General features: G+C 39.6%; 1 protein-coding gene across 1 annotated transcript; it reads left to right on the forward strand.

Annotated features, from left to right (window-relative positions):
* Nucleotides 1-12,157: 12,157 nt before the first annotated feature.
* On the forward strand, nt 12,158-55,665 carry LOC118802836 (E3 SUMO-protein ligase CBX4-like). Its single transcript, XM_036563262.1, has 5 exons — nt 12,158-12,226; nt 12,402-12,445; nt 18,188-18,253; nt 50,579-50,642; nt 54,493-55,665. The coding sequence occupies exons 1-5, from the start codon at nt 12,158-12,160 to the stop codon at nt 55,663-55,665; spliced, it is 1,416 nt and encodes a 471-aa protein (XP_036419155.1).
* Nucleotides 55,666-72,089: the final 16,424 nt, after the last annotated feature.

Genomic DNA, 72,089 nt, shown 5'->3' on the forward strand with positions numbered 1-72,089 from the left:
GCAAAATATGACGCTTAAAGGCCCTGTACAGTGGTAAGCTAAAGACTTTTATGGAGAAAAAACTGATTTTAAAAACTAGTTCAACTGGCGTTTTGGTCCCCAAATTATTATTATATGCTATTAAAGAAAAAGTAATGTAATATGGCAGTAAACATGCTCCCATCCCAATTTTTTTGGATGTGTTGCACTTATCATAACTGGAATGAGCAATGAGCATATATTTATAATAAAAAACCCAAACAATAAAAAAAATCTTAAGTTCATAAGGTAGAACATGAAACACTGTGTTTTTGTATCGTTTACAATTTGATACAGGTCAAACTGAATTTATTAATGTGACGTGTCAACAGAAACCAGACGCTCGCGGATGTAAAAGACAATGGCGTTTAATATTACCAGGCAATCAAACTAGAAAAGGGCTGAGCAAAAGACGAAGTCACAAAAACAGGCAAAAGGTTCCAAAACACAGATCAGTCAGAATGGCCAAAAGTACAAAAGGGACGAAGCAAAAAGGCAGAATTGTAATAAACAAAGCAATGGTCAAAACCAGTCAGAATACAAACGCTCAGTAGTTTACAAAGAAACAATACCTCGCACTGGTCCTAACTAAAGCCCAGGCTTATAAAGTAAACTACTCTGTCATATGACCCAACACACAGGTGATACCAGTTAGTATTCGGGAGAGTTGGAGCGCTGATTGGAGCGTGAGTGAGTGTCAGAAGTCACATGAGCCCCCATTGAACTGTGGGCTATGGAGTCTGTGTCGGAGTCAGAGTCTGAGGGAAGTTGATCAGTAATGTGATCTCCCAGAGGAGTCTGGGAGATGAAGTCCGTCTCTTTCTGAGAGTTCGCCGAATGTGTGACAACTAATCACTACTTTCCCATTTAATTGGCATTTCACATATTGTCCCAGCTTTTGGAATTGGGTATGTACTTGATGGTGATAGTTTGCTTGTTTTTGCTTTGTTGTGGTTTTGAATTATATGTTCATTTTATTTTGTCATGAAGGGCCTAAATCAACAGTAAACTTGCCAAGAACTCTATGTATAATAATTTTTGGTAAGGAATTGACATTATTAGCTTAGCAATAGCACTTATCCAACAGGGGTTGTGTTTTTTTTTCTGTATCTGAAACTGGATGGCTAAAGTGGAGTTCACCTAGAGTTGTCAATTTATTAGGCACATCTTCCTTGTATTTACATTCTTTTTCTTTTATCAGGTCCACCAATATATCATGACTGCTGGGACAAAGCCTTGTATCTCAATTTTTATTTTATTTATTTATTTTTTATTTTTTTACTTATTATGTAGTATTTGTTGCCTTTACATTGAGTCAAACTTTCAAGGTTAATGGAGCAGCAGAAATGTTCCAAAATTATAGGGGAAAAAAATCTTCCATTAATTTCCCATTAAATTTAAGAAAGTTTTTTTCCTTTTCATGTCTGTTGAAGTGCAAAGCTTTTTATGCCAGTACATTTGCACACCTAAATTGTGTCTGCACTCATCTGTTATTAAACATCATTTGGATGAAAAGGGACCATCATAGGACTACTAATGACCCGGTATTATTTGGATAGTGGTCTGTTCTCAGCAGTGACACTGACATAGTAGTGTGTGTGATGTTGAAGCAAGTGTATCAGACATAGTCATGCTGATGGGTTTTTTTTAGACACACCAGTGTCGCTGCTAGGTTGAGAGCGGCTTAGAGCAGCTTAGAGCATGTCTGTGGTCACAAACTGACCACTGAAAAAAGGGCTAGAGATCTACCGCCTGGTCTTTGTCATCTACCCCCCGAAGCGTTTGTTTCCAACACATCTGGCTGTAATATTTAGCCTTCACTGCTTGGACCAGGTGTGTTGGATTAGGGTTGGAACTAACCTTTGTAGGACGATAGACCAACAGGACTATGGTTGGGCACATCTGCTCTGGTCCTTCATCAAAGGTTAGAATAGTTAGAATGACCACGGGACTATGATGAGTAATACAAATTTTGCATGGGGAAAAAAAGGTAATAAGTATACACCACCAGTATGGCAAATAAGGATGGTCAACGTGGTCAAAAAAGAACTGTACATTGCATATGCTGGATTGTCATTGATGTCTTCTTTGTAGTCTTGTTGGTTTGATATGTTTCATTTAATTTTTTTCCATTTAATTTTCCTGCAAACATGTTTGACTTTGCTCCACTTTGTAAGGAAACCTGATTTAATAAAAAATAAAAGTCCTATCATTTTTGATAGTTGTTAGATTTATGTTGAAAATGAAGGAAAAATGCCCAACTAATTTACCCTGATCACTATTGCTGAATATATTTTGAAGAAATCCATTATTGTACTTTTAAATGTGTAGGCCAGTCATGATGGGAGGTTGTAGGCTGGTGGTTAAATTGTCTTGGACCAGTTTTAAATAAGGCTGAGAATCAGTAGCCACATAGCAGCTGACTCTTGGACAATTCCAGTGTGGACTGCTTACAAATCCGGGTCACTTGTGCACTCCAGATTAGGTCCAGTTGTGCAATAAATTTTTGGCTGACTTATGGAATTACCCTGGTGTGTATGTAGCCCTAAACTGGCAACCATGACTGGACCACCAAGTGCCATCAATCTGTGTAGCAAGTGGGCAGGAGAAAAATGGGAGGGGAATTGCTATCTGAAAAAAGTCTGGTGATGATCTGTTCCAGATGTGGCTTACATTACTCTTGTGAACAGCTTCTGGCCCAGATTAGACCCAGTTGTGTGGTTCATCTGTGGCCCTGGATGGTACGGATGTGGCCCACATCTAACAACCAGGAGTAGTCTGCCCAAGTGCTGTTAATCCATGTGGCAAGTAGGCCAGAATAATTTTGCCATCTGGGAATATCAAACAAGTGAAATGAGAAGTTTCAGTCAGGTTTTGTTCTAACCATAGTACAGAGACAGCACTGGTTTGCTTTGTGAATGACCTCAGGCTCAGCACTGATGAACAAAATCCTTCAATTCTGGTTTTATTAGATCTTGGTGCAGCTTTTGATACCGTTGACCACAAGATTCTAATCCAGCATCTTGGATGCTGGGTCGGCCTCTCGGGCACAGTTTTAGAATGATTTAGCTTCATGGTTTCACTTGGAAATCATTCATCAAAAAGGTTTGGCATTTCTTGTGGAGTCCGTCAAGGTTCAGTTTTAGGGCCTTTGCTTTCCTCTTCGTACATGCTACCTCTAGGTGATGTCATTAGGAAACACAATATAAATTTTCATAGCTATGTTGACAACCAGTTTTCCATCCCTTCTGATGATCAAGACTCTGTAGACAGACTAACCAGCTGTGTGTCAGATATTTCTCAGTGGATGTCACAAAATTTTCTACAATTAAATCACAAAAAAGTGGAAATACTAATTGTTGGTACAAAAAGTCAGAGAAAGCTGCTTTATGAGAAACTTGGCTCTTATCTTCATATACCAAACCTGCAGTAAAAACCTGGGTGTGATCTTAGACTCTGAGCTCTGTTTTATCTGCATGTAAAAAAAGGCACTAAAGTAGCTTTTTATCTTTTGAGAAATACCACTAAAGTTCAGCATTTTCTATCTCAGAGTGACGCAGAGAAACTTGTTCATGAATTTGTTACAAGCAGAGTTGATCACTGTAATGATCTTCTTACTGGACTTCCTAAGAAAACAATACATCCACTACAACTAGTACAAAATGGATCAGCATCCTAACAAAAACAAAACAGAGAGATCACATCACTCCTGTTTGAAAGAACCGCACTGGCTGTCTGTATCGTTCAGGATAGAATTTAAAGTTCTGCTACTAGTTTTTAAGACTCTAAATGATCTTAAAGCTTTGCTTACATCACAGATACGGAAAAAGTGGAGAGACTCTTTCTGTTATTCTGCTTCTAAACTGTGGAGCTCAGTTCACCTTTTATTAGACAGTCAGGTTCAGAGCTCACTTTTGATAAAGATCTAAAAACGTATCTCTTTAACTTAGCCTTTAATTAAAACTCCACATCTCGTGGAATTTAACTTTTAATTTGATCTGTGTCATTTCTTGATTCTAAATTAATACATATAATTTTTGTATTACTGTTAAGCTTTATCACTTTGAGCTGGCACCAGCATAAAAAGTACTATATAATAAAAAATTATTATTATTATTATTATTATTATTATTGTCATGTAGGCTTTTGCTGCTCATTTTTTCATTTGTTGTTGATGTTCATAATTTATTTGATATTATTGATTAGGATGTGTGCATGCAAGTTGTTTCAGTTGCACATGTTCACACTAAAGACATACGGGCCACTTACCCATAAGGATGTAAGCCGTGCAGGCAGACTGAAGAGTGAATCTGAGCAAAAAAATCTGAATGAAGTAATAAGACCAAAACACCAAACAGAGAACATTTCCATGTAATATAAATAGTTTTTCTTCTTATATTAAAAAATAGCAGCTTTATTGTCTCAAGCACTAGGAATGCGTATAATTTGTGAGTCTTCTCATTCATCATTCATCGTCTGTGTCTTTCAGTTGTGTACAGTCTCCTCCAAATTGGCAAGGCCAATTGTTTTGTTTTTACTATACACTGAAGACATTTGGGCTCAAGATCAAAAGACAACTTAGACCATGGCACCTTTTGTTTAAACCCACCCATTTTTCAAGTGAGCAAAAAAATTGGAACATGTGACTGATATATGTTACTTGTTTCCCTTGTGTGCGCTGTTATATTGACTGTTTAAACAATTAGTCGCTCCGAACGGGTATGCTTGGTTTGGGACCTGGATTTCACCTGTGAAGACTGCATTTGCTGTTTAAAAGATTAACCAATATGAAGTCCAAAGAGCTGTATATGGGGAAAAGTAAGCCATTTTGAAGCTGACAAAAGAGGATAATTGATCAGAGCCATTGCACAATCATTGGGCATAGCCAATACAACAACTTCAAATGTCCTGAAAAGGAAAGAAACTACTAGAGATTGAACAGGTCAGCTAAGGAAAACGACAGCAACTGATGATAGAAACATTGAGAGAGCTTCAGAGAAAAATCCTGAAAACAACAGTCAGTGACATCACCAACTACCTCTACAGGGTAGGGGTGAAGGTGTCACAATCCACTGTTCAAAGTAGACTTTGAGAGAAGAAATATACCACAACATGCAAACCACTCATCAGCAGTAAGAATCAGAAGGCCAGATTGGAATTTGCAAAGAACAACAGACATTAGCCACAAAAGTTCTGGAACAGTTTTATGGACTGAGGAGACCAAGATTAACCTCTACCAAAGTGATAGAAAGGCCAAAGTGAGGAGGAAAAAAAGGATCTGCTCATGATCCAAAACATACAAGTCTTCAGTCAAGTGTGGTGGAGGTAGTGTCATGGTTTGGGCTTGCATGACTGCTTCTTGAATGGGCTCATTGGTACTTGTTGATGATGCAACTCATGACAATAGCAGCAGAATGTATTCAGGAGTCTACAATGACCCAAAACACATGGCTAACACAACAAAGGACTTTATCAGGGGAAAAAAGTGGATGGTTTTAGACTGGCCAAGTCGGTCACCAGACCTTCACCCAATTATGCAGCAAAATCTGCAGTAAAAGCCTGGAAAAGCATCACAAGAGAAGAATGTAGAAGTTTGGTGATTTCAGTGGATCGCCGACTTGATGCAGTTATTTGCAAGCAAGGGATATGCAACCAAATATTAAATGTTATTTACTTTAAGACTATCTGTTCCTATAGTTTTGCAAACCTAAAAATTGGGGGGTCTGCCACCAAAGGTGCCATGTTCTATGTAGTTTAACACATCTAGATGTAAATAACAGGAAATAAAAGCTGAAATTGCCTTTCCAGCACTTTCAGAGGAGACTGTATACTCTCTGTCCTTCTCGTTTCATTATAGGCAAATTGTTGGAATAGCCTAAACTGGTAGTTTCCACAGCAACAAATTTTTATACCAATCACAGATCCATTGCACCTTGGACAGTGGGCCATACTGTAAATGAGAGCTTCATCCCAGTGGGCTTGTTCCTTGTATAAATTAATTAATGAATGAACTAAAGTTTATTCATTAGTTCATTGCAAGCATTCCAAGTCTATAAATTTACTGTCTTGATTACAGTTAAACTATGCGGTCCACTTCTATTGTATTTCTAGTGTACTTTCTCTGGGTTTTGGAATTCAAGAAGCTGTCATTATCAGAAACAGAGTTTCTGGAGTGGAGTTTTGCATGAGCGCTGGAGAATCACTAATAAATTATTTTAAAAAATGAAGATCTGCTTGGTGTTACTGTAGCAGAAGACAACCTGTTGTTATGCATACCTGTTGTTATTCTCCTTTCATTTCAGGTAGCTAGTGGGATTAGCCTCTGAGTGAATGAATGAATAAATGAATGAATTGCAGGTAACCTCACCTCACCTGCTCCCTTACTTACAAAAACGTATTTCTTAGTGACATTTGTTTAACTGGTATTCAAAGCATGTGGTTGGATGATAGCAGAACCGATACACTTCTACTGTATTTCTGGAGTACTTTATCAGGCACAGCAGTTAAGAAGCTCTCATTACAGGTGAAGTGAAGCTTTGCATGAGTTTTAAAGACACTGACTTAAAAATGAAAATAGGGAAAATGTGGAACACATGACCCAGGACCATGATCCTCATTCTCCTGATGCTACATACCATAGTTTTAAAATTGAGAGACAGATTGGGCTGTGGAGCAGTGGAAATGCATTCTCTGGAGTGATGGAGCTCCATCCAATACTTTTGGGATGAGTTGAAGTGATCCAGAACTGACCATCTAACATCAGTACCTGACCTCACTAATGCTCAATCAAATCCTCACAGCAATGTTCCAACATTTAGTGTAAAGGCTTCCTATAAGAGTAGAGTCTGTTACTGCAGCAGAGGAGGACGAACTCACTATTAACACCCTTAATCACATCTGAAAAGCACTTTGAGCTGCCTCCAATAAGAAAAGTGCTCTATAAATAAAAGCTATTGAGATAAAAATAAAATTGTTATTATAGTTATTATTATGGTGTATTATATTATGGTAACTATATTGTTATCTGATTTATATTATTAAGTTGGCTTGAAAAAGGTGGAACTGCTTTTAAGGTGGAATTGCACTTAGCTAGCACAAAAACTAATCCACCGCCATACTCACCCGCACTTCTCTTTGTGTCATTTTTTCATCCCTTGTTCCTCTTATTGAGTCCCATTAATTTTCCCCACCACTCAAACTCTATTGCTTCTTTACCCAACAGCCACCGAAATGCATGTACTCACTCAGGGCAGGTCCCCAAGCTCTAATCCACCACCATACTGACCTGCACTCCTCTATTTGTCATTTTTTCATCCCTCATTTCTCCCATAGAGCCTCATTCATTTTCGTCATCACTCAGATTGCATGACTTCTTTGCCCGACAGCCACTGATATGCATATGCTCACTCAGGGCACGTCCCCAAGCTGTAGTTCATAGCCATACTGATCCGCACTCATCTATTTGTAGTTTTTTCATCCCTTGTTCCTCCCATAGTAACTCGTCCCGCAGTTTTCGAGATATCAACACCATTCCAACTCCAGATTGTCCGGCCGGATTGTGTGATGTGTGCTTGTATACAGCTTTTTGATCGGATGCACGGATTCCGTGTAGCAATGGAATTTTGCGGAAATTTTTTTCCCATAGAGAATGCAACATGCCACACGTGATGTCACAATAGGCCCCTCTCTCACACACACATACAAACTCACACACGGAGCACAAAGTCTCACATGCTCACAGCCTAATGCTCAGCAGTATCATCACACATAATGACTTTTTTAAGGTGGAACTGCTTTTAAGGTGGAACTTCTGTTAAGGTAGCACTGAGTTTACACTGACACTGAAATGAAGGTGGAACTGCATTTATGTTAGCACTGAATTTAAGGTGGAACTTCAATTAACGTAGCCCTAAATTTAAGGAGGCACAGAATTTAAGGTGGAACTCTCTTTAAGGTAGCACTAAAATGAAGATGGCACAGAATTTAAGGTGGAACTTAAATTAATATTGCAATAAAATTAAGGTGACAGAGAATATAAGGTAAATAAACACACAACACACACTCAACACACCCCACACCACATACAATAAACACACCTCACCCCACACACAATAAGCACACCACACACACTCAACACACCCCGGATCGGATGCACGGATTCCGTGTAGCTATGGAATTTTGCGGAATTTTTTCCCATTGAGAATGAATGGGGTGACAAATTGCATGCCAATCTACGGTACTTCTGCTTGCCCGAACGACACTGTTTCGCATACACTATCTCAGGGCAGGCCCTCAAGTATGGATTCACTGTTGATCTGACCCACACTCGTCCGTTTGTCATTTTATTTCATCCCTCGTTTATCCCATAGACTCACCTAAATTTTTTTTCTACCCCACGAAATCTATTACTTCTTTGTCCCACAGACACCAAACTACATATCCTCATTAAGGACTGGCACACAAACTCTAATCCACAGCCATACTGACCTGCACTCCTCTATGTGTCATTTTTTCATCCCTCGTTCTTCCCATAGAGTCCCATTTATTTTTGACTAAACCCAAGCCTTGTTTTTCTGTTTTTTTTTTAAAGTTAGGGTTAATCAGTATAGATTATAGATTGAGATCTGCTCTTTGAGAATATCATAATGTACCTGCAGTTTAGTTTTCCTCCATAAGCGCTCTGATTTATGACAATTTCTCTTAAGCTGGCGTATTTCCTCATTCATCCATGGATTTTTAAGAGTGCGCAAACTTTTCTTCCTTTTTACTGGAGCGAGAAGGTCAAGTGTTTACCGTAATCTAGCACTTAGATCAGAGACTAGATCATTTCAGGATGGAGTCAAATCTGTGTTCGCTGAACTATTATAAACGCTTTTAAACTTCTCAACTGTTTCTGAGTCAATGTAATGTTTTTTAAAGTAATTTTCAGGTACTTTCTTCTTTACTTCTAAATTGATTTGAAAAAAAATACAGAAATGATCTGATATTAAAACATCAGAGACTTGAGACACATTTTGTTTAAACCTTTAGTGATGACCAGATCCAGGATGTGACCTAGCTTGTGGGTAGAGCTGCCCACGTGCTGCTTCAGATTAAATGTCTCTAGAAGTCTAATGAATTCTAATGCATTAGTATCTGAAGGACTATCGATATGTAAGTTAAAGTCCCCAGAGAGAAGAATCTTATCATAGTTTGTGGACGCAACTGATAATAATTCCGCAATTTCTGAGAAAAATTTACTATTTTGCTTTGGAGGTCTGTATATTACAATTATTAACACAGGTGTATCATTAAAAAGCTTGATTGCAACATACTCAAAAGACATGAATTCACCAATAGAAGTACTTTTGCAATTAAAGTCATTATTATAAATGCAGGCCACTCCTCCTCCTCGTCTGCCCTGCCTTATTGTATGCATAAATCTGTCGTTTTCAGGAGCACCTTCAAGTAGAGTTGCTGTGCCGTTATAACTGAGCCACGTTTCTGACAGAAACATAAAATCTAGAAGTAATCTGAAATGCTCCTTGAGGACTTCGCTCTGATGGGATGAGATGTCATTCACCCCCGTGCGAATTACTATGGTGCCGACGTCCCTGTGTTTGCTCAGAGCCGCGGGAAACCGCTTGGAAATATCTAAGACCCGGGAGCCTGGAAAAAAACAGACAGCAGAATTACTTCCAGAGCAAGTTACTTTAAGATGTCTCACTACTGAGTCTCCAATTATAACAACACTCTCCTGACTCTCTCTCCGAGGCACTGAAGCAGGCGGCAAGCTGAGGGCTTCGAACCGGTTACTGGAGGTGAAATCCAGCGGGGGAGGAATTGGTGAAAACCTTCTCTTTCCCCGGCCATGCTGGCGTTCCCAGCCCTGCTCCGGTGCAGGCATGAAAACGGGTAATCCTGGTGTTAAATGTGGTAGTAGCACTCCATCCGGTGGAGCAGAAGTCACCACCAGGCTTGGTCTTGAAACAGCCATGTAAGACGCGTCCCGGGCTGCTTCCAAAAAAGTCTTCCGCTCTTGGAGCTCGGTCTGCCGCTTCAGGAGAGCCCTGATCTGCTGATCCAACTGCTGCAGCTCCCTGCTCAGCGTCTGGAGCTCGCGTTCAGTGGCGGCCGTCATTTTGTCAAAAAAATTGTGTCCAAACGAAGAAATAAAAGTTAGTTAAAAAACTAAAAAAAAACAAAAAAACAATGTTGTAAGGGTAACGAAACAAGACACAAAATAAATATTCAGTTAAAGAAAGAAATTTGAAAGATTAAAAGCAAGATAAAAGAGCAAAAATAACAATCTGTAAACGAGCAAACCCAAACATGCGAAACGTGAGACCTGTTCAGTCAAAAATGGCATCATTCTTGTACATGCGCAGTAAATAATGGATCATTTCAATTCTGGCACCTTTTAGAGGCACCATTTAAGATGGAATGAAATATTCAAATAAGAAGCTGGCAGGAAGCCAACTTCAGCATCAACTAAGATCATACAGACATCTGTTGCTAGCTAAAGCTAATGTGTGAATCAGTCTGACACATTATATGTGTCTGTATGAAGTTCATGTTCTCTGAAAGAATGAAATGTGGTCAAAGTTTGATAGCAAACTAACACCATACTACAAGAAAGAAAAAGAAGACCAGTTTTTTGCTTTTTTTTTATTTTACGTTTATTTTCAGATTCGAGCACTTCAAACATACTGCCAGCTCAGTCATCAAGCACCAGTTATAAAAGGGTTTATTGATGCTGTTACTGACCTCTTACCAGAGCTCCTCCTGATTAATGCCACTCTTGCACCCCTCACCACTGCCATCCGCAGTTCATATGACCATGGTTGGGGCCAGGATGAACAGACTGAAATTCAATGGCTCAAACCAACTTTCAAAGATGGTCCAAGATTCATTCTTCTCTCAAAGCACATGCTACAAACACAACTTCTTCTAAATGCATACCACAGTGCTTTGTAACCAGACACACTCTAGATAAAATAATATGAAATTGATGTAAATGTATGCTTTGACAAACAGTTGAAGACAGCTCTTACTCCCATCCCAGTTGAACAGCATTTCTCCTTCCTGAGAAAAGATGTTTTTTTCAGCCCCCTTAGCTGAATCAGTAGCTCAGAAAAGGAACAGAAGATTGTTTGTACAGCGATAGCACTGCACAACACTTTGTCACTGCCGGGACATATTGTATACTGAGCCACTGACAGGACAGGCTCACTGAGCACCAGCTGGACATTACTACATCTCTCCACTCATATTACTGTGCATTGCTACTTTGTTTATACAGCTATACATATTACATTTTGCACTGCCACTTTGTTTATACATCCATAAATATCACATATTGCACTGTATTATTCCTGTATTGCACTGCCACTTGTTCATACACACATGCATACTGCAAAACTGCTAACACATGTTATTGTTTACAATGCATAGTCACTCAGTCCATTTACTGGATGTGACATGTACCACTGCATTGTCACCTGCACAATATTTACTTATTTTTGTACTGCACATTGTATTTTTATGGCTGTTTTAGTGTTTTTTTGGGGGGTCTTTATAACCTTCTATTTGTACATCTGTATTTTAGCATATGAAAATACATTTGCTCTTGTTTTGCTCTTTACTGTACTTTGTGGACCAAAAAGTGTTCTTCTTTTCTTCTTTTGGCTGCTGTACAGAGCCCTTTTTGAAAAGAACCATTTAATCATGCAAAGAGTTCTTTGAGTGTTCATGGTTCTATATATAACACTTTTCTTTACTAAAGAACCCTTGAAGAATGTTAATGAAGTGCGATACACTAAAGTAATGATAGTCACACTGTAGTAAGGACTGCTTGATGAGTAGGATTACCTACAGCACCTCACCTGCTCAGGTGAGGTGCTGAAGGTAAAGCGGTCTGGTTTGACAGCTTCGTTCTTAGCTCCTCCCCCACCTGTAACCGAATAGTCTTACTGTCAGCCAAGATGAGGCGCAGTTTATCTCGAAGCCCACCGTCCTGAGTGAAGCTGTACTCGCAGAACTCACATTTACACACAGTTAGTTTCTCACACACACACACACACACACACACACGCACACACAAACACACACACACACACACACACACAGCAAAAGCCTCTAGAGACCGAGCAGCGGGGAAATGGAGCTGTCCGCCGAGGGAGAGCATGTCTTCGCTGTGGAGAGCATCGAGAAGAAACGGATCCGAAAGGTTTGTGCTGCGGATTGGGCTTTTATTTTTATTGGTCGAGCAGAGCTTTGAAGTGCGTGTGTTTGTGCTAATGCATAAGAGCAGATTGGTGGGGCTGATCAGTGCTGCCGTTTCTGCTGCATAACTGTATAACGGATTAATCTGTCGTTTATAATAAGTTTGTTCTTTTCTGCAGGGGAGACCTGAGTATCTGATTAAGTGGAGTGGCTGGTCACCCAAGTGAGTGTGCACTTAACTCTGACTCTGATTGCTTCTGATGCACCAGTTCGTTTCAGTCATCGCTAACAAACTGCAGGAAAGGTGCTTTGCGGTTAGTTGTTCAGACTTCTTTCAGCTCCGTAATACCGTAACAAACACCTGCAAACAATGCTGCGTTTTATTAGTGTTGATTTCAGGTGATGTCATTCTTTACAATATTTCACTTCAGGGTTTTATTTCCTAAAGCTTGTAATTCCAGACGATGACCACTCAGATTAATTGTGGTTCAGCTTGACCAGGCTGTGAAAACTGTGTGAAAACTTTGACCGCCCTGATTTTGTCTGTCCATGGCCTGTGTAGACCGAAAATGTAGAGGAAAATGTGCTTGATTTTGTGAAATATTTTACAAATGAAGCCAGGCTGATAAAAACAGCCCTGTTTTTATCTGCCAGTCATTCATGGATAAGTTTTTGACCATAAAGTAAACAGAGCTATCTGATTTTTTCATTTCATACACAGCAAATTTTACAGTGTTGAAAAGTGTTGATTTTTCTTTACATTTTAAAAATTTTAACACAAAGTGGTGAAAAATACCAGCACTTCATAAAGTGTAACTTTAACTCAAATTGGTGTGGAGCCATATAAACACTGGGAAAGCATTTTAACACTCAGAGTGTAGATTTAACACTGGAAAATGTGCGGTGTGCTTATACTCCCCTACAACACCACACTCTGAACAAAAACAACTCCAGAGTCTTTAGGTCCTTCATTGATAATTTTTTGCGCTAAAATACTGAAAAATAGAAGATTTGTGACTTTGGAACAATATTTCAGATATCAACACTGCAGCAACCATATAAATACAGTTGTGTGATTTATGAAAACCTTTTCCCATTAACATGTGGAAAATGAAGTATTTCAGTTTTTGGAGCAAACACTGATGCAGCAATGTATAACTTTACTAATGGATCATGTAGAGAGATGGACGGAGGCACAAATTAAGTCACCTGATCAATGAAAACGTTCAAAACTATATTTGTGTCTGTCAGTCCTTTATTGATAAGCTTAAATGCCCTAAAATGTTGAAAAATATGAGGTTTTGACTGAAACAGTATTTCAGATATACACACTGCCAGTAACCACATACATTCACTTGTTTTGGGCATTATCCAATTTATGAAAACTTTCACACATCAGGCAATGCCTAAATCATTTGAATTTGTTTTAAAATGGTTAATAGAGCTGCATAAATTAATACTGAATTCTGTTTGTGAAATCATTCATAAATTTCACAAATCAGGTAATGCCTAAAACAAGTGAATGTATGTTGGTATTGGCAGTGCATTTATCTGAAATAGTGTTCCAAAGACAGACAATAGTGCAAAAGCAATAATGGACTGACAAACACAAATATAGCTGTGAAAATTTTCACATATTAGGTGGGTTCACTGAGCCTGCTTTCATGAGTATTACTGTGCCAACCCTGATAGCAAGAGGATAGTCGTCCACTGGTGGCCCACTGATGGCAAAGCTGGTGGTCCACTGGCGTTTTGCTCAGGATTTTCTGGGCATTTTCTGAGTGGTCCGATGGTGGACCATCAGTGGCAAACAGTCATGTCTGGCCAACTAACCGAAATACCCTAGTGCTTCTTTATGATGACTAGTTTGAATTCAACCAAACAGGTCGCTGATGTCTGACCCAACCCATTACAAATAAGTTCTGTAAGTTCAGAGCATGTTTTTCTGCTTCTTCTAGCAGCACATCAGCACTGTACTGACCACACAAATCTGCCTGTTTTAACATAATTACTCTTTACAGACCATATCATTCCTGCAGCACAAGCTGCTGATAATAACGGCAGAGCAATAGAATAAATAAAATAATAGAGAAGCAATACCTTTAATTTTGGCACATGCATCGAAACATGTTGCATAGCGACCTGATGTGTTAGACTACATTTATACAGAAGCAGATTTCAAGTAAGGTTTATTATTGTTGCTTTGACTGTGATACATGTAAACGAGCACTCTTGTTTAATTTGGTCTACTGCAGTGTGAAACCAACCAGAACCAAATGAAAACAAAAACACAAACTCTGGTTCGGACTATCAAAAGAACTAGGTCGAATCTTCTCCGCACTGAACTCATCGTGTAGCCAGACTGTGGGTCAGTGACTGTTACCACCAATCGGTGCCCTTCCGCAACCCACCACCACAATAATGAGAACCCCTTCATTTTTTCAGCACTCCTATAGCAACCGTGTACAAATTCCTGGCAGCGCCCCTGCCTAAAACAAATGGATTTGCAGGGTTGTTAGTAGTGTCTGTATATGAAGTAAAAAAAAAGCAGGACTATTTTCATCACCCTGGTTTCATTTGTAAAATCTTTCACAAATCAATCTCTGCCAAATCAAACATGTTTTCATAGGTTTTGGTGTCATCTATATCGAAAATAACCTGCTAAAGTAAAAATAAACGCTTATATTTCACTGAATGTCACGTTCCTTATTCACAGTCTACACGGGACATGGACAGACAAAATCAGGACTGTGAAAGTTTCCACAGATCAGCCTGGTCAGTTTGAACCCGGCTTTATTCACCCGAGTGGTTTAACTTTTGAAATGATAAGCTTTAGGAAATAATAAAATAATAATAATAATAATAATAATAATAATAATAATAATAATAATAATAATAATAATGTTGGAGAATGACATCATCTGAATTCACAAATCAGAACTAATTAGCAGGTGTTAAAAGATGTCTGAATCGCTAACCGCACACAACGCAAATTAAAGCATGTAATGCGCAGGAATTATTGCGTAATGCACATTCAGATTTTTTTCTGCTTACTTTTCTGTGCAGTATGTTGTGAAGTAAATGAGCAAAAATGATCACACCTACTTTTTCTTACTTTTTTGAGAACACAGAGAACTACAACCAAATATATTTCAGAAGTGTTCTCTGGTAGATTTAGCTGAACGTAAAGGCTCCTAACAGCTGAACACCGACATGTTACTGTTTAAGGGAGCGTCTAAAAAATGCACAACCTGTACACCAGAGAAGGTTTACATTTTAACACATTAAGGGCTGTGGTAGCTATAGTAATTGTTGGCTTACAATAGATGATATTTTACATAAACATCTATTACCATGGAAAGAATTATGAATTAAAAATGTTGTCACAAAAAAGCAAGTAACAAAGTAGGATCTATGGAGATGGATGATTTACCACAGATGGAGTCATAGAGCATGTGTACAGTAACAAATTAAATTGGTAAAATAATTACTAGATGAGTTCTTCCCAATGATACATACTGTACCCTTCTGAAAAGAAGTTTAGGCTTACCTCATTACAGGTCACTCATGAGTCTAATAATAAAGCAGCCAGGCAGAAAGGTATAAGCAAGGATGCATCATGGTCTCATAAGGGTCCTGGGTACACATGTGATGGGAAAGATTGAATAAAATATTCCTGGTTAGTAATCAATAAACTAAACATTGGCTGAATAGAGACCCCTCCTTATAAAGTAATATAGGGAAGCAGACTATGGACTGTATGCTGTAGACTCTCTAATGGGGAAAGAGTTTCTGGGCTCACAGAAGGGAGCTGTACCAGATGACAGTTTGAGTTATAGCTGAGGGTCACTCTTGTATGTATGGAAGGTTGTGTGAGATGCCCTATTGAGAGTTGTGCAAGAGGGCCCTGTAAGGAGGGAACAATCTGGTAAGAGTCAGACCAGAGTGGGTTTTTAAAAAAAGACATCATATGCATTTGGTTTTAAAGGTTACCAAAAGAGGTTTAAGGACATGTTGGGGACTAAAATGGTAAGGAATTGTGTAACTGGGGTGGGCAGATTACCTCATGGTCCCAGGGGGGAATAAAAATGGAATGTTTTGAGATGTTCTTTGCATTGTGATTGACCGGGAGGCCTTTTCCTTCCTTCCACAAGAACTCAGCGGCTGAAGTCTTTTTCATTCCTTTTTATACTTTTTTCATTTTTGTTGATATTCTTTGATTCTTTTCATTCTTTTTGAAGATATTAGATTACAGACAGTTATTAGGGCAATAGTTTAGATAATATTAGAGTTACTTATAAATGTCTAGACCCTGGGCAAAAAGAGATAGCTCTTGGTTGCGACATGTGCCTTCAACACTCTTAAGATAATGGCAAAATTATATATATATACATATATATATATATATATATACACCTAAAAATGACTTTAATAAACAATTTGTTTGTTCGTTTATGTGTGTTTTGAACAGCTGTAAAAATGTAGTTGTAACATGGAGAAGGAAGAAAGGTTCTCTGTAACTAGCCAATGTAACAAGTTTTTTTTCCACATCTATTTTTTTGCTGAGTTTAAAATATTTTAAACAAATTAAACATAAAATATTAAATGTGCCATATTTATTATGCACATTCTCCATCAATCTGAAGAACCTTTCAATGATATGAAGAACCCTTTAATCATGCAAAGTGCGTTCATGGTTCTATAAAGAAACCATTTTCTTTACTGAAGAACTCTTGAAGAACCATCTTTTTTAAGAGTGTAGTTAAATTCTTAAAAGCAGAAAGTGATTTTGTTCCTTTTTTTTCATAAGGTCCTGTTAAAAATATTGTTCCTTTCATTTTCTGTATCATTTTTACTGCTGAACAGGAAGCATGATATTGGTTAAAATCTTCAGTCAAGAGAGCACAAAAACAAATGTTTTGTACTGTGTTGATGCAGAAATGTATTTGAGTGCTTTAGTTTGTGGCCTTGATAATCAAAATGAACAACACCAGCACTGCGGTTTTGCTCAGCAGAGTTGTTTGTCACAGCGAGCTGTACTGAAACCTGAGTGCTGAGTGATCAGACTATTACAGGAACTGCCCTGTGGGAGGATACACGCTATAAGTTTAACCGTTCACACAGAGCAGGTAGTACAACTCTGCTTACTGCTTTATTGATGATGACTGACCACCTCACTTTCTTTAACTCAGAATACATGCTTCACACCATGGGCCAGTTGCCAGTGATGCAGGAAGGTGTTTTAAGTTTGGGGTGCTGAAATTCTGAGCAGTATGTATGTTACCTGAGCACTGAACTAATGCAAAATGATTCCCTTTTTTTTGACAAATTACATCAAGCAGAGTGAGTCAGGAGGTGAGATAATGTGGTGAGAGATGGCCAATATACCCACATAACTGACACATCAGACCGTTGATGCACAGCCTGACTTCTCTGCTGTCTCTCCTTCTGGACAACCTTTATGCAAATCAATTGAATGATGTCCAATCAGATTGTTGATGTGTGGCACGGTAATGGATTGTGTCACACCCAAAGTCACACTCGAACACACTCCAGGTGTATAACATTTGTAAAAAAAGAAAATATTCAAAGTGGGGGGCATCATTACATTTTTTTTGTTTGTTTTTTTTTTTAAAAACAATATTAGGCTGCGCTTGGTTTAAAAAACAAAAATGCTCTAAAATGTCCTACAGCTCTGCACACACTTTCCCTCTTTGCACCTCAACCGATGTGTGTTTTAACAACGCGTCCCCAGAGCGGCCAGCAGGTTTTTAATATGACATGGTGGCACTGGCCACCCCTTGGCCATGCCCCTGCTTTGCTCTTCTGCATCTCTCTGCCAGCTGTTTTAGATGATGGCCATGTTTAACAGAGTATGGTGAAGAAATCTAGTCATGTTCACGAGCCTGCTCATTTCCTCCCTACCCCCCATCGTCTCACTGTTTTTCTCTTTTTCTCTTCATAGGTATAATACGTGGGAACCAGAGGAAAACATTTTGGACCCGTGCCTGCTGGTCGCCTTCCAAAACAGGTGAAGTGGAGGAGAAAGAGGATGAGGGAAGCTTTCATCACTTTCACTCCCTATTTAATTCAATTCAGTTCAATTCAGTTTGCTTTAGTGACTTTAACTATATTTATTTACAATATTGAGAAACCATGACTTAAAATAAGATGAAATAAGAAATAAGAACAAAACATTTAGAACAATTGAAGTGGTTCACTCCAGAGCTCTCTAATCCATGACGTGATGTGGTGCGTCTGGCATGTAGTGGCCTAAACATAGTTTTTTCCCATATGAAAGGCAGAATGTTGAGAAAATTCATGTCTAACTGCCACAAATCATGTGACAAAGGACATCTCTCACACTGACCCACACAGACATTACATACAGACTCACATACACTGTGAGTGGCTCATCAGATCAACCTAAAAAAATACTTAATGTGGTAACAAGCAATTAAACCAGTTTTATTCAACTCAAAAACTAAAACTAGTTCATTTGCTTTTTACCGCATAAAGTATTTTTTTTTTAGGTTGATTAGACGAGGTATTTTTACAGTGTAAGAAATCAGCAGGTGCATTAGGCTCTATTTTGTCTCACTAACTGTATGAGTAGCTGTCTTTCCCTTTAGCTGGGGTTTAGTACAGACAGGCTTTTATAACATATGTTTAAAGTGGGCTTTTTCAGTAATCAGTGAGGACAGAAATACAAAAGAGACAAGCAGAGAGAGAGGGGGGAGGGAGAGAGAGAGAGAGAGAGAGAGAGAGAGAGAAAGATGTATTTTCAGCAGGAAAACTTAATTAAATAGTTAAATGACTGCTTAAATAAACAGACAGGGTAACTGGAGTCAAAGCACTTTATGAAACAGGAAAGGTTTATGGAAGGACAAAGGGATAAGGAAGGAAAAAATAAAAAGAAAAGGTGCATAACAGATGTGGATTGGTAAAAAGGAGGAAAAAAACCTAAAGGAGAAACAGTTGGTGTAATAACTGTTTATTCAGCAGTTATTTTATTCACTATGAGCTGTAGGTCACATTTCTGCAGAATGGACCCCACTAAAATTTTGATCCTAGTTAAGACCCTGGTTCTTACTACATGATGATTAGTGGCTCATGAGCTAATATGTGTTGATTTCAAGACCCTTTTCACTATAACATTTATATGTGTGCTTTTTGTATGTGTATGCTTTGTTATATAAAAATGAATAAGTAAAATAAACGCTTTTGTAAGCCCATTTAGCCTGCTAGCATCAGGTGTGTAGAAGAGAACCCACTGTAAATACACTACATCTATTTCTCTCCTTTAAGTCATTTGTTGCTAAGAACATGTATATGTGAAAGCTTGCTCATGTGTGATCAATTCTGTTATAATTTGTTGTTTACAAATGAGTCAGTCACAAATTTAAGTCGCAAGCACTAGTTGTCTCAACTAGTTGTGCACAAATGTTGAGGCCTTTCTTAAGAACATATTTAGTTTGATATTTAAGTGTGTTTTAATCAAATCAGATCAAATCAAATTTATTTGTATAGCGCTTTTTACAACTGATGTTGTCACAAAGCAGCTTCACAGAAATCCGTTTAGAACAAAGTTTCAACATGAACTGTAAATCCTCCAGGTGAGCAAGCCAGGGGCGACAGTGGCAAGGAAAAACTCCCTCAGAGCTGAGGAAGAAACTTTGGGAGGAACCAAGGCTCACATGGGGGGACCCATCCTCCTCTGGTCAAACTACGTACAAAATTATTACTCTACTAATATTAATAGTAGTAGTAGTAATAGTTAGGAGGTAGTAATAGTTAGGAGACTTCAGTATAGAGTGGGCAGCCAGTCCAAGGCAGGTGGCGGTGACTGGGTTGTGGGTAACTCGTCTGAAGCGGGTAGCCGGAGAGCTCTACAAACAATCATCCAGCAGTGTCCGGCCGGACAGGTGGGCAGTCATTTTCTCGGAAGAAAGGTAGGGAAATGGAGTTAGTTTAGTTCTGTATGGGTGTATGTATAGTAGTATGTAAAACATTTCCAGAGTGTGGCTAATGACTCCGGCAGATCTGACTATAACAGCTTAACTAAAAGGAGCGAACCAAAAGGGCACACAGACACGGGAGCACCCTGAGACAATCTGGCATCCCTCCGCTCCACCTTCCACAAACCTGAGTGTTCGCGTGTGAGCGGCGGGACGACAGCACCAGTCTCAGTTTACTATAATTCCCTGCGTCCATGGACCCCTGGATCTGCTGCCTTTATCCAAGAGGAAACATTAGCTACCAAAAGCTAAACTAAACAAGTGAGTTTTCAGCCTAGATTTGAATATTGCGACTGAGTCTGAGTCCCGAACATTTTCTGGAAGATCATTCCAGAGTTTGGGGGCTTTATAAGAAAAGGCTCTTCCCCAGATGAAACCTTCTGAATTCTGGGAACTATTAAAAAGCCAGCACTCTGTGATCTGAGTAATCGTGGTGGCTCGTAATGGGAAATAAGGTCTTGCAGGTACTCAGGAGCGAGCCCATGTAGGGCTTTATACGTCAATAAAAGAATTTTGTAATCAATACGGAATTTAACAGGCAGCCAATGGAGTGATGATAGAACTGGACTGATATGATCAAATTTTCTAGTTTTAGTGAGAACCCTGGCTGCAGCATTTTGAACTAGTTGAAGTTTACTTAAATTCCTGCTGGTGCATCCTGACAGTAATGCGTTACAGTAATCTAATGTTGTTTATTTAGTGGCGATGGTGTTTAGATGTTGTGAAGAAAAACTCCGCCGATACTGAGTTGCTAGCAAAATATTTATTACATAGTAAAACAGCATCATATCAAGCACTATAGAGCACCTGAGAGAGGATCCGTGCCAATTCTAAATGTCCTCCCCCGAACAGAATGACCAACAGCATATATATATATGGTTCTTGTTGTTGAAACAGGAGACAGAGCATATGGTTCTTTTTAAAATGATCTCATCTATTTGGACCTAAGAGAAGAAGGGAGAAAGTAAGAGGCCCCCTTCCTCTGGACCTTTAAATTAAGGGGCTATGGACCCAGAGGCCCCCTTGGTTCACATTCCTATCCCCTGCACAAACAGAGCACACAGGGAACTCCTAGATACTTGGAACTTCAGACATCAGCTTATACTCAACGTTAAGAGTGTTGTTGCCTTCTTTTATAAAACTACTTTTCCAAATACACTTCACTAGCCTTGAGGTAATAAAGGCATGTACTAATGTTTCTGCATCGTGCAGCGATAAGGCATTTCTTATTCTGGCGATATTGCGAAGATGTAAAAAAGCTGTCCTAGTGATGCTGCCTATGTGTTGATCGAATGATAAATCTGGATCGAGTATTACACCAAGATTTTTTGCTGCTGAACCTGGTATAACTGGAAAGTCAGCGAGATTTAAAGTTAAATCTGATAATTTATTTCTTGCCACTTTTGGACCCAGAAGGAGAACCTCTGTTTTGTTACTGTTTAGGAGGAGGAAGTTATGCGACATCCAACCTTTCACATCTTTTACACAGTCCTCTATTTTCTTTAACCTGTATTTGTCATCAGGCTTGGCTGATATGTACAATTGCGTATCGTCTGCGTAACAGTGAAAGTTAATGCCATGGCTACTTATAACTGTGCCTAACGGTAACATGTATAATGTAAATAATAATGGTCCTAAAATAGAGCCTTGCGGAATTCCAGATCTTACTTGTGAATAATTGGAAGATAAGTCATTTACCTTTACGAACTGATAACGTTCTGTTAAGTAAGATTTGTGGTATTGATAGAATATTGTGGTCTATCGTATCGAAAGCTGCGCTGAGGTCAAGTAGCACTAACAGGGATATGTAGCCTTGATCAGAGGCAAGAAGAAGATCATTTGTTATCTTAACTAGAGCTGCCTCAGTGCTGTGATGTGGCCTGAATCCAGATTGGAATTTCTCAAATATGTAGTTCTTATGTAGATATGAACTAAGTTGTTGGGCTACGGCTTTTTCTAAGATCTTAGATATAAATGGCAGGTTAGATATAGGCCTGTAATTAGACAATACGCTAGCATCAAGGTTTGGTTTCTTGATCAGAGGCTTAATAACTGCTAGTTTAAAAGCTCTGGGTACATGGCCCAGGCTAAGGGACGAGTTTACTATAGTTTTATGAAAGATTCCCCTTGCGGTCAACTAGAAAAAGACTAAAAGAGAAACACAACCTGCTTTACATTAGGAACACAGAAGCTAGACTCCTGTAGAGAGGACAATTATTTAGGATTGAACATTAATTTAACTGGAAACTTACTGATATACTGATATATTAAATCAATAATTTAATTGAATTTGTTTTATTTTATTGAATTAGTTTTACTTTACTTTATGTAGATATTTCATGTTATTGAGCAGATACTGTTATTGAGAGCCATTCACAACAGTATATATATATATATATATATATATATATATATATAAATATAACAATTCATAAAAACAATGAACAGAGATAACTAACTGAGTACAACAATGAACAGTAGTTGAAATTAAACAAGGCTTTAAAAAGAAGAAAATGTTTTTACACCCATGTAGATAAAGGCTACACACTAACAGAACTTCTCCCAGCCACAACTTTGCATGTTATCCTGTATCTTTAGAAGCTGAAGTTTTGAAAAATATCCTTAGCTTTAACCGGTGAATAACATTCAATTCAAAGTGACGCTGAATGTGTCCTCAGTCATTTGCCATGGCATGTAAGACAATCCTGATCTTGGAGATAACAGGAAATAGGTTTAGTTGATTCATATCGGACATGAAATGTCATCTATTCTGAAGTCTTTCACTTCAAAAGTTAATAGCAATATAGCTGAGGTAACTATGGCCATTTTGATAAGACCACTTGGCCTTTTTGTGTTTTGCTAGCGCCAAGCTAACGGCAGTGCACATTCACTTTTCACAATGAGTTTAATGTTAGACAGTTCTACCCTAAACATTGTTGTTTATTAAATAGCGATGATGTGAAGATGATGAAGAAGTCTCCTCTGACACCTTTGGATCAGGGGCCCCCTAACTTAAACATTCCAAACCTACAAAAACAGAACACATGGAACTTCAGACACCACATATTTCCCCCCTTCGAGGCTTCCACAAAGTCTCGAAAAACAAAAACGTAACACATACATGTTTGCAGTTGTAACAAAATAACATTTCCTCCTACACATGCTTCCTACAGCGTAACCTTAGCAATACAACAACTTTATGGAGTGTGAGAGCGAAAAACCTGTCAGGCAGCTATCTTTCCTTAAATATCCATCAAACAATCTAGACAGGAAAAATTCTCTCATGGTCCCTCTGCCTTAGATGACCACATAGAGTACTCCAGACCACTTTAAAAAGGAAGAATTTTGACAAGTCATGTAGGGATATGACTTTAAGCAAATACATATGGAAACCTCATATGTAAGTAAAAACTCATCTTCCACATCTTAAATAGTCCTCTGAGCTGCCACAGATGAATCTGCATCATTCTCTTCCACCATCTGTTCTCTAGATTCAAAAATCACATTACTACTATTCACACTAAGCTCTATCTTTAACATAGGTTTCTGGGTTATATTTTCTACTTCTTTAAAGTTCAAAGATGTCATATCAGGTGTCTGTGTCACATTTACCAATTTCATAGGTGACAAAGATGTCATCACTGTTTTATTGGCAAAGGTTACCCTTGGCCCAACCTCACTTGTAATATTTCCAGAAGTGACAAAGGTAGAAATTGTCACCATCCCTGTAGTAGCATTCATCCCCTTCAAAGTCGTAGCTAAAGTAATAGCCTGAATTGATGTATTAACGCTCTTAGTTGTTTCCGGAGCTAAAGTAGTAAGCTTCATCGATGCAATATTCACCCTTGGAGTGATTGCTGTAGTGAGTCATTCCTGAACCCATGCAGCAACCATAAAACTCCAGCAGAACTCAAATCTTCTATCATAACTACTACCTAACGAGTTATATAACCCTCTCTCCACACATTTTAAAATGGAACAAATTTAAATTCTGGCTCAAAATAAGTACATGTGTATTCCCCTTGGTCTTCCCATGTAACAACAAGTGAACAATCATCCCTGACTTTCAACCACCTCCAGTCATTAAACAAAAGATACTTCCTCTGATCACGAGGCACAGTATCAACTTCAGGTCCTGTTAACAACACATCTTCACCACAACTATTTTTCCAGGATTATTGCCACCAACATTAAATCTTCCACATCGACAGGGAAGATTAACCATTCTTCCTAACTTAGCTCTGATGACTGTCTTCAAAGGAGTTGACGTCGTCGAAATCATCTGTGGCGCCAACGTAATTAAATGCAACACGTTTATACTTTCAGTAACCTTCAATGCTAAAAGAGTAGAATTCCCTAAGATCTCTTCAACCCGAGTCCTCGTAACGTATTGGTCTGACCTTTTCCGAACTGGTCTTGGACTACTTCGTCTAACTGAATCTCTGAACTCTCCAGCAGCGGAATCACAGCCCTTTGAAACCTTTGGCTGAAATAGGCTCTGCTGTTTCTGGGACATGTTGAAAATCAATGTTAACAAATCTTCTTTCCTGTCCATTAACTGCAGAGTCATTTCTGGCAGCATCAGAAAGGTGCACAGAATCATCAACGTTGTCCACAACATGGACAACCTCCTCTTCTGGATTTTGGCTCTGGAGATCTGTATGCATTTCTTCTTCTTCTGCATGTTCTTCCACATTTTCTTCTGGCTGTCTTGAACCTTCAACATCTTGACTCTGTAAGCGTGGTGCCTCCTCCCTTGGCGTTTTGACACAATGCAATAAATAATACCACTTTGGAGACCCTTTAACCTGGACCACAGTTCCAGTACTGCGAACTTCAAATGGTCCTTCACTTCCTCTCCTGCACTTCCTCCTTTCTTTGCCTGTCAGAAACATATGTTTATGTTCTTTTATGCAAATATATATATAAATACATATATATGTAACGTACGCTCGCATTTCATCTTCCAAAAGGGCTAAACTTGGACCCTTTCCACTTGTATGCAAACAAGGCATTGGCATTCATCTTCCCGTAACCAACTCATGGGGTGTCATATGCAAATCATGCAGCTCACTTGAACGACACACCATTAGTGCCAGCGGAAGTGTCGCTATCCAATTTAAACCTGTGTGCTGGCAGATTTTAACAATCCGATTTTTCAGAACATCATTCATTTTTTCACAAATCCCTTGGCTTTGCGGATGATACACTGCACCAAGACGCTGTTTAATTCCCAGTTTTTGCAAAATCAATTTCATCGTCTTATCCACAAACTCTTTCCCATTATCTGAGGATATCCGGTCTGCTTATGACCTCTCTACACAGAAACTTGGCAACCGACTGAGCGTCCTTTTGCTTGGTTGGACAAGCCTCATGCCGTCGCGAACATCTATCACTCCCCTTCAAACATTATTTTTCAGTGCACCTGCCTATAACACAATCAATCTGTTCAAACAAGCATGGTGCCGAAAAACCATACTCCTTTGTAATCTTTCTCCTAACTTCCCCCCCCTGCAACATGAGCTAACCCATGGGCCTCCTGAATCATCAGACCTAACATGTCTGGAGGTGCTATTATCAGCCCCTCATGATTTCTCCAAAGACCAGTAGAATCTCAAGTGGCACCTCGGTCTAGCCACAACTGTTTATCCATTGCAGAAGCAGCTTCCTGCATTAAAATCATATCCCTAAGTGTGATTTTGTCTTCCAAGTTTACTTCATGAGGGACCAAAAAAACTTTATCAGCCCCTGTAACTGCTTTTGCAGCTTCATCAGCCGCTTTATTCCCTTGTGTGACCTTCGACACATCCATTTTAGGTGCTGCGCATTTAGCTATCGCTATTTTGTTTAGGCTTCATCATAGCATGCAACAATTTCATTATCTGAGCGTGATGCTGTATTAGAGAACCACCAATCCTATATAAAGCTCAAAGAAATCACGCGCTCCCACAAGGGACCAGCTATCACCAAATGTGTTCCTATTTGCAGCAAAACAATCATCTATTTATCACCCATGCACCTCAAATCATCAAATAGTCTCAATATTGAATCCCCAGTGCAGCTCAAATCAGAATAAACCCATGCATTAACAATAAAACTCACATTTGCAATTCCTAACAGGGTTTAAACCAAATAAGTGTATTCCATTAATTAATTAAATGCATTGATTGGTCAGTCTGTTGCCAAACCTCTCTTTTTAAAAAACTACAACATATAGTACCATATAAACAAATGGATATACCCTATTAAGCCCAAATTGAGAAATAATCTTATAATAGCCTATAAGTAAAAGCAGATTACATATATATCAACAATAATAACTATAAATAAGTATACATACATATATTTAGAATGCAGGTATTTGTCAAAAAAGAGTTTTGTGGATAAAACACACTGGCCTTAATCAGATTGGAGTCAGATGGGCATGCGGTCGTCAGCAAACCTCAATCCGTATCAGCATTGACCAGCTGCCTCTTCTCTTGCTCTTTTTCCCTTCCAATTCTCACATGGATAAAGGAAGAAACAGATCAGAATTAAGTATCAAATGAACCCACTAGGTATTTTTAACAACACAATATGCACAAATATGCACAATATGCACAAAATTCAATATGATTTGTGCACGTTATCTGCCAGCACTTAAGTCATTTGTATCTATAACAAATGTTTTCCTCCTTTAAACACCAAGTTATCATCAATAAAGAAATTTCAGTTTATTTCACTCTAATAACACCTTAAATACTTATTTAATTTTTCATTACCCATGCACACAAACATCCTCACTGGTCTCTCCACTTCTCTCCAAAATCAGAAATGTCCTTCTTGGGGGCTCATACTATTTACCCCTACAAAAGTCCCCTCGAAAGAGGCTCATAAGTCTTTTTAGATCCAAAAATGTCCCCCAAAGAAAGGCTCATAAGTTTTAACAAAATCAAAAAAACATCCTCTCAAAGTGGCTCATATCCTTTTACATGTAATTATTCATTCTTAAAGCCATTCACTCAGCTGGAACACAGCCAAGACAAACGACACACACGCACACAGACAGAAACAAACTCTCTGCACACACACAGAAACAAACTCCGCGCACATACACAGTGTGGGGACACAGCAAGGTCAGAGAACACAGAAGACACAAACAACACTCAATCCTCAAAGTTGACTCATTCATACTTATCCCACTGCATGCTTTTTCCTGCCGCTCCTTTTTCTCTTTTTCTTCTAAATTTATGCTACCTTTATGAGGTGTGAATATTCAATAAAAAGCTGCTTCAGACACCGTTCATCAACTAGTGTTCGAGTAGGAACTTTACAATTGAATTTTCCATTCCACACCTCTAGTTCCTTAGAACTGACACCGAAATTCACCTAGTGATTTTCCAGGATTTTAGGCCTATCTAATACCGCCTCCCAGAGTCCAAATCTGCGGCTTCTTCCTCTTCAACTTTTTTCTTCTCTATTTTCTGTAATCTCTCTTATTTTTGCCTCTTTTTTCCCCATTAATCTATTTTCCCAGGGCCCTGGGCTGTTACTTTTCACTTTTTTTCCTTTTTAACCTAATCGGACCATTTCTCCAAACCAACTTTCACGCAGTGACTAATATACACATGTCTTACCGTTAAGAAGATAAGGGCCCAACCTTCATTAATCTCGTGTGGTGTTATTTAGCTCACCTTATCATTACTAATTAGGCTATTCTACACTTTTACATCAGCTTTCCTTTTCCTTATTATACTCCCCCTTATTGCGGCATTTACAATGAAAGCAAATTTAGAACGGAGAAATACTCCAAACATCAACACAGCATAGCACGCACACACACATGATTCTTTACGGTGCGACTAGACTGCAAACACCCAACAGCCCCAGCGAACGAACCAGCGCACAATGATGTGAGAAAACTCACCTTATCTGCCGGCTTGGTGCGGGAGTAAGTGCGCGAAGGCTGTCAGTGACGCAGCAAGCCACTACACGTCCGAAGTTCGTGACGCCAAATTCTTGTTGTTTATTAAATAGCAATGATGTGAAGATGATACTGTCTTGCTTGTATAAGATGTTTATTACAAAGTAAAACAGTATCATATCAAGCAACATAAAGTACCTGAGAGGGGATCCATGCCAATTCTGAAGTGTCCCCTTCAGAACAGTACAGGCTACTGCTTATATAGGCAGGTTATTTTTGACTAAGGGAGCAAAACATATGGTCCTTCTTAAAATAGTCTCATTCTTCTGGAACTAAAAGAGGAAGGGGACCTTGACCCTTGGACCTTTGGACCAGGGGCCCCCTAACTTAAACATTCCAAACCTACAAAAACAGAACACATGGAACTTCAGACACCACAACACTAACACACACAGCGAGCTGTACTGATTACTGAGTGCTGAGTGATCAGACTATTACAGGAACTGCCCTGTGGGAGGATACACGCTATAAGTTTAACCGTTCACACAGAGCAGGTAGTACAACTCTGCTTACTGCTTTATTGATGATGACTGACCACCTCACTTTCTTTAACTCGGAATACATGCTTCACACCATGGGCCAGTTGCCAGTGATGCAGGAAGGTGTTTTAAGTTTGGGGTGCTGAAATTCTGAGCAGTATGTATGTTACCTGAGCACTGAACTAATGCAAAATGATTCCCTTTTTTTTGACAAATTACATCAAGCAGAGTGAGTCAGGAGGTGAGATAATGTGGTGAGAGATGGCCAATATACCCACATAACTGACACATCAGACCGTTGATGCACAGCCTGACTTCTCTGCTGTCTCTCCTTCTGGACAACCTTTATGCAAATCAATTGAATGATGTCCAATCAGATTGTTGATGTGTGGCACGGTAATGGATTGTGTCACACCCAAAGTCACACTCGAACACACTCCAGGTGTATAACAGTTGATAAAAAAAGAAAATATTCAAAGTGGGGGGCATCATTACATTTTTTTTGTTTGTTTGTTTAAAAAACAAAAATGCTCAAAAATGTCCTACAGCTCTGCACACACTTTCCCTCTTTGCACCTCAACCGATGTGTGTTTTAACAACGCGTCCCCAGAGTGGCCAGCAGGTTTTTAATATGACATGGTGGCACTGGCCACCCCTTGGCCATGCCCCTGCTTTGCTCTTGTGCATGTCTCCGCCAGCTGTTTTAGATGATGGCCATGTTTAACAGATTATGGTGAAGAAATCTAGTCATGTTGACGAGTCTGCTCATTTCCTCCCTTCCCCCTTACTTTTTGTGTTTTGTTAGCGCCAAGCTAACGGCAGTGCAAATTCACTTTTCACAATGAGTTTAATGTTAGGCAGTTCTACCCTAAACACGAACCTCTGAATTTCTTTACTTTGCCAGCTGTTTTTTTCTACTAATCCTAAGTCCAGTGATCCTTTAGTAAAAAATCTTTAGTCAAATTAACTCCTGCATAATGTAAAAACTGTGAAATATAAATGTCAGCTAAAATATTATCTAACTGTTTACAGGAGTCTGTACTAAGGCTCACAAGTTAAAGAAGATTTCCTGCAAAATTCAATCATTTAAATGTAAATATTATTCTGAGTGGTTTGAGGTGCAATGCTCCATTATAGAGAAACACAAGGTGGTGGTTATAGGAACCAGACCTCTGAGGAGATTAATGCCTGTTTCCTCACATAAAATTATTATGTAAAATATTTTTGAATATGCTGCCTGATATGCTATCTGACATGATATTACTGAAGTTTGGAGAAGGTTTTGGCCTAAAACAATTCTATTTACAGTTATGATGGAGAGGTACATGCAAAAAACATGCACCCACAAAATATCATCATCATCATTGTTAACCGCTTAGTCCAGATAGGGTCATGGTAGCAGTTGGGAGAGCAGAGAATCCCAGACAACCCTGTCACCCACAACTTCCTCCAGCTCATTCCCAGGGACCCCAAGCCGTTCCCTGGCCACCTTGGAGATATAATCCCACCAGCGGGTCCTAGGATGACCCCAGGGCTTTGCCCTGTAGGCTGTGCCTGGTACACCCCCACCGGGAGGCATCCAGGGGGCATCTGGATCAGATGCCTGAACCACCTCAGCTGGCTCCTCTCAATGTGGAGGAGTAGCGGCTCTACTCCGAGCTCCTCCCAGATGACCGAGCTCCTCACCCTATCATGTAGAGTGCAGCCCGCCACCCTGCGAAGAAAGTTCATTTCCGCTGCTTGCATTTGCGATCTCATTCTTTTGGTCATTACCCAAAGCTCATGACCATAGATGAGGGTCGGGATGTAGACCGACCAGTAAACAGTCTTCACCACTACAGTCCAGTACAGTGACTGCTTTATTGCTGCCGCCTGTCCTAGCCTGCGGCTGATCTCATGATCCCTCTTCCGGGCTAGGACTATGGACTCAGACTTGGAGGTGCTGATCCGCATACCAACCGCTTCACACTCAGCTGCAAACTGCTCTAGTGAGAACTGGAGGCATCCATGTGATCCAGCCAAAAGAACAACATCGTCTGCAAATAGCAGAGACGCCACCCTCCAGCCTGCACACATTATGCCCTCCTGACCTTGGTTACGCCTTGACACCCTGTCCATGAATATCAGGAACAGGAGTGGAGACATGGCACAACCCTGGCAGAGCCCAACGCTAACACTGAAAAAGTCTGACTTAATGCCGAGTATACGAACACAGCTCTCCCTCCGGGAGTACAGAGATTGAATGGCCTGGAGTAGTAGCCCCGGCACCCCATACTCCCGAGGGACCTCCCACAAGATATCTCAGGGAACACGGTCGTAAGCCTTCTCCAAGTCCACAGAACACATGTTGCCTGGGTTGGCAAACTTCCATGCCCCCTCAACAATCTGTGAGAGGGTGAAAAGCTGGTCCATTGTTCCATGGCCAGGATGGAATCTGCATTGTTCCTCCTCAATCTGACGTTCAACTATTGGTCGAAGTCTCCTTTCCAGCACCTTGGCATAGACTTTCCCAGGGAGGCTGAACAGTGTGATACCTCAGTAGTTGGTACACACCCTCCAGTCCCCTTTCTTAAAAATAGGGACCACCACCCCTGTCTGCCAGTCCAAGGGTACTGTTCCCGAGGTCCATGCAATATTGCAAAGGCATGTCAGCCACGACAGTCCTACAATATCCAGAGCCTTAAGCATCTCCAGACAAATCTCATCCACCCCCGGTGCCTTGCCACTGAGGAGCTTGCCAACTACCTCAGTGACCTCCACCGGGGAAATGGAGCTTGACACACCAGAAACCTCTGGCCCTGACTCCTGTGAAGATGGCATGTCTCCCGGATTAAGGAGTTTCTCAAAGTGCTCCTTCCACCGACCGGCAATATCCTCATTTGAAGTCAGAGTTTCTCCACCCCTGCCAAATACAGCTTAGGTGAAGCCACCCCGACCGCTCCTGAGTCACTGGACAGTTGTCCAGAACCTCCTCGAGGCCGACCAAAAGTCTTTTTCCATGGCTTCACCAAACTCCTCCCACGCCCTGGATTTTGCTTCTGCCACCATTGCCGCTGCCACCTTTTTTGCCTGTCGGTACCTATCTGCTGAGTCGGGAGTCCTTCGGGCCATCCAGTTCCTAAAGGCCTCTTTCTTCAGCTTGACGGCCTCCCTCACCACCAGTGTCCACCAGGGGGTTCTTGAGTTACCGTCTTGACAGGCACCCACAAGCTTATGGCCACAGCTACGCCTGGCAGCTTCCACAATGGAGGTTTTGAACAGGGTCCATTCAGACTCCATGTCCCCCACCTCTTCTGGGACATGAGAAAAGCTCTCCCGGAGGTGGGAGTTACCATCATTCCGAACAGGGGCCTCTGACAGTCGTTCCCAGCAAACGCCCACTATTCCCTTGGGCATACCGGGTCTGACCATCAATATTCCCTGCCATCTGATCTAACTCACGACCAGATGGTGATCAGTTGAAAGCTCAGCACCTCTCTTCACCAGAGTATCCAGAACATATAGTCCCACGTCAGCTGAAACGACAACAAAGTCGATCATTGACCTTTGCCCCAAGGAGCTCTGGTACCATGTACACTTATGAACATCCTTGTGTTCGAACTTGGTGTTCATTATGGATAATCCATGCCTGGTACAGAAGTCCAATAACAATTCACCATGTGGGTTTAGATTGGGCAGGCCGTTCTTCCCAATCACGCCTCTCCAGGTCTCCCAGTCATTGCCAACATGAGCATTGAAGTCTCCCAGTAAGACTATGGAGTCTGTAGGGGGGGCCCTTTCCAGAACCCCGCCCACTCGCTCCAAGAAGGCCGAATACTCCAACCTGTTGTTTGGTGCATAAGCACACACAACAGTCAGAGTTTTCCTCTCTGCGATTTTAATTCGATTTTAATTCGCATTCGATTTTAATTCTGGCACAGGGGCCTAGGCCGCCAAGGGCCCCCCTGCCATCTCCCATTTCCTATATGGCACTGCACTGCTCCCCCATGCTGGATCTTGCGGGTCTTGGGCCCACATGGTCTCCTCACATTGCCTCTTCGGGCTGAGCCCGGCCGGGTTACGTGGGCTGCCCAGCCCCCAGGCGCTTGCCGTAGGATGCTACCCCCAGGCCTGGCTCCAGGGGTAGGTCTCGGTGACCCTCTCCCGGGCAGGGTACACGGTCGTCTATATTTGTTTTTCATGGAGGGTTTTTGGATCGAGTTAGTCTTTACTCCAGACCTGTTCGCCCTGGGAGACCCTACCAGGAGCATATTGCTCCCGACAACTTGGCTCTTTAGATCCTTAGACCACACAAGCCCTTCCGCCATGGCAAGGCCCCGATCCAGGAAGGGTCTTGCCGTGGCAAATATATTTGTTTTCATTAAAATGAACACTGTTCTTTCACTGTGCATGCCGTTTCCTTCCTACTGTGAAACTTTTAGTAAGCATTTTATTTGAAATTGTTTCCTGCACAATCCAGATGTTAGCTAAAAGAAATGCATTCCTTATGTTAAGCTTGTATATTTGATCAACTCTTTCAAGACTGAACATGTATGCGTCAATATGTTAAAGCTGCCTAATAGATACTGTTGATGAGAGTTGATATTTCTAAAAAAAATGTGACTGTGAATCTACAAAAGTTATCAGGAAAGGCAGCTGATAAAGAGGTTAAAGAACATATTGAGGCTAGATTTTTGAAAGGACAACAGCATGTATTATCTGCTTCCTAGGCTAACAGGCCATTGTTTAGAGCAGGGATAGCATATCTGATTTAACTAAATAACTGATTAACAAGCTTCTCATGTGATAGGTCAGGTGAAATCATTTTTTGTTACATATTTCTTGTTATTAAGAGCTAAATTTTTGTTTTTATTTCTTTTTTTTTCTAAAAATACTGATTATTGCTGTATTAATACTGCATACAAGTTCAGTGTGCTAGTTTGGACTACAATTCCCTGCTGATACACTGATCTGCCAAAACTTGCGTTTTCTGTTCCTTTTTTCCCTTCCCGCTTCCTTTACCCCCAGCAGCGCTTTATACTGTGCTGGCAGTAAGTCATGCAGAAAAAAATCCTTGTGAATAATTTCATATTTTAGGAAGATATATGTACTTCTGAGAGGAATTGTTGCAGGCATCATCTGTAATAACAGTCATAGCGCTTAAGTGCTGTTTTTTTGACAAGTATTAGGGCATATTTAACCGAATTTAATACTTTAGTTCCTCACAGAACTACCGGCAATGTTCTTGTTATGACATAACTGAAGTTTGAGGAAAGACCACGCCTAAACTCCTCCTTTTCAATTCCAGCTTACTATAAATACAAGTCCTTCTCTCCTCCTACTCATGACAATTTCGCACCCCACCTCCTCCCCCTTGTCCACGCCTGCACTTGATCTTTAATATAGGGGGGTTGGTCTTCTCGTGACCCACAGAAGCCCTACTGAACTCCAGCCCAAAATTCTTCAGAGTTCCCCTCCTCTCATTATCTCACTTACCAAGGCGTGGTCTGTATTCACAAACATAACCTTAAAACAGATTGTGTATGTGTCTATGCAGGAACAATAAAGACACTGGCAGAGAGGGAAGCCATTGAGTCAGCCATTTTCTGGGTGTCCATCCCTTTAATGCAAGCTCTACGGTATCACCTCTCATTACATATAGACTGCTTGTCAAAAGTGCTGGCAACAGTTACACAGATAATCTTGCACAGAGATAACGTTAAAACAAGTACAGCCATAAATGTGGGCTCAACTCCCAAGCTTTACTGGATTAGGAGTGCAACAAACTGAGACATGAAACCTAAAAGCAAAAAGTACACTATCATGCAAAATAAACAAAACTGTGTTACAGAATAAGGATTAAGCTGAAACGACTTTTCATACAAGCAGAATGAAGCACTTTGGACAACGTCCTAGGATACAGGAACTACTTTCAAAATTGATTTTCAAATAATGAAATACAGCATACATTTGACTGTTAGATTTTATTTTGTTTCTTAGCCTTGTATATCAATTTCTTAGAGGATACACTAACAGATGTCTTGATGATCTTTATTACTATTCCAAAAATATATTATAATAAATAATATATTTTTTATAAACAATTCTTTATTCAAACTTTTGACTACTGGACATAAACTATCACTGCACTGTTATTAGCTTATCTGCAGTTTAGGGTTTAACATGGTTTAAACCTGTTTAAAATTCAATGCTGTGTATTACTTGCATTTCATTAATGACAGTTTCAACTAAAAGCAGTTGCTGTATCATTTAGAAATCACACATCTGACACTAAACCTACTACATACATGATTTACCTGTTGTTTAAGGCAAGACTAAAAGTCTCTGATTTTTTAATGTTACATATGCCTACATACCTTCAGGGTTGGGATAGCTACTAAAAAATTAGTAGTTAGCTACTTTGTAGCTACTTTCCCAAAATTTGTAGCAGCTACAATTTAGCTACTTTTCCAGAAAAAGTAGTGGCTACTTTTTAGCTACTTTTTGAAAAGTAGTGCACTACCTTTTAGCTACTTTCAAAGCGCGATTGTCAGAACGTTTGTGAATCTCCACCTGACACACCAAACAAGCCCAACTGAAAGAGTGAACAGGACACTGCATTTAATCATGTGCCAGAAAGAAACATACAATTGAAAAGCTGCAAATATACAAAAAGATCACCAAAAAGTGTAACCAATAATCAACAATCAAACAACCAAAGGTGTGATATCCAACAAAAATTAAGACTAAAGGCAAAGTCAATCATTCCAGGTTTTTCCTAACAAAAATCAACAAAAATAACCAAATACAAACCAGTGAGTTTTATGCAAAGCACTGTCAACTGTTGAAATAAAACTGCTCCAATTTAAACATTTCAGCAAGATACACCGATCAGGCATAACATTATGACCTTGATCCTTGTTTCAACGCTCATTGTCCATTTTATCAGCTCCACTTACTAACAGTGCTGCTGGAGTTTTTAAACACCTCAGTGTCACTGCTGGACTGAGAATAGTCCACCAACCAAAAACATCCAGTCAACAGCACCCTGTGACCACCAATGTAGGACTAGAGGATGATTAGCTTATACTGTACAGCAAGAGATGTTGTCTCTGGCTTTACATCTACAAGGTGAACCGACAATGCAGGTACGTCTAATAGAGTGGACAGTGAGTGGACATAGTGTTTAAAAACTCCAGCAGCACTGCTGTGTCTGATCCACTCGTACCAGCACAACACACACTAACACACCACCACCATGTCAGTGTTACTACAGTGCTGAAAATGATCCACCACCCAAATAGTACCTGCTCTGTGAGGGTCCGTGGGGTCCTGACCACTGAAGAACAGGGTAAAAGGGGGCTAACAAAGTATGCAGAGAAACAGATGGACTACAGTCTGTAATTGTAGAACTACAAAGTGCACCTATATAGTAAGTGGAGCTGATAAAATGGACAATGAGCATAGAACCATAGAGGTGACCATAGAGGTGGTCACAATGTTATGCCTGATCTGTGTGTGTACAGACATGACATTCAGAGTCTTTATTAAACTTCAGCAACACTTTAGCCTCAAAATTCTCATCAGTGACTCTGGCTCTGTTTGGGGTGAGAATCAGGCCTGAATAATCTTCACTGCTGCAGAGCTGTTGTGGCTCCACAGCAGAACTAGATTTTTAGGTAAAATAACATAATCCTCCTTTACTGTAAAATCGTTATAACACACAGTTCTAACACAGTTTTCGCAATAAATGGTCTTAAATGCTGGAGTTAATGTATAACTGCTAACTCACTCTATAACGCTGAAGACTGACACACAGACTGCTGGACATGGATCAATGCAGACAACGAAACGGCACAGAGAAAGATTTAAGACGAGCATTGATAATTTGGAGATGAATGGACTTATTTATAAGCACTCAGCTGGTTTCCTCATATGTTTAATCTGCAACAACTCACTTGTCACTCACCAGCTTCTCGTTCGAATTGTCCCTTTTCACCTTAAATGGTGCAGCAGTACAATCTGGCACCTCAGGCACCATTTAAGGTGGAACAGGACAATTCGAACAAGAAGCTGATAAATAAGAATCTGACTTAAGCCTCGGAAAAAGTTGAACGTTCAGAGACATTTTAGATTTTAAAGTTTCCTGACTGATGTGCGAGAGAAGTGGCTACAGCTGAGCTAAAGCTTAAAGCAGAGCAAAGTAAGTCTGCATTTTCGTTTATATTTTTAGCCTGTACTAGAACATCAGCACATACTGAGACATATTTACAACAGAGATGGTAAAACGGAGATAAAATGTTGTGGCTCCTAAGGTCGTACGGTCCTAACATTGATTTCGACCCCTGAGTTAAGCCTACATAAGGGGTGATCAGCGCGTGCCCGTTTGCTCGAGCTGTCTGCGGCTCAGTCAGGATTGCACAGTTGCCACCAGCCCAGTTAACGACTACATTCTATGATTCATTTTGCGCAGATTGTCTGAAGCCTGTAGCGAAATTGTAGTGAAAATTATCACTATAGCTACAGAAAAATGTGTAGGCGCTACAGCTATTAGCTACATTTCATAAAACTGTAGTGGCTACAGCTATTAGCCTTTAAATATTTGTAGCTAACTACAAAAAGTAGCGCGCTACTTAGCTATTCCCCCATCCCTGCATACCTTCCACCAAGATTTTTAAACCAGCTTCAGGCAAGGGTTAAATTTCAAGGCAGTATTGTTTCATTAAACACATTTAAGTGAATGGTGTTCAGTTTCACACAGGCTAGTACTAAATAAATAAATAACAGACACATCTTTGAATGTCTGATAGACACAGAACTACACCAATAGACTACATAGTCTAACAGACTAAGAGAAAAACAGTAGACCCAGTGATGTGCACAGACTTTGGAAAGAATAGCGACAAAAGTATAGGCTATGAAACTTTTAGCAAAACAGGGAGAGTAATTTCCATTAGGCTTGTGTAAAATATGCAGTGTTATTGATTGCTTGATTACATTTTGATTGATTTATGATTGAATATTGATAAAAAGAGTCTCAGAACATACACAAGCTAAAAACAGGCAGCCAAATAATTGCTTGTAATTATCAACCATAATTTCATAAAATATCAAGCCAATAAGAGTGACTCTATTTTTCATTTTATTGTCAAACACACAAAAAAATACTAGCTTATCTCCAGCTGACACAAGGCTGGATTTCCAGCAGCGTGGTGTTCATTGTAACTCTGTCTGTCTGTCTCACTTGCTATGTCTCTGCTATAGAAGAGGGAGGCTGCGGCGATAAACCAGAGCTGGAGAGATGTGTGTGCTTTTGCAGAATGATATGAACTCTGCCTAAACTCCGCCGCTCCTCCACTGTTTCTTCTTTGTGAACAATTGTTTTATTATCTTTTAACTTATATGTTGGCATTCATATAATCACAAGAACGCATAACATCCTCTTTCCCTCCCCACCTCCCCCCTCCAGGATGTGTTTCAGACAGTACATTTAAAAGCATGCATAGATATATGTGTGTGTTAAATAACAGGACTTCTCCTAAAATACAAAATCAAATAGATAACTCTAGCAAGGGCCTAGTAAACATTCCACTGATTGGAGCACCTTCTTCCAAGCATTAATAGTTCTTGACTGAGTACCATGTACACAAGCAACTGAAAACCCCAAAGAAATAATATCAAGCGCAGACAAAATCCATTGCCGTCTTGAGATGGAGTGAGGAGGACTCCATCGATTGACCAACAATTTCTTTGCAGCTGTCAAAGTACAGACTAACAGTCATTTCTGCTGAACTGAAATATTAAGAGAAGAAAAATCATTTAAAAGAAAAATCATTTAAAAGAAAAATCGATGCTGAGCATGGAACATCATGGTCTAGCAGGACTGTAAGATCGGTGGCAACCTGATGCCAGAAATTAAGGACCTTAGAACAAGACCAAAAGTAATACAGAAAAGTGCCAGGTTCCCCTGAGGAATACAAATTACAGATTGCAGACTGAGTAAGATGCATATGAAATCGTCTTACTGGTGTTAGGTAAAATCTATGCAAGAATTTCCAATGTATTATTTGGTGATTTGGGTTTTTTCAAGATAAATAGATGGTTTCCCAAGCACGGTCTGTAAAAAACTCTTGATCCTCCAATTTAAGATCTTTAGACCAGACTAGGCCTACTCCAAGTGGTGTGTAAGAAGCCTTAAGTAGGAAGATATAAATACTGGAAGCAGAACCGGCCTTTTTACTAGAATTAACCACTCTAAGCATTGGATGTAGTTGTAACTTAGAGCTCAGGGATGTCCATAAGACCGCAGGGCAGATTTGAGTTGCAAATACCGAAAGAAAGAGGTGCTCGGTAAATTAAATTGCTCTCTAATATCCTGAAAGGCCCTTAATCCGTTTTCATCAAAAATATCACCTAAAATGTGAACTACTCGGTTCTCCCATTGGGTGCAGTAAAATGGAGAATTCTCTACCAGTAGATTATGATTGTGAAAAAGTGGGGAGTGATAATGCCATTTTATATTTGAGTCAGATTGCGTAATGGCTGTACGCCATGAAAATATGAGCTGAGATATTATAGGTCCAAAGTACCGTCTACAGTGCCTAATAGAAACATTATAAAATATAAGATCTTGCAACCTATGATGAGTTATAAGAGCTTCTTCCACTGAACACCAAGAGATTGAAATATTTGGATTTAACCAAACTGACAAGCGTCGCAGAATGAAAGCTTGGGCATATATTTTACAATTTGCAAACGCAAGACCACTGTCAGACTTGCATCTCTGCAAGGTAGATAATTTTATCTGGGGTCGTTTGCCATTCCGAATATATGAGGACAGAACTTGAGAATGTGTCTCCCAATATTATACGGGAGGAAGTAAAGGAATCATATAACTAAAAAAATTAATTTGATGTAAAATATTCATTTTCACCATCGCTATCCTGGCCTGTAAACAGGTAGGTAATTGTGACCAATTACTGGTATCAATTTTAATTTGCTTCAGTATACTATTGAAGTTTTTATTGATTATATTATTCAAAGAAGATGATCAACCACCGGGATAGGTACTGAGACCAAGCTTGGGTCTGATTCAAAATTTAAAGTCAGTAACGCTGATTTATCCCAATTTATCTTATAACCAGAAAATTTACCGAAATCATCAAATAACCTAAGCAGGTATGGAACAGAATCTGTTGGATTATCTAAAAACAGTAGAATATCTGCATATAAGGAAATATGATGTTGGGTTTCCTTTAATAGGTGAGATAAGCATCAATTTGCGAACAGCTTGGGCAAGGGGCTCTAACAATATAGCAAACAGGGAAGCTGACAGAGGACACCCTTGGTGCGTGCCACGACTCAACGGAAAGGGTGCTGAACATTTATTACCTGAGAGAACCATTGTGGATGGGTTTGCGTAAAACATTTTTTATCATGGCAATAAGTCCAGCACCAAAACCAAAATGTTCTAAAGTGGACCACAAGTATTGCCACTCAAGTTGATCAAAGGCTTTCATAGTGTCCAACGAGAGTATAGCCCAATGTGACTCAGAGGTATCAGCTGAGTGAATAATATGTAAAAGATGTCTAATGTTATCAGCTGCTGATTGTGATTTTATAAAACCGGTTTGGTCACAATGAATGATTGCTGGCATGATCACTTCTAGACATTGGGTTAATACCTTTGCAAATACTAATAAGTGAAACTGGGCGGTAATTACCACAGGAAGTTGGGTCCTTGTCTTTTTAAGTAATAATGATATTATCGCCATGTTCACATCCTGATGAAATTCAGCCTTACCTATTGAATAATTAATCATACCTAACAGCAGCAGCCCGAGCTCAGTCCAGAAATGTAAATAAAATTCTGCTGGAATCCCATCCCAACCAGGCGATTTTCCTTTTTTCTTATGACAGAGTGCGGCATGCAACTCTGCAAGAGTGAAATCTTGGTCTAAATAAAACACCTTGTCAGTGGACAGTCACGGTAAATCCAAAGGTCGAAAAAAAGAAGAATAGTGTTCTGATGTATATAGATCTGAATAAAAACTATAAAAAGTATGGTTAATTTGTGCCGGATCGGTAAGCATTGTTCCGTCTTGGGATCTAATTGAAGTGATATTAGAAAACTTCTCATTGTTGCAATGCCAAGAGGGGGCTCAGTCTACTTCTATTAAAATAATAATTTTGCCTAACTCTTTTGAGAAGAAATTCAGCCTTTTCTCTCAGAAGTTTGTTTAGCTCAATCTTGAAAAATTCTCTTCTGCCTTCTCAGTCGAAAAAGTGTGTTGATTAGATCTCTCTAGTATAACTAGTTTCATTTCCAAATCCGAGATTCTCTGACAACGTAGCTTCTGGAGCCAGGAGGCATATGCAAAAGAATTATCCCTAATGAATCCTTTTACAACTCCCCATAAGACTCTCAGGTCTTCCACTGACCACTGATTAAAAAGGAGAAAGTCTACCAAAGATAATGCGGTTGTACATTGCTTGAGCTCTAGGCTAGCCGCCAACTGACAAGAAGAACCATCAATCCCAGATCAATCTAACTCGCGATCTAAGACAGTATTCATATCTGCTCCCTCTAGCAATTCACAATCTGAAAAATTAATCAAATATTTTGATAAAGATCGGAAAAAACTAGGCTCTCTCGGAGTAGGGGCGTAGACTGAGATAAAAGCTACTTTCTTATTTCCTGTCATTGTTGCAATGTGTGCTATTCCTCCCTCTTCATCACCTCCTTGGTCCAAAATCTCAATCTGTAAATTCCTCTTTACCAGTACAAGTACTCCTTTAGTTGCAGTAATCGCTGTTGCATAAGCCGTGACCCTGTAAAACTTATTGTTACATTTGTGAATAAACTCTTCCTTAAATGAGATTCCTGAATCAGTACAATATCAGTTCCTTTTCTATAAAGTAAATCTAAAAAACTAGCACGCTTAAGAGGGTCATTCAGACCATTGATGTTCCAGCTCAAAACCAAATTAAAAGCCATGTAAACTAGAAATAAATTCAAAAATAAACAATATCATAGTCTTCAAAATCAGAAACAGCCCAACGAAACTTGAAGTCATAAAGTCACCAGTGTACTGCCCACCTACACACCCTGTATATCCCACCCCAGAAATTAAACTAATACACTATGTCACCCTCCCCCGCGAACACGAACTATCGCGGACTGGACGACAATCGGGTCCAAGTCCACAACTCTCCCCTTTCACGGTCCATGGCAATGACATTGACCTAGCCACGCGCCAGACCTCAGCCACAACAACATCCCAAACAAAAAAGAGTGCGGTCCCCTCTGAGAGTGGTACAAAACTATACAGTAAGAGAGAGAGAAAAAAAACCCATTAGGAATCAGCATCAGTTCAAAGTATACAGCTGTTGTTGTCTATTTACTGACCATCCTTCATGACAAAACTGCATCAGGGTCCAGAAACTGCCAAGTGTCCTCCAGAGTATGCAGTAGATGTGTTTCCCCATTCTGGATCACTTTGAGAACTGTGAGATACAGAAGGAAGGACTGAACACTTGCGTCTCTCATTGCTTTCCTCACTGTGTTGAAAGCATTGCACTTCTTGGCAGTCATCGGAGAAAAATCTGGAAAGAAATTCAGGTTCGCGTTGTTCCACTTCAATTGGCCGCCGCGCCTGCACTCCTTAAAGATGAGATCCCGGTCATTGTAGCGTAGCAACTTGAAGATGAAGGCGCAGGGCCTGCCGTAACCCGTGGAGGCTCTGGAATAAATGCGATGAGCATGCTTTATTTCCAGTTCCCGGTTAGACAGCACTGGAAGCCATATCGGGAGCTGCCTCTTGATGAAACCGATAGGGTCGTCTTTCTCTGCGCCCTCCAGCAGACCGAGGTTTCCAAGCGATGTGAATGCTCTGAGAGAAGTTTCTTCTGCTCTCTTTGCTCACCCATAACGTAGTCAAGCTTCGAACACATGCTTTGAATCGTAGACATGTGGGTTGCATATTCCCCCTCAGCCATGATCGTCTGCTCTAGCCGCACAAGGGGATCCGCCATGTTGATCTGAGGAAGAGGTGAATCGGTTTTCTTCTTTGTAGGAGACACATTTGGGGACGAAATTCAGCTGCTTCTTACTTGAAGACATGAATAGCGGTCATATCAGTCAGTTAGTAACAACAAAGTGGGACCAAACTAAAAAAAAACGGGAAAAGGGGATGTTGTGTCAAGAGCTCCAGCTGGCCACAACCAAGCCCATGTATGGCGTCACGTGACTCCCCCTCCAGTGTTTCTTCTGAAATTAAGGGTATTAATAGTGAATTTATATAAACTCACTATTAATAGAGTAGAGGGTGTTCCTGCAGCAAAGGAGAACTAGTCCGGTACTGATGTTGAACTAGTCCTCCTTTGCTGCAGGAACTGCTTCTACTCTTCTGGGAAGGCTTTACATTAGATGTTGGAACATTGCTGTGAGGATTTGATTGAGCATTAGTGAGGTCAGGTACTGATGTTGGATGATTAGTTCTGGATCACTCCAACTCATCACCAAGGTATTGGATGGAGCTCCATCACTCCAGAGAACGCAGTTCCACTGCTCCACAGCCCAATGCTGGGCTTTATACACCTCTAGCCCATGCTTGGTATTGGACATAGTGACCTTAGGCTCACATGTGGCTGCTCCAGAGCATCCCATTCTATTGATGAACACTTTTCTATGGAGATTATACAAGCTATTTCTGAGTAATTGAACACCTGAGTCAGCAATAAGTGCACTTTATAGTAACTGAATTCACTGATAAGAAGCAAATGTTTAGAAATAGTATAAACACACACACACACGCATGTATTAATAATGGTAATAACAAGTTTTTGTAGTAGTGGCATTTCAAAATGCTTTACAAACAGGTTTACAGACACATTTAACAGTAACAAAAGAAATTAAGTTCTTCTGATGTGGCTATTGTTCAGTTGCAGCAACATAAGGTAAAACAAAATAAATAAAAGTCAAGAGTATTATTTAAAATCATATAAAGCAATGACAGGTCAGATTAAGAAGACAAACACCGAAGAGATGTAGAGTTTTAATGAAGCGCTGAATTAAAGAGCTGTGTTTATTAAAAGTGATCTGTGAGCTTGACTGTCTAATAAAAGGTGAACTGAGCTCCACAGTTTAGAAGCAGAATAACAGAAAGAGTCTGTCCATGTTTTCTGTATTTTATGGAAGGTGTTTGTAGAAGGTCAGTATCTGCAGATCTAAGATCACAAACAGACAGATATTCAGGAGCTTTAAGGTCATTTAGAGCTTTAAAACCAGCAGCAGAGCTTTAAAATCTCTCTAAAAGATCCAGGCAGTGCAGTGCGTAAATGTGTGAGGATCCGTGCTGCTGCGTTCTGTACAAGTTGTAGAGCATGGATTGTTTTCTCCAGTAAGAAGATCATTACAGTGATCAACTCTGCTGAGCAAATGCAGCAACAAGTTTCTCTGCATCGCTCCGAGAGAGAAAAGGCCGAACTGTGGTGATATTTCTCACATGATAAAAAGCTGCTTTAGTGACTGTGCTTACATGCAGATAAAACAGAGCTCAGAGTCTAAGATCACACCCAGGTTTCTACTGCTGGTTTGGTATATGAAGATAAAGAGCTAAGCCTTCTATAAAGCAGCTTTCTCTGAGTTTTAGCACCAATTATAAGTATTTTAGTTTTTTATTGATTTAGTTAATGTGTTATTGATTTAGTTAGTGTTTTTAATGATTTGCAACCCTTGTATTTTTTCTTGTATTTTATCGTCTCCCTTGAGGTTTTATGTAGCGTTGTAGTGCTCAAATACGGTATTGAGACCATAAACTAGCGGTCTTGGTGTCGTCTCGGTCTAGAGCTCATTTGGACTTGGTCTTGGGGGAAGGTGGACTTGGAAAAAAATGTTTTGGAGACCAGCCGAGTGTGATGCCTCTGTCTGAGGTAACTGGAAACTGAATTATTATTGAATATCAACAAAACAAGAATTAACAGAAAAGAACAGTCCTTTCTCTGCATCAGGGATTCACAAACATTTGCCACTTGCAGCCCATATAAACGTTCACAAAAGCTTTGGTGGATTTAATCGATTGTTTGTTTCTGACTCTCCTGAAGAGAATTTGATTTAGCAGCTGTGATGCTGGATGTCAGGCTGAAGAGAAGAAAGCTGAGGAGTTCAGCTCAATTCGACAGGTTTAGATACATATTCATTGTGTTGAGATTCATATTCACTGTGTTTAGATTCATTTTCACTGTGTTTAGTCTCTGAGTATTGGTGTAAATTGTTGGGTTTCAAAGCTTCATTTGTAAAGACCTTAGCTCTACTCTGAGCTCCTCCTGGATGACTGAGCTCCTCACCCTATCAGGTAGAGTGTAGCTCGCCACCCTGTGAAGAAAGCTCATTTCCACTGCTTGTATTTGCAATCTCATTCTTTCGGTCATTACCCAAAACTCATGACCATAGATGAGGGTCGGGATGTAGACCGACCAGTAAACAGAGAGCTTCACCTTATGGCTCAGCTCCCTCTTCACCACTACAGTCCAGTACAGTGACTGCATTACTGCTGCCGCCTGTCCCAGCCTGCAGCCGATCTCATGATCCCTCTTCCTATCACTCGTACACAAGACCCTGAGATACTTAAACTCCTCCACCTGGGGCAGGTCCTTTCCCCTTACCTGGAGTGGGTATGCCATCCTTTTCCAGGCTAGGACCATGGACTCAGACTTGAAGGTACATACCAACTGCTTTAAACTCAGCTGCAAACCGCTCCAGTGAGAACTGGAGGCATCCATGTGATCCAGCCAAAATGACATCATCATCCGCAAATAACAGAGACGCCACCCTCCGGCCCTCACACATAATGCCTTCCTGACCTTGGCTATGCCTTGACACCCTGTTCATGAATATCACAACCGGGAGTCGAGACAAGGCCCAATCTTACTGAATGAGCACTGGATGAGCTTGACTTAATTCAAGATTCTGGAGTTTTATTGTCATATGCACAGCAGAAACAGGCAGTTACGCTGTACAATGAAATTCTTACTTTGCTGTTCCTCCATTCACCAAATATAATCTTAATATAATCTTAGAATAAAAAATAGAAAAATAGAGAAAAAAATAGAAAACATAAGAATAACACTAAAAACAAAAGTAAAGTACAGTTATGTGTGCAAAGTTGAAAGAAAATTAAAGTTACATGTGCGTAGTGCAAGTATGTAGAGCAGCAGTTCATAAAGTGCATTAACAGATATAAATAGTAGTCTTCTGTGCAAGTAATAGATGTAAACAGTAGTATTCTGTGCAAGTAATAGATGTAAACAATAGTATTCTGACAGCAGCAGTACAGTGTATGTAAGGTGCAGTTACTGAGTGCAGGGTCGGCCAAAAAGTTAAACCAGTTCAGAGTGGGAGGGGGGAAGAGGTAGTGTGTGAGGTGTTCACAAGCCGGATGGCCTGTGAATAGAAACTGTTCGTCAGTCTTGTAGTCCTGGACTTCACACTCCTGTAGCATCTGCCCGAAGGTAGAAATGTGAAGAGTCTGTGCTGGGGGTGTGTACTGTCCCTGATTATGTTGTGGGCCCTCCTGATGACCCTGGTGTGGTAAATGTCCTGTAGTGAGGGGAAGGCTGCTCCTGAGATGGACTGTGCAGTTTTGATCACACGCTGGAGAGCCTTTCTGTCCTGAGCAGTGCAGTTTCCATACCAGACCGTGATGGAGCTGGTATGGCCAAATTTCCTCAGCCTTCTCAGAAAGTACAGTCGCTGCTGGGACTTCCTGATGATGATGTGTGTATTGTGAGACCAGGTGAGATCCTCACTGATGTGGATGCCAAGGAATTTGAAGGTTTTCACCCTCCCCACCTCTGTCTCACCTACGTACAGAGGTGTGTGCAGCTCCCGCTTACTCCTTGAATCAACAATCATTTCCTTGGTCGTGTCTGTATTCAACGAAAGATTGTTGTCATGACACCAGGCCACCAGCTCAGCCACCTCCTTCCTGTACGCTGCCTCATCCCCACCAGTTATCAGTCCAATGACTGTAGTGTCATCAGCAAACTTGATGCTGGTGTTGTTCTGGGAGGCCACGCAGTCATACGTGAAGAGCGTGTACAGAAGGGGGCTCAGCACACAGCCCTGGGGGACCCCTGTGCTCACTGTTCTTGTGCTGGATGTGCGGCTGCCGACTCTGACTGACTGGGGTCTGTCTGTTAGAAAGTTCAGCACCCAGTTGCAGAGGGCGGGTGTCAGTCCGAGGGTGAGGAGCTTTTCTGAGAGTTTGTGTGGGATGACCGTGTGGAATGCTGAGCTGTAGTCAATAAATAGCATTCTGACCTACGTGTCCTTGCCCTCCACGTGTGTGAGGGCTGCGTGAAAGGCAATGTTGACTGCGTCGTCTGTGGACCGGTTCCGACGGTATGCAAACTGGAGAGGATCTATAGTGTTCGGAATGGTCTTCTGGATATGAGTCATGACTATTCTCTCAAACCACTTCATCACGATTGGGGTGTGTGCAACAGGGTGATAGTCATTTAGGCAGGTCACAGCGCTTTTCTTTGGGAGGGGCACGATGGTGGTGGTCTTGAAGCAGGGTGGCACAGAAGCTTGCGTGAGGGACAGACTGAATATGTCCATAAACACGTCAGCCAGTTCTGACGAGCAAACCCTGAGTGCACGCCCGGGGATGTTGTCTGGGCTGGCTGCTCTCTGTGGGTTTATTCTCTTTAAGGACCTGCACACATCCACTGATGTCACAGTGAACAATGTGTTCTGTATGCTCTCCTTGGCCATAGCGTCTCTCAGTCGGCCAGGGGTGAGGGCCTCAAAGCGAGCATAGAACTCATTCAGCTCGTCAGGTAGTGTAGTGTGGCTGGTTGTGACCACCCTGCTCGTCTGTTGGTAGTTGGTGATGTGTTGCAGTCCTTGCCACATGCGCCGGGAGTCTGCGGTGGTGTATTAGCCCTCCAGCTTCAGCCTGTACCGTCTCTTGGCCTCTGATAGATCTACGCAGATCATATCTGGACCTTTTGTAGTCTTCAGTGTTGCCTGAAAGAAATGTAGCATGCATAGCGAGCACGTAGCATGGACCGAACTTCACTGTTTATCCAAGGTTTCTGGTTGGGGTATTTTCTGCAGCGCTTTGTAGGAACAATGCTGCATATATGGACACAACTCTCACTCCGGGTGTACAGAGATTGAATGGCCCAGAGTATTGGCTTCGGCACCCCATGCTCCTGGAGGACCCCTCCGCAGGATATTTTGGGGAACATGGTCATAAGCCTTCTCCAATATAGACTGGGTTGGCAAACTCCCATGCTCTCTCAACAATCTGTGAGAGGGTGAAAAGCTGGTCCATTGTTCCATGGCAAGGATGGAATCTGCATTGTTCCTCCTAAGTCTGAGGTTCAACTCTTCGCCAGAGTCTCCTTTCCAGCACCTCAGCATAAACTTTCCCAGGGAGGCTGTGCAGTGTCATACCCTGGTAGTTGGCACACATACTCCGGCCCCCTTTCTTAAAAATAGGGGCCAACACCCTGGTCTGCCAGTCCAAGGCCACAACAGCCCCACAACATCCAGAGCCTCAAGCATTTCTGGGCCAGAAGCCTCTGGTCCTGGCTCCTGTAAGGGAGGCATGACTCAAATTAAGGAGTTCCTCAAAGTGCTCCTTCCAGTGACTGACAATATCCTCATTTGAACTCAGAGTTTCTCTACCCCCACCAAATACAGCCTGGGCAAAGCCACCCTGACCGCTTCTGAGTCGCCGGATAATTGCCCAGAACCACCTTGAAGCCAACTGATCAGCACCTCTCTTCACCCGAGTGTTCAGAACATATGGTCCCAAGTCAGATGAAACAACAACAAAGTTGATCGTTGACCTTTGACCCAAGGAGCTCTGGTACCACATACACTTATGAAAATCCCTGTGATTGAACTTGGTGTTTGTTATGGACAATCCATGCCTAGCACATAAGTCCAATAACAATTAAGATTGAGCAGGCCGTTCTTCCCAATCATCCCTCTATTAAGGAGTTTGGTTCCAGAGCCAACACTGTGGGTGGAGGTGAGCCCAACTATATCTAGTTGCTACCTCTTAACCGTCCGCACAAGCTCTGGCTCCTTCTCCCCCAGTGAGGTTACATTTCATGTACTGAAGAGCCATTTCTGCCGCAGGGGTCCATGCCACCAAGAACCTCCGTGCCATCTCCCATCACCTGTATGCCACTGATTTAAATATAATGTTTCAATTTTGCAATAATCAACATATTTGTCAAATGTAAAATTACGTTTGGTTAAATGTGTAATATAACAAATTTTTGCATTAAAAAAAAAACTGCCATAGCCCACAGGTTTAAAACAACTGGAATTTTAAATAAAATCTGCTGATTGTGGATTTGATTTTCCAGGATGGCTTAACTGAGTTTTACTTCTTTGTTGATGTTCATTGTTTCCAAAATTCAAGCATTTCTTGAGAGTAGATCAGAATGTTAGTATTACTATGTTTCATTTTTTTATTCAATAGTTAAGAGAAATTATTAAGTTGAGCAACGATTTTGGGGAAAAGGCCTGGCTTGCAGTCGGCTTTCATGTTCATCCAAAAGATGTTAGATGAGGTGGAGGTGAGGCCAGTTACTTTCTTTCTTCCACAATGAAGACATCAAACAACTTCTTTATAAAGGTTGCTTTTTGCATAGGGGATTTTTGATGGTGTAACAGGAAAGTGCCTTCCCCAAACTGTTCCACAAAGCTGGAAGTACACAGTTCTCTAGAACGTGACTGGATGCTATAGCATTAAGATTGTGGAACTAAGGGGCCCAAAATAGAACTCCAATCCCTGAAGCTCCCGATGGACAGTTCTGACACTGACATTGCTTCCAGAGGTAGTTTAGAACTCAAGTAGTTTGAATATCAGATACTTGTACAGTGTTTATTCACAATATATCACCACACGCAAAGTAAACAGCAGGAAAACCAGAAAAACTTAGAAAAGTTAAACATCAGCAAAGATATGAAGGCAACAAAGCAAAACAATAACTAAGGCAGAAGGCAAAGACTAAAGGCTACAAACAAAAGAAAATGACAAAGGCTAGAACTAAAGCCAAATTCTAACAAAAAAGAGACAGTAAGCTAGGGTAAAGTTAGCGGCTGAGCTAATGGCCACAGCAAGGGCTTAGATCAGGCTAACAGGTAAGCTGAGGCTAAATATAAAGGGGGGGGGGTGCCTTCTTTTACTCCTAGTGAGACTTTGGCAGCTGCATTTAGAATTAGTTGAAGCTGTTTGATTGTCTTTTTTGGGAGTCCAGTTAGTACTAGTTCTTTAAATTTTAGAGCTCTTGAATCCAGATAGGCAACTAGTCTTTGCCTCTCATTGCTATTCCTGAATAAAATAATCTGTTTTTACCTTAATTCAAATGCTACAAGTACCACAAAGTAGTCTCTTCCTTGCAAGTATACTTACAGTTGACCATCACTGCTAGAGCAGGGCAGAAAGGTGACGGGCTAACCTGTTTGAAAGGTGGCATCCTATGACATTGCCACATTGAAAGTTGCTAAGCTCTTCATGCTTTAACATAAAGGTGCTCCAGCCAGATAAACATGTACCTTCATGTCTTCATAACAGTAATGTTATCAACAATAATTTAATAGGCTTAGACAGTTTATATCACTGTAATAGTAGACCAAGTCTGATTTGTCGACCAGAGGAGGATGGGTTCCCCTTTTGAGTCTTAATTCCTCTCAAGGTTTCTTCCTCTTGCTCTTGGGGAGTTTTTCCTTGCCACTGTTGCCATTGGCTTGCTTATGGGGGCTTGGACCCAGATTTTACTGTAAAGCTGCTTTGTGACAACACCTGTTGTAAAAAGCGCTATATAAATGAACTTTGACTTGACTTGACTTTACTTGATTAGAACCTCACTTTTTTCTTCTTCTGCAGGGAGCATTGGGAGCAGATGATGGGTTATCAGAAAAGACATCAAAAACCAAAACATCTCAAGCCGGTAAGAAATAGTGTATTACACTGTAGCTATATTGCAGTTCACTCCCAAAACATTAACTTCTGTTTTGTGGCCAAATATCTGCAGTGCAGGCAGAGAGAAAAGTTATCTATTGGGGGTGAAATTTGAGGAGTATAACTGACAAATAATACACAAGTATGACTCAGAGTAGTATGCTGTACTCAGTAAGCATATGTTCTATAAAAGGGTGCTGTATACAGGGGTGGATTTAGTGATTCTGGGGCCCTATGCAAAAGACAAGAATGAGGCCCCTGATCACACATTTTTAAATAATTTAGGCTCTGGGTTCCTGAGTGGCATAAGTGGTCTACTAAAAAAAAAAATCACACAGTAAACCTCCTCTCCATAATGTAGATTATCACTTTAATGGCTTATTCATACCAGTCTGTCTTTACACAATTGAGTCATCACATAACAGCATGTAATAGTCCATTATAACCATGAGCGGGGGGTGGGGCTATATTGAAATTACTGAAAATAATCATTACGATCACAAATAGCAGCTATGTTCAAAATGTTTATATACAACCCCATTTCCAAAAAAGGTGGGACGCTGTGCAGAATGTAAATAAAAAAAGAATGCAATGATTTACAAATATGTAAACCATATTTTTAAAGGAAATACTACAAAGATAACATATCAAATGTTGAAACTGAGAAATTGTATTGTTTTTTGAAAAATATATGCCCATTTTGAATTTGATTCCGACAACACGTTCCAAAAAAAGTTGGCATGTTACCACTGTGTTTCATCACCTCTTCTTTTAACAACACTCTATGAGTGTTTGGGAACTGAGAAGACACTGCTGTAGTTTTGAAAGTGAAACGTTTTCCCATTCTTGTTTGATATGGGATTTCAGCTGCTCAACATGTTTTATTTCATAATGCGCCAAATGTTTTCAGTGATGGCAGGTCTAGACAGCAGGTCGTCTGTATGGCAGCATATGTTAGCAAAACATGTATGTATCGTTCAGAATTAATGGTGCCTTCACAGATTTGCCAGTCACCCATGCCATGTGCACTAATTCACCCCTATTCCATGATGAATACTGGCTTTTGAACTGTGCACTGATAACAAGTGGTCTTTAGCCCGGAGTGTCCATGATTTCTAAAAAGAATTTCTTGAATTGTTGCACTACTTGATCATGCAGTCTTTCACAGAGTGGTGAACCCCTCCCCATCTTTATTTCTGAAAGACTCAGCCTCTCTGGGATGTTTTTTTATACCCAATCGTGTTACTGACCTGTTCCCAATCAACCACTAGGTGTTTTTTTTTGCATTACACAACTTCACCGGCTTTTTGTTGCCCCTGTCACAACTTTTTTGGAATGTGTTGTTGACATCAAAATGCATTTTTTTTTCAATAAAGCATAAAATTTCTCAGTTTCAACATTTGATGAAACTGAGAAATTATACATATATACATGGCTACATTAGCTACAGATAATACAGATAACTGTTAAAGAACTGTTGCACCTTTTTAAATGTCCCATTTGCTTGAACTAGACAACTGGCATCTTTTCTTTTTGTGGTATAACTGTCATCCCATAATTGGGGAAGGGGGGTCAGAGTGTACATTATATTGCAGTGCATGCTGGGGATTGTAGTGCAGCACATTGTTAAATGGGCTAATATTAATAGAAAATGTAAATAATTCATTAAATAACTCATTACAAATATGATACCTGTAATACATTCTAAAAATGTTGGGACAGAAGCATGTTTACTGCTGTGTTATATCACCTTTCAAAAGCACTTAATAATCATTTTGGGCATTGAAGACACAAACTGATCCAGTTTTGAAAGCAGATTTTTTGCCTTTCTTTAGTTACAAGTCTTCAGCTGTGCAAACTTAACTTTATTGTTATATCATTTGCTTCATAAAGTGCCACACATTTTCAGTAAGAGACAGACAGGCCAATCTAGCTCCAGCACTCTCTTATGACGCATTAATTGCCTGGTCCCAACTTATTTGGAATGTGAAAATTTAAATATGATAAGAGAAAACCTCAAATATCTTGTCTTTATACTGTTTTCATTTAAACACAGGTTTACAACTTTTTCTGAATTGGGTTTGTACAGCAGTCATGCTCAGTGACATGCTTGTGGGTGAACTCTAGATGAGTGAACTGCAGATGATTAAATCACTTTGACACATTTGTTGACTAATATATTATCCTAGAGAAAAAGCCCATGTTTGAAAATTTACACCGAAGACAGGGAAAAAACATTTATCAAAAATACAACCTAAATGTAAAAAAAACAACAGAATGCAATGATTTGCAAATTTCATAGACCCATATTTTATTCACAATAGAACATAGAACACATATCAGATGTTGAAAGTGAGACATTTTACCATTTCATGAAAAACATTAACTCTTTTAGAACTTGATGGCAGCAATGCATCTCAAAAAAGTTGGGCCGTGTCTACCACTGTGTAGCATACCCTCTTCTTTTAACAACAGTCTGTAAACGTCTGGCAAGGGAGGAGACAAGTTGCTGAAGTTTTGGGAGAGAAAAGTTGTCCCATTCTTGTCTGATGTAGAATTCTAGCTGCTCAACAGTCCTGGGTCTTCTTTGCCGGATTTTTCATTTCATGATGCGCCAAATGTTTTCTACTGGTGAAAGGTCTGCATTGCAGGCAGGCCAGTTCAGCACCTGGACTCTTCTTCTGCGAAGCCATGCTGTCATGATGAATGCAGTATGTGGTTTAGCATTGTCTTGCTGAAATATGCAAGGCCTTCCCCGAAAATGACGTTGCCTGGATGGGAGCATATGTTGTTCTAGAACATCTATATACTCTTCAGCATTGATAGTGCCTTTCCAGATGTGTAAGCTGTCCATGCCAGGGGCACTAATGCAACCCCATACCATCAGAGATGCAGGCTTTTGAGCTGTGTGCTGATAACAAGCTGGATGGTCCCTCTCCTCTTGAGTCTGCAGGACACGGCGTCTGTGGTTTCCAAAAGGAATTCCAAATTTTGATTGGATGAGCATCCAATATTGACCGTCGGCCTTGTCCCTTGCGTACAGGGATTTCTCCAGATTCTCTAAATCTTTTGATGATATTATGCACTGTAGATGATGGGATATCCAAAATTTTTGCAATTTTACATCGAGGAACATTTTTCACCATTTTTAGATGCAGTTTTTGCAGATTGTTGAACCTCTGCCCATCTTTGCTTCTGAGAGACTCTGCTACTCAAAAATGCTCTTTTAATACCATGTCATGTGAGTTAGTTGCAAATTGCTCCTCCAGCTGTTTTTTTTAATAGTATCACTTACTTTTCCAGCCTTTTGTTGCCCCTGTCCCAGGTTTTTTGAGATGTGTTGCTGCCATCAAGTTCTAAATGAGTTAATGTTTTTCATGAAATGGTAAAATGTCTCACTTTCAACATGTGATATGTTTTCTATGTTCTATTGTGAATAAAATATGGATCTATGAGGTTTGCAAATCATTGCATTTTCTTTTTATTCATATTTATTTACATTTTGCTATTAATAAATACATAAGTGATGGGTATTGGTAAAACTTTCCTGTCAACTTTCTGCTTAATGAATAAACTGTTATTAATTTTTTCCTGTAAAGAAATTAATTTTCCTGTAAAGTGATAACATCTGTTGTAAAAAGTGCTATAAAAATAAATAAACTTTACTCCCTGCAAAGTTCCCCTCAAGCAGAACATTTTCACTCCGTTGTCTGGAATCTCCCTTTAAATGTTAAATACCCTGTGTAGTTTGCAGGAAATTATTAGGGCGACTGAAATGCACCTTATTTGTGTTTAGGCCAGTGTATCTGAACAGCAGTTCAATGATTGTTTCGTTTTAGGTCCCATCATTTACTCATAGATCCAGCATCCTCTCTGGCCTGCAGGAAGCATCACAGGATGATAACAGCTGTCTTGAAACTGCACGGATGCAGCAGAACACTGAAAAACAGCCTGACCCCAAAATATACCAGAATGTAGAAGAGATGGAGGCAGCTGAAGAAGGCTGGAACATTCCTCAGGCCCTGCAGCAGAAATGGGTTCAAGATGAGGACTCTGAATGCCTCAGCAAAGTAAAAGACATCACCATAAAGAAACTTCCAGCTAACTTCAGTAGTGGTAAGAAGCCAAAACTTGGCTGCAATCTTGTTGCCAAGGAAGCCCCTGCCAATGGAATAAGCAGCAAGCTGAAGATTGTGAAGAACAAGAATATAAATGGTCGAATAGTCATCGTCATGAGCAAATATGCAGAAAATAGCAGCCAGGCAGCCGAGATTAAAAATGAGGAAGCAGATTTGGGGGTAAAGCAGCTGCTACAGAGTCCATTAAAATTCACAGATAGTGCAGTGGAAATGAATTGGTACTCTAAGAAGCACAGCCTTGATAATGATTGTAAAAAGGACAGCAAAATTGAGGCTAACCTTCCCACATGTGGATTTACAAATGGATTGTTCCACTCTGCTGTGAATCATTGTATTACAAACAAAGGGAAGGAATTATGCAATTCAGCACCTAATCAACCTGATCAACCATCGCAGTTGACGGTCAAGTCCAGCCTGGCCCCAAGGCCTTCGGAAAAGGGCGTCCTTCTTTATTCTGATCAAAGGAGTGGCCACAAACGGCACTACTCACAACCAGACAGTGAGTGGGAAGGTGAGACCAAAAGGTTCTTGAGTTTTCAGATTATAAGTGCATCAAACTCAGGGACAAGTAATTGTCAAATCAATGACACACACCTTAATGGACACAGGTTTGAATTTTCTGACCACCCGGACAAGCCCAAGGACCTGAGTTGTTCACAGTCAAAAAAAGAGATCGATTCAATTACAAACTATCAAGTAAACAGATACTCTAAAACATCTGAGAAAGAGGTGGAGCCTCGGCCAGAACATACAGAGGAGGAGCTGGAATCTGAACCAGTTCCGAGCTTCACGCCTTTTTGTGGGAATATAATAATCACAGACATAACTGCAAACAGCCTCACTGTGACGTTTAAAGAATATGTTACTGTCTAGAAATTACTGCTTTATTTAAAAAAATTTGACAACATAATTCTTAATTTATACAAATGTAAAGTAGAACTGGTCTTCATGCTTGAAGATCTCCTTAATTGTTTTCAGAATGATAGTATTATGACGTTATAAGGAGCAAGTCTCGATTAAGAGCCAATTAAAACTCACATTTAAATAAGGTCATGCATATTAAAGACCTGGCAGGTGAAGCTCTGGTTGGGGGGACTAAATGTAGACGATGAATGAAACAGAAACAAAGAAACGAAGAAAACCAAAATTCTCAGAAACAGAGCTACAAATTCTAAGGGACGAAATGCTGACAAATAATAGTAAATTGTTCAGTAAATATGCTTTTAACTTTAATCAGGAAACAAAGTGATTGATCAGTTGATACTAGAAAAAAAAACGTATAAAATTCGAATTAAACATAAATTATAAAAATATCAATTCAATTTTGAATTGTAGGAATTATATTTTAGCATGTAAGATTTCAATTCAAATCTTTTTTTCTGATTCATTATAACTGGAGTAACGATTTTTGCTAACATGAATTAAAGCTTAACATGTGGCCTTTTTTCCCCCACACAATTAGCCGTTTTAGCTTTTTTTTTCCTATTTTGTTGATATCAGGAATTCAGTTTACACACATTAAAATTTTAACTTGTAAATATAAAATTTTTTATATCAGGAATTCAATTTGCCCCTGTGAAAATAAAATTAACTATTAAATGCTACATTTTGACTCAGCAAATTTAATTCTTGATATGAAAAATTAATTATTTATTATTTAAAACCAGTAACACATTAAAATGTGTAAATTGTAAATTTACTTGTAAAATCCATTGTAAATTGAAAAATAGGGTTGAAGACTAAAACTGCTTGCAGCAAAATCAATTTGACCATGTAATTAGAATCTCAACATGTGGGTTTTGGTTCCAAACTAAACCTGCTTTCCACACACAGGAGGGATTCACCAAACACGTAATCTGCTGCAGGAAGAAGAGGCTGTTTTAAGTTCAGCACTAGTTAAATCTGCCCATCTGAAATCCTGCTGTCGTCAGAGTGGTTCAGGCATCATTTTTGGGGGATTGTGTCATGTTATGAATCGCTATCGGTGCATGTAAATGAGATAAAATTGGCCACGCTAATGTTTGTTTATGAATAACAACACGGTAAATCTGACAGTACGGTTTATGAATCTGACCCTCAAAGTCTAAGTTGACTCTAAGTTGTTTAAAAACAAGAAGATCAGGGTGACCATCCATGGGGCACTTAGTGACAGGAAAATTAATAGAATCAAATGTCCTGCATTTCAAAGATCAAGAGAGATCAAGTAAGTAAGTAGATAAGTAAATAAGTAAGAAAGTAAGTAAGTGAGTAAATAAATAAGAAAGGTTGGCTAAATAAATTAACACTGTTATTCAGAAGAGCAGCTGTTCCTCTGGTGTCTGAGAATGTCAGTCACACCACGTCAGCAAGAACAGTCCATCCACACCTACATAGAGTACAGTGGTGTGACGTCCACAGGGATATGCTGGCAGTTTGGGTCCTGGATGTCAATCCAAAGTTATTCTGACCAGGGATGTCTGAGCATGTAAAGATCTGAGGCTCAGCCCAGTTCATTGTAGGACTGCTTTGGGGTCTCTTCCGGCAATTTATTTTAATAAATCCTGTAAAATGTACAGTTTTTCCTTTTTTTTTGTTTTTTTGTAAGAAGATAATCACTCACTCGCACTCATCATCAATACATCAGCAAAACTGCAGGTATTCAGCATTCATCACTGACAAAATCAAAAAAACAAAACAGTAGCAAAGAAGTAAAAACACTGCTTGTAACAGAAAATAAAAATGTAGACAGACACAGAGATGTTTCCCCAGCAAAGCCATTCTTAACGTCCTCTCCACATCTCTCTCTCTCTCTCTCTCTCTCTCTCCCTCTCTCTTTCTCTCTCTCTCTCTCTCTCTCTCTCTCTCTCTCTCTCTTTCTGAAGCGTGTGATGTTAATGTTTTAAGGTTTGGGGCAGGTTTAAAAAATAACACCCCATCATTTCTAATGACACCAGGTTGCAAGAGTATATTTATATTTTTATTTATATACAGTAGAGATGTAATATGGAGAACTTGATTTATTTTTTTTATTTTAATATTTACATGTAGGTATATTTTAACCTATTAATGTACATAACAGATGTTTTTATTTCCTTTGATCCAAATATTCTCTGACCTCATCTGACTACAAATCTGTAATTTTGTTTCAAATTAATCATACTATATTTTGAGGTTTCATTGCTTAATTGATCATATCAAACTAGTCTTTTGAAACAAAACAATAGAAAATACAAATTTGCTTGTGCTTTAAAGTATGGAAATTCAAATGGACACTGTAAAAATGTTCCTCCAAGGTTTAGACCAATTAGAACAAGTTTTGTAGCATTTTTTCTCATCATTCTAAATGTTGGTGTTGGTCATGAGTGGGTTAACATAATGATTGTATCATTTTCTCTATCAATTTAGTTTTGTAAACTTATCTTTGTTTATGCTTAAGAATATACACTTTTTTTTATATAGAGTCAAAAGATGGAAGTTTATTAAATTACATAAACCAAAGTGTCTGAGATCTTGTTTCCTCTCACTGCATATATTTCTTTTTTTTTCATTTGCATTTAGAAAAAAGGTTCTGTGCAGGTACAATTTTGTTCATCAAGGTACAAATAATGTAAATGTTCCCTCAAAGGTACAACAGTGGTCTGAAGGTCTAACAGTGTACTTTAAATATGTTTTTCTCGATAAAATGAAAAACCTGGAGACAAGACAAGGTGCATAGAGTCAAGTTAAAAAATATGATTGCAATGGATTATGGTACAATTATGTTCCCTAACTACTGAAGATGTACCTTTGAGGAAACCAAAACTGTGACAGCTTCATACCTTTTTTTGAGAGTGTGCTAACAAGCATTTTCAGTACTGAGTTCTCTTTTTCAAAACTCTTCACACAGTTAACACAACAGCACTCTGTCCAAAATCATTGTTTAAGTACAAAATATATACAGGGAACACAGTTTCTTTAACTCTTTTCTCTTTCAGTCTCAGCCTGTAACAATACTGTGTATTTCTACAGCTCAGATTACAAATGCAAATGTACACTATAATTACACCATTACACTGTTCTCCACAACCTAAAGTGAATATGAACTCCATATCAGTCGACTATGTCACAGATACTGTATTTCTTATAGATGGTCAAAATCTGGATAGAACCTCAGCTGAGACTGGAATCAGGTATGACTACAAAATGGCAAATTAAAATGGTAAAGTTGAATTTGAATTTTCATTTTGAGCCCAACATTGCATATATTTAAATTCAAACATACAAATATAAAGTAATTTTGCATATTACATTTTCATTACAATTTTGCTACTGATATGCTTCCGTATGATTGGTTTATGAGCTGAAACACATTTGTTTTTACTCTAACATTATTACAAATTTAGTAAATATAATGTATTGCAAATGAACTCATTTAAAAGTAAAAGTACTATGAATTAATTCTACGCAAAAGGGTACAGTTACAGTGAAAAGTGTACTCAAGTACAGTAATGAAGGAAAATGTAACTTTCCATCTCTGTAAACAATGTACACTTCACTTAATTTACATATATATTTAAGTAAATACTCCAAAGCCTAAAACTGAATATTAATGTATTATATATAATTTATATATATTAATATTAGGTAGAGCGGTTTAGGCCTCTTTAGCGTGCTATATATTGAAGGGAAAATCCACAATTTTTTCAAAAAATTCTACATAATTGAATCGATGCAGTGTCATTCAGAGTGGGTTGGTGTGAAATGGTTGATTGTAGAGACTTTCTTTACAGTGGTGGTGATAGGAACCAGGGGGTCGCCATGACTACAACACAAAAATACACATTTTATTTAATACTCACACGTATCTTCTGAGTTTTGTAACAAATGTTGATGATGGAAAAATAGTGGAAAATCTGAAATCATACATTTTTTAGGGCCTATTTTGCCTCACAACTCCCTGCATGTATCCAGAATGGTTTTAAAAGAAAAGGTTTTAGACCAAAACCATTGTGAAACAATGTCTAAGGCATCAGGCAGTGAATTCAGTGAATTGCTGAGTTTTATGTGTTTAAGTTCATCTCCAGTCCAGAAGGATTTGTTAGCTTGTGCCGACCATATTGTTTGAGGATATCCAAATGTTTTCGATAATTATTGCAGAATCCTCTCTTCTAAATAATGTGACACTAGCGTAATGAGGATCAGTGAAGAATTCAAAGACTAGATCGCAAAGGAATGTTTGCTCATTATGCAAATTAGCTAAACATATGAATAAGCAATGAAACGTTTTTGTGGTCTGACGTATTAAGAATGCCCAAAGCATGAGGTGAAAAAAGAATTTGATGTCCAGGCCACTTTGATCTTAAGTTAAAGCAAAAAATGTGTTGAAAACAAAGAACATTTGGAATTGCTCCCCCCTATGGCCAACTGGTGGAATTTTTGTCTTCGTGTTGTGGTGTGCCTGATGACCTGTATAGGGTCTTACAGATGTGTATGAAGTTTTGTGAGAATCAGAAAAAGCGTTTATGAGTTCTAGTCCATTAAGTCAATTATGTACTAATCCAGAAGGGTTTGTTTGCTTATGGCGGCCATATTGTTTACAAATGTCAAAGTTTTTTTGATAATTATTGAGTTTCATTCTCTGCTGAATCATTTGGTACCAAAAAGCAGGTCCCAAGGAATCAGGAGAAAAAAGAATTTTGTCTCTATGTCACTCTGTTCAAAAGTTACAGGCAATAATGTGTTCAAAATATGGGTAAAAGTTTGTATATATGCTGTAGCGCCCCCCATTGGCCAACTGGGGTGATTGTTGTCATAGGAGGTCAGAGTCTCCTCATGAACATAAACTCCAAGTTTGGTGGACCTGGGACTTATGGTTTGGGCTCTACGGAGAAATTTGTGATTATACTCGAGCGATTATAATCACCAATATAGCCGCAAGCGGCAATGAGCGGGTTCAAGCACGCAACAGCAGCATGGGCCCTTCTGCAGGTTTAGCCCATTAGGCCTAAAAAGGCCTCAAGCTTCTGGTTTAGGCCATTAGGCCTAAAAAGGCCTCAAGCTTTTTGTTTCGCCCATTAGGCCTAAAAAGGCCTCAAGCCTTTTATTATATTAGGCCTAGAAAGGCCTCAAGCCTTTGTATAGTGAGTCTTTGTATCGTGAAATCTTTGAATGAATAAGTCAAAATAAAAAACAAGCAGTGCAATTTTTGACATAACATGTAATTAGAAAGTTGTTCATCTTAGTGGACTGAGTCACATGGCACCAATTGTTTATACGTGGGCCTTGTAATAACAGTGTAATAGCATTTTTATTGATTTTTCAGTGTTTTTGAGTCCTGAAGCACCCCCAAAGGCCAATCTGGACCAAACTTGGCATACTCCATTAGAATCTCAATTTGTATAAATACTCAAAGTTTGAACATGATCTGACCAATGACTGTTGGGTTATAGCTAACCAAGCTAACAGTGCCACGTATGCAGGAATTTGGTGATTAATTCACATGACCCTGAGTAGAAAACTCAAAATGTTTTTGATAGTTATTTACGTACATATGCCAAAGAATTGTTCTAGACCAACTTTGACAAGATTGGATCAAAATCCAGAGACTAGTTCGAAAAGTAGGGTTTTCAAACATTTATCTATTACAAAAAAAGATACAGATTTTTTAATAAACATGTATAGGCAAAATTGTTTGTCACACTGTATTATAATAGGATGTAGGTGGAAATTGTAATAATACTGTAATAACATGTAATAATATGTAAATTTTTGAAATTGCGCCCCCCAGTGGTCAAATCTTTTGAATCTCGACTGGTTGTTAGAAAGTGGCTACATATAGACACCAGTCAAGTTTCATCATGATTGGTCAATGTAAAGCCTGTCAAATGGCCTGCTGAATGCTTATTGGCCGATGGCGATCACAAATTTCGATGTATCCAAATGTCCTTAGAAGTAGACTTGTAGAATGGCGAGTGGATGCTACATGCCAAGTTTCAGCTTGATAGGATGTACGGCTGCAGAGAAAATGCCCTGTTTTTGTTGCTCCGCCCCCTAATTACGTATGCGCACAAAAATCGAATGGCTACCTCAGAATAGTCTACTGACATGGCCTTTGAAGTCTGAAATTTTTTGGCTTAAGGATTCTTGAGTTACAGATTTTTCAATTAATTCTGAATTAATTTGAATTTATCCAGAAGGGTTCATTTGCATATAGCAGCCATGTTGTATGGAAAATTTAAAATATTTTTGATAATTATTGACCTTGAGGCTCTTCTGAATTTTTTGACACTAAAAGCATGAGGATTGGTCAAAAATTGTAGGACTAGTTCGCAAAAGTAGGTTTCGCATATTTCGCAGTATTGCGAAAAATCTAAGTGGGCGGAGCTAAATAATCAAAATAGCCAAAAGGTTTATTTGGACCCATAGAATCAGGAAAAAAATATGGCTTGTCTGGCAAAAATCAGATTTAAGAGATATAGACCTAAACGCGTTGGCCTTCGCTGTAGCGCCCCCTTGTGGCCGACAGGACTGATTTCTTGCGCCTGAGTAGCGGGAGGGACTACTACCTATGGACCAAGTTTCAAGTCTCTAGGACTTACGGTTTGGGCTGTGCGTTCCGTTTCAGGGCAGAAAAATAATAATAATAATAAGAAGAAGAAGAAGAAGAAGAAGAAGAAGAAGAAAAATCCGCACAATTCCAATAGGGTTCTACGCACTTCGTGCTTGAACCCTAAATATAGCCGCAAGCGGCAATGAGCGGGTCCAAGCACGCAACAGCCCAAGTAGCCCTAACTGGCAACTATGTGCTAAAGTTGTTAATAGAAAGGAAACAAGCAAGGCAAGTCAGAGTTTAGAAAAAGTTCACAATTTGTCAAGGTTGTCCATGAGAATGAGAGAATGAGGCTTAACATTGGTGAGTTTGAGCTGTTTAGGTTCATCTCAAGTCCAGAAGGATTTGTTAGCTTGCTGCGGCCATATTATATAAGGATATCCAAATGTTTTTGATAATTATTGCAGAATGCTCTCTTCTGAATAATGTGACAGTAATTGTATGAGGATCAGTGAAAATTTCAGAGACTAGTTCGCAAGAGTAGGGTTTGCACATTATGCAAATTAGCTAAACATATGAATAAGCAATGAAAAACTTTTATGGTCTCACATGTTAGGAATGTCCCAAAGAACAAGACAAAAAAAGAATTTCATGCGTAGGTCACTTTGATCTTAAGTTATAGCAAAAAACATGTTGAAAACTTAGACCATTTGGAATTGCGCCCCCCTATGGACAACTGGAGGAATTTTTATTTTCATGTTGTGGGGTGCATGGTGATCTATACATTCTCTTACAAATGTATATGAAGGATTGTGAGAATCAGAAAAAGCATTTATGAGTTCCAGTCCTTTAAGTCAATGATGTTCTACATCAGAAAGGTTTGTTGGCTTATGGCGGCCAAATTGTTTAAAAATGTCAAAGTTTTTTTGATAATTATTAAGGGGTATTGTCTTCTGAATCGTTTGGTACCAAATTGATGAAAATTGGCCAAAAATCCAGAGACTAGTTCGCAAGAATAGGTTTTTCAAATTATGCAAATTAGCTCAAAAACTAAGTGGGCGGAGCTAAAAATGACCCAGGGTACACTTGTTCAGCATGTGCCAAGGAATCAGGAGAAAAAAGAATTTTGTCTCTATGTCACTCTGTTCAAAAGTTACAGGCAATAATGTGTTCAAAATATGGGTAAAAGTTTGTATATATGCTGTAGCGCCCCCCATTGGCCAACTGGGGTGATTGTTGTCATAGGAGGTCAGAGTCTCCTCATGAACATAACCTCCAAGTTTGGTGGACCTGGGACTTATGGTTTGGGCTCTACGGAGAAATTTGTGATAATACTCGAGCGATTATAATCACCAATATAGCCGCAAGCGGCAATGAGCGGGTTCAAGCACGCAACAGCAGTACGGGCCCTTCTGCAGGTTTAGCCCATTAGGCCTAAAAAGGCCTCAAGCTTCTGGTTTAGGCCATTAGGCCTAAAAAGGCCTCAAGCTTTTTGTTTCGCCCATTAGGCCTAAAAAGGCCTCAAGCCTTCTCTTATATTAGGCCTAGAAAAGCCTCAAGCCTTTTCGTCATGTTTCGTCATGATTGGTCAATGTTAAGCCTGTCAAATGGCCTGCTGAATGCTTATTGGCCGATGGCGACCACAAATTTCGATGTATCCAAACGTCCTTCAATGTACACTTGTAGACTGGTGAGAGGATGCTGGATGCAAAGTTTCAGCTTGATAGGGTGTACGACAGCAGAGAAAATGCCCTGTTTTGTTGCTCCGCCCCCTAATTACTTATGCGCACAAAAATCGAATGGCTACCTCAGAATGGGCTACTGACATGGCTTGTGAAGTTTGAAATTTTTTGGCTCAAAAATTCTTGAGTTACAGATTTTTCAATTAATTCTGAATTATTTTGAATTTATCCAGAAGGGTTCATTTGCATATGACAGCCATGTTGTATGGAAAACTTGAAATGTTTTTGATAATTATTGACCAGGACACTCTTCTGAATTTTTTGACACCAAATACATGAGGATTGGGCAAAGATTGGAGGACTAGTACACAAAAGTAGGTTTTGCACATTTTGCAGTATTGCGAAAAATCTAAGTGGGCAGAGCTAAATAATCAAAATAGCCAAAAGGTTTATTTGGACCCATAGAATCAGGAAAAAAATATGGCTTGTCTGGCAAAAATCTGGTTTAGGAGATATAGACCCAAACGCGTTGACCTGCGCTATAGCGCCCCCTTGTGGCCGACTGGGCTGGTTTCTTGCGCCTGAGTAGCGGGAGGGACTACTACCTATTGACTAAGTTTGGTGTCTCTAGGACTTACGGTTTGGGCTGTGCGTTCCGTTTCAGGGCGGAAAAAGAATAATAATAATAAATATAGCCGCAAGCGGCAATGAGCGGGTTCAAGCACGCAACAGCAGCATGGGCCCTTCTGCAGGTTTAGCCCATTAGGCCTAAAAAGGCCTCAAGCTTCTGGTTTAGGCCATTAGGCCTAAAAAGGCCTCAAGCTTTTGGTTTCGCCCATTAGGCCTGAAGAGGCCTCAAGCCTTTTATTATATAAGGCCTAAACAGGCCTCAAGCCTTTGTATAGTAAGTTTTTGTATAGTGAAATCTTTGAATGAATAAGTTAAAATAAAAAACAAGCAGTGCAATTTTTGACATAGCATGTAATTAGAAAGTTGTTCATCTTAGTGGACTGAGTCACATGGCACCAATTGTTTATATGTGGACCTTGTAATAACATTGTAATAGCATTTTTATTGATTTTTTAGTGTTTTTGAGTGCTGAAGCACCCCCAAAGGCCAATCTGGACCAAACTTGGCCTGCTCCATTAGAATCTCAATATCTACAAGTCCTCAAAGTTTGAACATGATCTGACAAATAACTGATGAGTTATAGCTAATCAAGCTAACAATGCCACATATGCAGGAATGTAGTGATTAATCCACATGACCCTGAGAAGAAAAGTCAAAATGTTTTTGATAATTATGTACCTAGAGATGCCAAAGAATTGTTCTAGACCAATTTTGAAAAGATTGGAGCAAAATCCAGAGACTAGTTCAAAAAGTAGGGTTTTGAAACATTTATCTATTACAACAAAACGATACAGATTTTTAATGAACATGTATAGGCAAAATTGTTTGTCACATGGTAATACAATAGGCTCTCGGCGAAAATTGTAATAATATTGTAATAACATGTAATAATATGTAATTTTTTGAAATAGCGCCCCCCAGTGGTCAAATCTTTTGAAACTCGACTAGTTGTTAGAAAGTGGCTACATATAGACACCAGTCAAGTTTCGTCATGATTGGTCAATGTTAAGCCTATCAAATGGCCTGCTGAATGCTTATTGGCCGATGGCGACCACAAATTTCAATGTATCCAAACGTCCTTCAATGTACACTTGTAGACTGGCGAGAGGATGCTGGATGCCAAGTTTCAGCTTGATAGGATGTTCAGAGGCAGAGAAAATGCCCTGTTTTGTTGCTCCGCCCCCTAATTACTTATGCGCACAAAATTCGAATGGCTACCTCAGAATGGGCTACTGACATGGCTTGTGAAGTTTGAAATTTTTTGGCTCAAAAATTCTTGAGTTACAGATTTTTCAATTAATTCTGAATTATTTTGAATTTATCCAGAAGGGTTCATTTGCATATGGCCGCCATGTTCTATGGAAAACTTAAAATGTTTTTGATAATTATTGACCATGAGGCTCTTCTGAATTTTTTGACACGAAATTCATGAGGATTGGGAAAAAATTGTAGGACTAGTTCGCAAAAGTAGGTTTCGCACATTTTGCAGTATTGCGAAAAATCTAAGTGGGCGGAGCTAAATAATCAAAATAGCCAAAAGGTTTATTTGGACCCATAAAACCAGGAAAAAAATATGGCTAGTCTGGCAAAAATCAGTTTTAGGAGATATAGAACCAAACGCGTTGGCCTGCGCTGTAGCGCCCCCTTGTGGCCGACAGGGCTGGTTTCTTGCGCCTGAGTAGCGGGAGGGACTACTACCTATTGACCAAGTTTGGTGTCTCTAGGACTTACGGTTTGGGCTGTGCGTTCCGTTTCAGGGCGGAAAAAGAATAATAATAATAAATATAGCCGCAAGCGGCAATGAGCGGGTTCAAGCACGCAACAGCAGTACGGGCCCTTCTGCAGGTTTAGCCCATTAGGCCTAAAAAGGCCTCAAGCTTCTGGTTTAGGCCATTAGGCCTAAAAAGGCCTCAAGCTTTTGGTTTCGCCCATTAGGCCTGAAGAGGCCTCAAGCCTTTTATTATATAAGGCCTAAACAGGCCTCAAGCCATTGTATAGTAAGTCTTTGTATAGTGAAATCTTTGAATGAATAAGTTAAAATAAAAAACAAGCAGTGCAATTTTTGACATAACATGTAATTAGAAAGTTGTTCATCTTAATGGACTGAGTCACATGGCACCAATTGTTTATATGTGGACCTTGTAATAACATTGTAATAGCATTTTTATTGATTTTTCAGTGTTTTTGAGTGCTGAAGCACCCCCAAAGGCCAATCTGGACCAAACTTGGCATACTCCATTAGAATCTCAATATCTACAAGTCCTCAAAGTTTGAACATGATCTGACCAATGACTGATGAGTTATAGCTAATCAAGCTAACAATGCCACGTATGCAGGAATGTAGTGATTAATCCACATGACCTTGAGTAGAAAAGTCAAAATGTTTTTGATAATTATGTACCTAGATATGCCACCGAATTGTTCTAGACCAATTTTGAAAAGATTGGATCAAAATCCAGAGACTAGTTCAAAAAGTAGGATTTTGAAACATTTATCTATTACAAAAAAACGATACAGATTTTTAATGAACATGTATTGGCAAAATTGTTTTTCACATGGTAATACAATAGGCTGTAGGTGAAAATTGTAATAATATTGTAATAACATGTAATAATATGTAATTTTTTGAAATAGCGCCCCCCAGTGGTCAAATCTTTTGAAACTCGACTCGTTGTTAGAAAGTGGCTACATATAGACACCAGTCAAGTTTCGTCATGATTGGTCAATGTAAAGCCTGTCAAATGGCCTGCTGAATGCTTATTGGCCGACGGCGACCACAAATTTCGATGCATCCAAATGTCCTTAAATGCACACTTGTAGAATCTCGAGAGGATGCGGCCTGCAAAGTTTCAGCTTGATAGGATGTACAGATGCAGAGAAAATGCCCTGTTTTTGTTGCTCCGCCCCCTAATTACTTATGCGCACAAAAATCGAATGGCTACCTCAGAATGGGCTACTGACATGGCCTGTGAAGTTTGAAATTTTTTGGCTGAAGGATTCTTGAGTTACAGATTTTTCAATTAATTCTGAATTATTTTGAATTTATCCAGAAGGGTTCATTTGCATATGGCCGCCATGTTGTATGGAAAACTTAAAATGTTTTTGATAATTTTTGACCATGAGGCTCTTCTGAATTTTTTGACACCAAATACATGAGGATTGGGAAAAAATTGTAGGACTAGTTCGCAAAAGTAGGTTTCGCACATTTTGCAGTATTGCGAAAAATCTAAGTGGGCGGAGCTAAATAATCAAAATAGCCAAAAGGTTTATTTGGACCCATAAAACCAGGAAAAAAATATGGCTAGTCTGGCAAAAATCAGTTTTAGGAGATATAGAACCAAACGCGTTGGCCTGCGCTGTAGCGCCCCCTTGTGGCCGACAGGGCTGGTTTCTTGCGCCTGAGTAGCGGGAGGGACTACTACCTATTGACCAAGTTTGGTGTCTCTAGGACTTACGGTTTGGGCTGTGCGTTCCGTTTCAGGGCGGAAAAAGAATAATAATAATAAGAAGAAGAAAAATCCGCACAATTCCAATAGGGTTCAATGCATTGCATGCTTGAACCCTAAATATAGCCGCAAGCGGCAATGAGCGGGTTCAAGCACGCAACAGCAGTACGGGCCCTTCTGCAGGTTTAGCCCATTAGGCCTAAAAAGGCCTCAAGCTTCTGGTTTAGGCCATTAGGCCTAAAAAGGCCTCAAGCTTTTGGTTTCGCCCATTAGGCCTAAAAAGGCCTCAAGCCTTTTATTATATTAGGCCTAGAAAGGCCTCAAGCCTTTGTATAGTAAGTCTTTGTATAGTGAAATCTTTGAATGAATAAGCCAAAATAAAAAACAAGCAGTGCAATTTTTGACATAACATGTAATTAGAAAGTTGTTCATCGTAGGGGACTGAGTCACATGGCACCATTTGTTTATATGTGGACCTTGTAATAACATTGTAATAGCATTTTTATTGATTTTTCAGTGTTTTTGAGTGCTGAAGCACCCCCAAAGGCCAATCTGGACCAAACTTGGCATACTCCATTAGAATCCCAATATCTACAAGTCCTCAAAGTTTGAACAAGATCTGATCAATGACTGATGAGTTATAGCTAACCAAGCTAACAATGCCACATATGCAGGAATTTGGTGATTAATCCACATGACCCTGAGTAGAAAAGTCAAAATGTTTTTGATAGTTATTCACCTACAGATGCCCCAGAATTGTTCTAGACAAACTTTGACAAGATTGGATCAAAATCCAGAGACTAGTTCAAAAAGTAGGGTTTTGAAACATTTATCTATTACGAAAAAACGATACAGATTTGTAATAAATATGTATAGGCAAAATTGTTTGTCACACTGTAATGCAATAGGCTCTAGGCGAAAATTGTAATAATATTGTAATAACATGTAATAATATGTAAATTTTTGAAATTGCGCCCCCAAGTGGTCAAATCTTTTGAAACTCGACTGGTTGTTAGAAAGTGGCTACACATAGACACCAGTCAAGTTTCGACATGATTGGTCAATGTAAAGCCTGTCAAAAGGCCTGCTGAATGCTTATTGGCCGATGGCGGCCACAAATTTCGATGTATCCAAAAGTCCTTAAATGCACACATGTAGAATGGCGAGAGGATGCGGCCTGCCAAGTTTCAGCTTGATAGGGTGTACGACTGCAGAGAAAATGCCCTGTATTTGTTGCTCCGCCCCCTAATTACTTATGCGCACAAAAATCGAATGGCTACCTCAGAATGGGCTACTGACATGGCCTGTGAAGTTTGAAATTTTTTGGCTGAAGGATTCTTGAGTTACAGATTTTTCAATTAATTCTGAATTATTTTGAATTTATCCAGAAGGGTTCATTTGCATATGGCAGCCATGTTGTATGGAAAACTTGAAATGTTTTTGATGATTATTGACCATGAGGCTCTTCTGAATTTTTTGACACCAAATGAATGAGGATTGGGAAAAAATTGTAGGACTAGTTCGCAAAAGTAGGTTTCGCATATTTCGCAGTATTGCGAAAAATCTAAGTGGGCGGAGCTAAACAATCAAAATAGCCAAAAGGTTTATTTGGATCCAAGGAACCAGGAAAAAATATGGCTTGTCTGGCAAAATTCTGGTTTAGGAGATATAGACCCAAACGCGTTGGCCTGCGCTGTAGCGCCCCCTTGTGGCCGACTGGGCTGATTTCTTGCGCCTGAGTAGCGGGAGGGACTACTACCTATTGACCAAGTTTGGTGTCTCTAGGACTTATGGTTTGGGCTGTGCGTTCCGTTTCAGGGCAGAAAAATAATAATAATAATAAATATAGCCGCAGGCGGCAATGAGCGGGTCCAAGCATGCATAAGCACAAGAAGCTCTCATGCACTTTGAGCCAAGTAGGCCTAATCAGGCCTCATGTAGTTTGGGCCTTCGAGGCATAGAGGCTGAAATGAAGTCTGAGTTTATCAAAAGGCCTTCATTTGTCATGAACCATTTTACTTTCAACATATGTTTACATTTCTATGGACAGATCTACAAAGGTTTGTAGAACATGCAAAGGATTATCAACATAGATGTCAAAAATACATGAGTAATGGTAAAATATCTGTCATAGTTGTGTTTGCAAGGGGTTTTGTTTCTCCATGTTTAAGGCTTTGATAATCAGGCTATAATGAGACCCAGTGCACTCATAAGGGGCCCTTTTGGCACAGAGGAGCTCACTGAAAGTGGTTTAGAATTGGTCAAAAGGTCTCCACATGTTATGATAATTGATCAGGGAACTTGATCAAAGCTGTTCACTGATTTATGTTCAGATTGACCTTTTGACCTTAGTATAATAAGCTGTAATTGTTGAAGGAATAATTCAAAATACTACACAAGAAGTGAAATATTTGACATAACATGTAATTACAAAGTTATTCAGGTCAGTGAACTGAATCAAATGGCACCATGTGTTTATCTGTAAACTTTGTAATAACACTGTAATAGCATCTTTAATGATTTTTGAGGTTTTTGACAGCTAAGATGCCCTCTAAAGGTCATATCTGGACCAAATTTTGCAAACCTTGTCTGAGTCTCAATTTGTATAAGTACCCAAACTTTTGAGATGATACAACCAAAGACTGATGAGTTATAGCAAATCAAGCTGGCTATGCCATGGCCGCAGTGATGTATTGATGGAGCAACACCAGGTCGAGTGAAAAAGTCAATATTTTTTTGATAATTATTTACCTAGAGAGGCCACAGAGTATTTCTAGACCAAATTCGAGAAGTTTGGATCAAAACTCAGAGACTAGTTCGAAAAGCATGGTTTTCAAACAGTTAACGATTACAAAAGAACTATGCATTTTTATAATAAACATGCAATAGTAAAATTGTTTGGCATACTGTACTACATAAGATTCATACAGAGCATGGGTCAAAAATAGTAATAATATGTTCATATCATGTAATAATATATGGTTTTTTATGAATAGCGCACCCCAGTGGCCAAATCTGTTGAAACTTCATTGCTTGTTAGAAAGGGGCTACATGTAGACACCATTCAAGTTTTGTCATGATTGGTCAATGTTAAGCCTGTCAAAAGCCTGCTGAATGCTGATTGGCTGATGGCGGCCATAAATTTCAATGAATCAAATTATCCTTCAAGATCCACTTATAGTCTTTCTACTAGATGCTACATGCCAAGTTTCAGCTCAATCGGATGCACAGATGCTGAGAAACAGTTAATTGGCATTTGCCCCGCCCCCTAATGAAAAATGCCCACCAAAATTGATAGGCTACCACAGAATCTGGTCCTAAATGTGCCTGTCAAGTTTCAATGTCTAAGGCAGAAGCATTCTCCACTTATAGAGTTTTAAATGAATTATGAGCTATTTCAGAAGGGTTCATTAGCATATGGCAGCCATATTGTTTACAAAAGTCAACATTTTTTTGATAATTATTGAGGGTCAGACTCTTCTGAATTTTTTGATACCAGACACATGAGGATTGAGGGAAAACCCTAGAAATAGTTCGCAAAAGTAGGTTTTGCATATTATGCAAATTAGCAAAAAATTTAAGTGGGCGGAGCTAAATGGTCCAAATTGCAAAGTTGTTTGGCTTGACCCAAGGAATCAGGAATTTTGTCTCTACACATCAAGGTGTAGAAGTTGTAAGGCAAAACGTGTTTTGATGCTCTATAGCGCCCCCCTTTGGCCAATCGGGGTCATTTTTGTTGCCTGGCGAGATGCACACAAACTACATCTATTGACCAAGTTTGGTGTCTCTAGGCCTTACGGTCTGTTCTCCACAACACGTTTTTCAGGAGAAAAAGAATAATAAATATAGCCGCAAGCGGCAATGAGCGGGTTCAAGCACGCAACAGCAGTACGGGCCCTCCTGCAGGTTTAGCTCATTAGGCCTAAAAAGGTCTCAAGCTTTTGGTTTCGCCTATTAGGCCTAAAAAGGCCTCAAGCCTTTTATTATATTAGGCCTAAACAGGCCTCAAGCCTTTGTATAGTAAGTTTTTGT

The sequence above is a fragment of the Colossoma macropomum genome, unplaced genomic scaffold (genome assembly GCF_904425465.1).
Source record: "Colossoma macropomum unplaced genomic scaffold, Colossoma_macropomum, whole genome shotgun sequence".
Lineage (NCBI taxonomy): Eukaryota > Metazoa > Chordata > Actinopteri > Characiformes > Serrasalmidae > Colossoma > Colossoma macropomum.

Bases quoted from the DNA above. Each gene is read 5' to 3' on its own strand.
- LOC118802836 (XM_036563262.1), top strand. From the start codon at position 12,158: ATGGAGCTGTCCGCCGAGGGAGAGCATGTCTTCGCTGTGGAGAGCATC. The intron at 12,446-18,187 runs GTGAGTGTGCAC...TTCTCTTCATAG, and splicing joins TGGAGTGGCTGGTCACCCAA to GTATAATACGTGGGAACCAG. The intron at 50,643-54,492 runs GTAAGAAATAGT...GTTTCGTTTTAG, and splicing joins AACCAAAACATCTCAAGCCG to GTCCCATCATTTACTCATAG.